Raw genomic sequence first — 72,089 nt, 5'->3', positions numbered from 1 at the left:
ACCGTGAAACATTTTAAAGCCAGCCTTCTTTTGGCATTGTTGTCGCGGCAATGTCACTGTTGTAGCAGGAACAACATATTGCCTTACAACATTACCTACTGCTATGGTAGCATTAGCAACTGGCATGCAACCCATATGCTAGTCGAAGGCAAGAAAAGGAGAGGAGGGAGGTGGGGGTGGTGGCCTGCCTCCCCATAGCAATTTTTAAAAAAAATTAAAAATGTAAGCAACCCCCCCAAACGAAATCAAATTTCATTTAAAAAAATATTTTGTTGTTGTTTTATTTCGTTTTCAAAAATATATAAAACGTTGTTCCCCCCCAAATCATACACACTTTCTTGTTTTCCAATATGAATATGTGATAAAAGTTATCATTGTAAATATTTTATTGTGGTTATATATATATATATATATATATATATATATATATATATATATATATATATATATATATATATATATATATATATATATATATATATATATATATATATATTCCTAGTATAGATCTAATAGGAAAAATATGAATAAGCAATCAAATTTTGACTTCTTTCCAAACCCTACTCGAAACAAAACACCAATCTCTAAGATTTATAAAATGAGGGTTTCTAAATATCAAATCATATATAGATGATCTCGAAACAAAGAAAAATGAAATTTACAACAAGGGTTTCAAAACTAAATTTCATTTACAAATGTTTCTCAAACGAAGAAGGATAAATACACAAATAATGGTTTCAAAAAGATGAAATTCATTCACAGACATCTTTGAAAACACAAAACAATAGAATCACAAACAAGGGTTTCAAAAAGATGAAATTCATTCATAGATATCTTTGAAAACATAAAACAATAGAATTACAAACAAGAGTTTCAACCCAATTGAAATTTTTGAAAACAAATTCATCCAAACATGAAGAAAATAGATATTTTCAAAGCAAGAACTATTGCTAAAAACTCACGAGATCCTAATTGGATTTGATGCTAAAACAACACATGAAACACATAAGAATTTTCCTTCTCTTTCGAAAACCCTCTTCTCGAAAATTGGCTCCTCCAAACCTATGTATGGAGAAATGAGCTCTAAATCTCTAACAAAGAGTTTTTCCCCAATTTAGGGCTTTGATTCTGCAATCAATTGAAAACCTTGATCCCTTTATTATTTTTATTATATTTTAATTTCCTGAGCAAGCTTTTTGCATTAAAATAAAATAACTTTATTAAATCAATTCCTTTCTTTCTTTAATTAAATCATGAGACGCTTTTAATAATCTATTTATTAATTTAACGAATAATATTATTTAGAGTTTATTATTAAAATTAAACTTCTAAATAATTATAGGCAAGAGCCTATAATGCAACAATAACTTGTGAGCCTCTCAACAGAGAGGTCTTAGGTTCGAATCCACTCAAGTTTAACACATGATAATTAATCTCAAATAATAATAATGAATCTAGGCTTTGGCCCATTACCTATAAAAAAAAAACTTCTAAATAATAATTATTAAATTAAATAAATATAATTACACCAAAATTAGAACTTTAAATTAGGCAAGAGCCTACAACACAATGGTAAATTGTGAGCCTCCTATGCGGAATGTCTTGAGTTTGAATCTACTCAAGATTAATACTTAATAATAATAAGTAATCACAACACATAATAATAATGAATCTTGGCTTCAACCTCTTACCCATAAAAATAAAAATAAAAGAACTTTAAATACATCTTTAAATTTAATTCTTTAAAAAAAAATTAATTTCTCAATTAATTAAATATAATTAAATATTGAATTTTAAGGCAAGAGCCTATAACACAATGGTAAATTGTGAGCCTCTTATCTGGGAGGTCTTGGGTTCGAATCTACTCAAGGTTAATAAATAATAATAATTAATCACAACACATAATAATTCTAATGAATCTTGGCTTCAACCTCTTACTAATCAAATATATATTGAATTTTATTTATAAAGTTTCCATTAAATTAAATCATTAAATTATCTTTTAATTTGATATAATTATAATAGAAATCACAACAAGCCCACAAGACTAAAAACGATAACTCAACTAAAGATAGAGAACATATTCAAACTTCAGAGTCAAAATCACGGATTCATGTCACTTGATGAATTCAAATGGGTAACAACTCAGATACTTGTCCTACTTTCTATGACAATTGGTTTAGGTTAGGGTTTGGACTCAAGAATTATCTCCCCACTTATACCATTCAGATACTGTGATAAGGTACGCTTATCCTGGCAATTCAAGAAAGTCGATACCTGGTACGTATAATCTGCATAAAATTCACACATGTACATACACATATAATATAAACTAAATAGGCAATGGTGGGAAGTGGTGCATCATGTAGATCCTAACTAGTAGGTGACCACGACTCCCTCCCTCAACCACATCAAGAATGTCAATCATAAAGTAAAACAGATAAGTACACCATACACATGCAAGTACGGGGTAAGTAACCATAGAACTACATATAAATCACACATCTAACTATCATCATGAGATAAATGAAATCACTAAATGAACATACATATATTATCATCGAAATAATCATGAAAACATGAAATAATAAGTAACTCAACACATAAATCAACTAAGTATGAACTAACATTTAATCAAATCCGGTAGCCAAGTACCGATAACCATAAAACATAATCATTAAACAAGCCTAATAGAATCTGACATTCCAACAGGAAAAGTCAACTAGGGGTAGGCATTACACAGTGAGCCAACAATAATTTGTAATTGTGAAAAGATGTAAAGTTTTATAATATCTTAATGACATCCTATTATAATTAATTGAGAAAGCCTCAAGGCTAACTCAAGGAATTATTTTTAGGATATGGTATAAAAGAAGGGCATGTTACTTGTTGTAAAATATGTATTCAAGTGTGTTATATGCAAAGTATTTAGTAAATGTGAGTAAACGATCCAAGGGATTATTGGATGGGAAGTTGGTGATCTAGTATTGAGATTAGAAGAGGTTTGGTATGATCAGAGGATAGAGAAGGAATAATACATAGATCAATTGGATAGTGAGTTCAATGGTCTTGCCCCTGAAGTTGTTTGGATAGTGGGTCCATTTGCCTTCTACAACCCCTAAGAGGGTTGACACAACTCCTAATAGGGTTGGAATCTCCTAACAGGGATTCAAAGTCTCGTAATAGGGACTAATATGTAATGAATGTATTTCATTGGCTCCTAATAGAGTCCATCCTCTAACAAGGAACATTTATATTAGTACATCATTTTGCAAATACTATTCCCATCAGGGTTTTCCCTTTAATCAAGGGTTTCCCTAGTTAACATAAATGTTGTTATTGTGTATGAGTATCTTGTTATGGTTGTTAATTATATATTTTATGTACTTAAGGATCAATAAGGATGATAATTCTTTTAATAGTTGGATAACTGATTCACCCCCCACCTCTTAGTTATATTGGTGGACTTTACTTTCTAACAAGTACAACTCACTTTGCAAATTCAGATCTCCATTTGCTCATCTGCTAGTTCATTGGCTAGCCACCATTGACATCTCCATCACTAACCTTCTTGGCATCTCCTCAAGTAATCACTCTTCACCAAAATCTTCACACTTCTCCTTTGTTGTTATGTTCTTCATAGCTTCTCCAAAAGATTTCTTATCAACAACAAACCAACCTTAGAAAACATCTCTTATCCCTGCTTAAATAGGTAATTTCAATATTTTTTCACTTAAACATCATTGTTATCTTAGGGTTAGATCAGATTCATCGAATCCTTCCACATTTTGGTTCTCCTTCTTCTTCTAGAAACTTCAGATCGAATCCTTGTCTTTGATCACATAATAAACTATCCTATGCATTTAATATGCTAGCTCATCAATCCTTATCTTCCACATTCTTTGACTAATTCAAATTTCCAACTATGTTGGCCTCAAAATCATTTTTCCCTCGAATTTAACTTTTGTTGTCACTCGACAATCACTATGTTCTTTTACTTGGTTATTACTATGTAGCTTGACACACACTATATTATCTTGCTCAGTATTAACAGGATCACTCAACCATTACTATGCTAATTCATTACTAACACTTCTTCATACATTTTCTCAGTAATAACTAACACTCAGGCTGAATTGTTTTGTTCATCTTCTAATTAAGTTCCTTAATCTTATGCTTCAACTCCTTCATTAGCTGATCAAAATCAATACTCAGTCAAGCTTATCCTTATAACTTGTTTCAACTCTGAGCTTCATCCAACTATCTTCTTCACTTCATGTATTGATTGAACAACACATTATCTTGTCAAAGACTAACTTATCAAATACCCATTATATTTCCATGACTTATTACATCTCAATTCAACCTTATATTAGGTCATCTCATTATCTCTTCTTTTCAAATCCTCTTTATCAATCAAATGATATGGCACTCTACACTATTAGTGAATGTCTCTCTAGTCGGTTTGAAACTCTATCTTACCAATAGGTTTGACATAACAATTGCTCCCATTATAGTTTCCAACAATCTCCCTCTTTGGCATTGATGACAACATAACAATTGCTCCCATTATAGTTTCCAACAATCTCCCTCTTTGGCATTGATGGCAACACTTCACATACTTCACTAGTTACCATGCAATCCAAAATCTTCAATATTGTGTACTATCATCTCCCTATGTATTTGTATTCCCGCTTTCTTAGTTTCATTCTAATTCTCATCCAATGCAATCTCAGATGTCCCCTCCATTAGTTTAATACATATTCTTTCTTAGTAGCAACATGTCAACATGTGTCAACAACATATGTCTCCCTCTTGACAACAATCATTCTCTTTGCATAAATTCTCCCCCTCATATATATATGGTACATGCCATACGTCTCCCTCTTTGTATCTATCCTTGTATGATATCCTAATCATGCTAATCTCTCCCATTTTATGTATACTTGTGTGATAACTCATGTCCCTCTTTATCTGATAACTTGTATGGTAAATTAATCATTCTAATCTCTCCCTCTTTGAAAACAATGACAAAGACATACCACACAAAAACATCTTCATGTCATTGCTCTGACTAATATAGAAATGACATCCCAACATTACTCTTTGTAGCTTTATCTGCTCATAGTTTAGTGTCCTCCTTTTCACACCTCTAGACAACTCCTAAGTGTGACCTCCTGCATCAATGTTTATGATATTATAATTAAAGCATTTGATGCAATGCAATATCTCTACTTAGTTTTCTTCAAGTAGGGTAATGATCCCTAGCTTACCTCTTAGATACTCATAAGAATCCTTAGGTAGTGCTTTTGTGAATATGTTATCTACTTGTTCTTTTGTGTTCACATATTCCAATCTCACTTATTTTTCTTGTATCAGCTCTCTCAAGTAATGATACTTGAACTCAATATCCTTAGTCTTTCTATGCATCATAGAGTTCTTTGATATGTTTATAGAACTTGTGTTATCACGTTATATCACAACAAGTTCAATGATCTCTTCATCCATTCCTTTCAATGATTGCTTGATCCATACAATGTTTGAATAATTTATTGTTGAAACAACATATTCAACCTCTGATGTAGATTGTGAAATATAGTTATGCTTCTTGCTTGTTCAAGAAATCAATCTTCTTCCTAAAAAGAAAACTCCACTTGTGCTCTTTTTGTCATCAACATTTCCTGGCCAACAACATCTGTAAACCTATAGTTCAAACTTATCACTTCTCTTGTACCATAGTCCATAGTCTTAAGTTCCTTTTAGGTATCTTAGTATCCTCTTTGCTGCCATCATATGGTTTTCTCTATGATTAGCAGACAATCTAGTAACAATTCTAAAAGATGATGCAAAGTCAGGTTTGCTATGTACAACATATTCTAGTTTTCTAATCATTGACCAGTATAATGTTTGACTAACCTTAGCAGAATCACCATTCTTTAACAAATTGTGTCTAATCACCATAGGTGTTGCAATCGATCTTAAGTCTTCCATTCTAAAAGTCTTCAAAATTTATTTGTTATACTTTGTTTGAGTGATTAAATACCCTTCTTCATCTAATACATTTGCAATCCAACAAAGAATTTAATCTCTCCAAACATTGTATCCTTTTTCATTTGATCTCAATTAATCCTTTCCTCCTAATATGATATCACCAAGAAATATTTCAGCTAGCAATATCTTGTTTTCAACTTCACTTTTCAGATACAAATTGTTGTTATCATTAGTTCTTGCAAAACCATTTTTTACCAAATAATTGTGTAACCTTTCATACCATGTTGTAGCATTTTTATTTAAACCATATAAAGCTTTGTGTAACTTAGATATCATATTCTTTTTGTTTGGATCAAAAAATCCTTTAGGTTGTTCAATGTAGACTTCTTCCTCCAGAATTCCATTCAGAAATATAGATTCTACATCCATTTGGTACACTTTGAATCCTTTGTAAACAACATATGCAAAAAAAGTTTTCACTCCTTCCAACCTTGCAACTAAGGTGAATTTTTTATCATAGTCAACTCCTTCCTCTTGTGCATAGCCCTTATAAACTAGCCTTGCCTTGTTTCTTATGACATCACCTTTCTCATTCAACTTATTCCTAAAAACCCACTTAGCTCCAATCACATTCTTGTCCTTAGGTTTGGGAACCAATGTCCATGTCTTATTCTTCTCAATTTCCTCATTCATTGCCTTGATCAAAGCTTCATTCTCCAAATCATCTTTGATAGATTTAGGCTCAAAATCACATAGTAAGCATGTTTCATTCTTCAATCTTCTTCTTGTCATGACTCCTGAATCTTTATCTCCAATGATTTAATCTAGTGCATGATGTCTTCTCACACACTTTTCAAACACAGGTTCAAGTCTTGGTTCTTCTTCTCATTGTTCACTAGACTCAACATGTCCAACTTCTTCAATTGTTTATGGCTACACTTACACTTCTATTGTTTGATGGTCAAAATTTTATATTTGTGACTCAGCTCGTGTAGCATGATGCTTGATAGTTTGGTGATTCTTGGCAAAACTTTGTTGTAGAACCTCAGTAGTGCCTAGCTGCTATTGCTCAAGAGCCACCTTTTTTGGTTCAGTTAAGGTGCTAGGTTCACCTTCATAGATATTTTTTTAAAAAACTTTCTATAATCTTCAAGTTTTTCTTGCATTTGTCTTTATTTTTCTCTACAAACTCATCAACTCTAACATTTGCACTTTCCACAATCTTGTAAGTTTTAGAATTCAAACACTTACAAGCTTCTCTCTTAGTAGAATAACCTAGAAATATACCTGTGTCACTTATTGCATCAAGTTTACCTTTTCTTACATCTTTCAATATGTAACACTTGCTTCCAAGACAATTAAAATAATTCGCATTTGGTGCATATTCATACTCGAGTTCAAAAGGTGTTTTTTTTTCCTTTCTTCACTTGAACTTGGGTTTATAGCATAGACTGCAGTGCTTACAACCTCTCTCTAGTACTTATGTGAAACATCATTCTCCATTTTTAGCGTTCTTGCACAATCCATAATTGTTTTGTTACTTCTCTTAGCTATACCATTCTATGACGGAATCCTTGGTGCACTCATTTTCCTCTTGATTCCTTTTTCATTGCACAATATGTTGAAATCATCTGAGATGAATTTACCACCTATGTATGATCTCAAACATTTCAAAATCTTACCTATTTATTTCTCAACTCTAGCCAAGTACCACTGAAATATTTGAAATGAATAAGATTTTTATTTTAGAAACATCACAGTCATCATTCTAAAGAAGTCATCAACAAACAAAATGAAATATTTATCACCATAATATCTTTGCACTCTAATAGGACCACATAAGTATGTATAAACCAACTCCAAAATATCATCACAAGAATATGTATTGCTCTTGAAACTAGACTTTGTTATTTTACCCATTTGACATTGTTTGCACATCACTTTACAAGGTTTGCTTAGTCTTGGTAACCCTCTGACTCTTTTCATCTTACTGATACTTACTAGGTTATTAAAGTTCACATGACATAGCCTCTTATGCCATAACCAAACATCTTCACATTGTGAAAATAGATAAGTACCTTCAGATAGGTCTAGATAGAACAAGATACCTCTTGTTTGCTCTCCACTTCCAACTAGTTCACCAATAGCATCATAGATCTTCTCCTTCTTGTTCTGGAAATCAACTTGTAGCCAAAAATTATCAACTGTGTCACACTCAACAAGTTATATTTCAAACCATCAACCTAATATGCATTGTCACATTTGATTTTATCATTAAGTTTAATTGATCCTTTACCTTTCACATAACATGGTGCATTATTACCAAACTTATCACTACTTCCATTATAATGATCTAGCTTCTCAAAATTACTTGTATCACTAGTCATATGATGTGAGATACCACTATCAATTATCCATCTATCATTCTTACTCAAATGTGAGATCAATGCATTTTTCTCATCTTCATCAGAATCATCTTCCATTGCAACATAAACAACTTCATCATGATCATCTGAATGACTGTCAGAACCATCCTCTTCAACAATATAGAAAGATTTCTTACTTTTTTCCTTGTAGTCTCTTTTATCTTTGTTGCCTCTATTGTCTCTATCATCTCTTATTCCTTTGTACTTGAAGTCTTTACTTTCCTCTTTTTCATCTCTATCGGGTCATCTAGCAACTATATGACCAACTTTATTACATGTAAAATAGATAATAGGAAGTTTACCTTTGTATTTTCATTTTCCTCTAGGAAGTCTTCTAGCCAACAATGCTTCAAGCTCATCAAGATCATCATTAGATCCATTGCCACTTTATAATAATTGTTTTTCTTCTTTTTATTAGATCCATCAAGGGCTAGTTGTGCTTTGAATGCAAATTCAACACTAGTAGGGAATAATTATCAAAATTTGATAATTCAAATGCAATAAGTCTACCAATCAGACTATCCAAGGTCAAATCATTATCAAGTGTACATCTTAGTTCTTAAATTACATATACTATAATTACATAGATAGGAAGTAAATTCCTCAATACCTTACTTATCACAGTCTCATCAGATATATCTCCTCCAACTCCTCTAATGGCATTCACAACTTCTTTGATTCAACCACAATATTGTGCAACATTTTCACCTCCTTTCATTCTCATGTCATAAAATTTCCCTCTCAGGCTTTATGCCTTAGCTCTCAACACATTTTTTTCTTCACTTGGGATTTTTACCATCTTGTCCCATATTTTCTTAGCAAGAGTGCATTCATTTACATTATCAAATTCTACATAACCTAGGGTTGTTGCAAGTTCAATCATCATTTGGTTGTGCTCTTGCTTCTCTTTCATTTGTTCAACTATCATAGTTCTAGGCAACTCAATATATTCATTGTCCAAATAGTAAGATGTGGAATTTTCAATACCAGATAAGTGCAATTTCATTAGCCTTTGCCAAGATGGGAAGTTCTCCTTGTTCAACTTAGGTATCTCTCTCTTCTACATCTTGATCTTTGGCTTGAGTCTCTTCAAATGTTCCTTACAAGCACTAAATCTCTGATACCAATTTTTATAATGATTTAGAATAACTAAGAAGGGGGGTGAATCATTTATCCTTAGGTCTAGATGTACCAATTCAAAATTTACTAACTTCAAACAATGTAATCAATCTCAGTTACCTACTCAGTCTATATAGCATATTATCAACAAAATAACTTTTTTATGTAATTTATTAACTCTCTATCTCTTATATGTGTCAACTTGAAGTAAATAAACTACTATAAAATATAACATGCATAAAAATAAAATCCACACATGAAAATGCCATTTTAACACTAGGATTTAACATGGAAACCCAATTTGTGAAAAACCGCCAAGTAACATACTACCTTGGAGGAGGGATTCCATTCTTTCTCTAAATTTGCATTAAAGGTCACCCATACAGTGGCTACCACCCTCCAATTTTTGGCACATGAGAAGGATGATTTGAGGATGGACATGGAAGATAATAAGCTCCTCTACAAGTTTCTTGTTGATGACTGGGCCCGAGTCCTTTTGGCTAGGAAAGGAAAAGAAAAACAAAAACAAAAAAAATTGAATGTTTTTAAGGGATTTAAGGTTCCTAGTTTTTGTTTGTTTTCTACTACAACGTAGTTGCTAGTTTATAGTTGTTACTAAGACTTGGGTTGGCCTGTTTAAGCCAACAACTTTTATTTAGAACTTTATAGTGTGCTTAAGCTTTGTATTTTTTGGCTATTGCATTTGGTTATACGATCCTGAACTTTAGTTGGTTAGTTTATAGTAGACTTTTGTTATTTTTGCTTCCTTATCTGGTCCTTTTTGGTTGATATTGTCTATGTGACTAGGTGGCACCTTGTTAATTTTGTAGGTGTTTGTTGGTATGTGCTGGTTACCAGCTTTTTTTGTAAGGGTCTACCCCCTTGTTTTGGTTGCTTTTTATTTCAAAAATATACTACCAATTTTTCACTCTTCTGAAGTGAGCTTGGTTAAGAGCCAACCTTGTTAAAGGTTATACAACACACTGTTGAATGTGACCCTATTAAAGGATTTAATCACCTTATAAGGAGTGGCCTTGTTAGAGGACTTTGGATCATTCCATTAGAATCTCACCTTGATTAAAGGATTTACAAAGTGACTATTAGGTCAACCTCGATTAAAGGATTTTGATTGATGCAATGCTTAGAATGTAATAGTGGGTTTGATCTGTAAAGTAGAACTCACTTTGAAAATTTAGATCTCCATTCACTCATCTACTAGTTCATTGACTAGCCTCCCTTGACATATCCATTATTGGTATGCTTGACATCTCCTCAAGCAATCACTCTTCACCAAACTCTTCACACTTCACCTTTGTTGTTTCATTCTTCATAGCTTTTCCTTAAGATCACCAATCAACAATGAAGCAACCTTAGAAAACATCTCTTATACCTCCTTAAATAGGTAATTTTCATATTTTTCCTCTTAAACATCACTATTGATATTAGGGTTAGGTAAGATTCATGAATCCTTCCATCTTTTTGTTCTCCTTCTCATTCTAGAAACTTCTGATCAAATCCTTGCCTTTGATCACTTAAAAAAATCTCCTCATTTATTAAATATGCCAGCTCATCAATCCTTATCTTCTACACACTTTGACCTATTCAAAATTCCAACTGTGTTGGCCTCAAAATAAAATATTTCTCAAACTGTAACTTTAGTTGTCACTTGACAATCATTGTGTTCTTCTACTTGATCACTATTGTGTAGCTAGACACACACTATATTGCCTCGCTTGACATCAACAAGCTTTCTTGGCCATTACTACACCTAGTCATTACTAACACTTCTTCATACATTCTCTCAACAATAAATAACTCTCAGCTTGAACTATTTTGTTTGGCTTCTACTTAAGTTCCTTAATATTTTGCTTCAACTCCTTCATTGACCTATCGACACTGATACTCGATCAAGCTTATCCTTATTACTTGTTTCAAATTTGAGCTTCATCCAACTATCTTCTTCACTTAATGTATTGATTCAACAACACATTATCTTGTCAAGGACTAACTTATCAAGTGCCCATTGTATTTTCATGACTTATCACATCTCAACTCAACCTTTCACTAGGTCATCTCATGATCTCTTATTTTCAAATCCTCTTCATTAAAATCAAATTATATGGCACTCTACACTATTATTAAATGTCTCTCAAATATGTTTGACACTCTATCTTACCAATAGGTTTTACATTAATGACAACATAACAATTGCTCAAATTGTAGTTTCCAACACTCTTAACCCATTCATAACTTTATTATCTAGTATGTATCTAGATTTAATGAAACTATTATGCTTTGGGTGAACCAATGAAGATAGGATATGATGGGTCTTCTAAAAAAAGACTTTGACAATGATCTTTTAAGAGACATTGAGAAAAGTTATAAGTCTCTAATTGCAAATGTATTTTGGATCTCCTAGATTGGGAATGAACTTAATGTTCCCTCTATTGATGACTTCTCCCATAGATTGGGAATAAAGGGCTTCTAGGTAGACTATATGGAGGTCAGGGACAACACCATCCCAAGGGCTTTTTAAAATTCACAAAAAAAGCCATCACACCTAGGGGTCATCAATAGTGAGAATTTTGTTACATAAGACTTATTTATCCATAGAAAACCTATTATGCACCACAATAATGAAATAATTTAATGCTTGGTCCCTGGTATGAGAACTTATTTGTGTTGTGAAAACCTTCTCACAGTGTTAGCCAAAAGGTTGAAGAATGTTAGGGAGCTTAGAGAGCACAACTTGGCCTTCCTTAATCTTCTTAATCCCCATTGAGTTATGTTAGGATCTCAAAGCCAAAATAAATTGCTTATAAGCTTGATCTCCCACCTTAAGCCAGTGAAGGTGGGCTTTGATTTGAGCTCCATTTCTCGAGTAATTATCTACAACTTTCTTGTAGTATCAAAGTTAGGCAAGTCAAACTTGTAAATCTACATCAAAAGAAATCATGGACAAAGCTTTAGTGACAACAAAAAAGATCTTTCATAGTTAAATCACAAGAATGCCTGTGTTATATGACAAATTGTCTATCGTAAATGTGAAGAAACAATGTTGTGTGGGCTATGACATCATTCCACCATTGGATCCATCCTATAGAATGATAAGACTTGGGTTCTAAATTCCAAACATGTTTAATGTGGGATGTAGTGGGTTGCTGATTCAACAATGACACATCGAAATAGAACTACACTTTGAAAGGATACATCTTAGTTGTCTTCCATTTAATATAAAAATTAATAGGAAAAAGGTCTAGCAACATTGAACATCAACCAAAGGAATGACAGGTAATTCTTGATCCTCCAAGAAAGAAATGAAATATGGTGCCATAATCATGGCTTGATCAAGCCTCTTAAAAATTGTATTAGAGCTAACTCTAAAATTAAACTAGGTGTGCTAAACCTTGCCAAGATGACGATGATTGGCATTGGGATAAAAAAGGCCCAATTTATTACGCATGCAGTACCATACTTCTCTCTCCATCTATCTGTCAGAAAGGTAAAATATCATCCTTATTTGAAGCCACCTCAAGCATATTGAAGTCCCCACACATGACCCAAGTTGTACATGACAAAGAATCTGCAATCTAATGCCACAAATGTGATCTTTAACCAAAATCATTGGAAGCTTGAAGATTAACCATCGCAAATGAGTGATTTTTTATTACCATCAAATTTATATAACTCTTTGCATGAGATTAGAACCTTTATCATTAATGAAAGAATGCCAAAAAGGGGAAATAAGAGTAATAACTCCACTTTGACTAACTTTGCTGAGAAGAAAAAAGAAAGCTATTTGACATAACACAACATACAAAATTGAGCATGAAACTAAAAAATTTAACCTCTTAGAGGAAAATAACATCTAAGCTACCAATCCTTTGTCTAGCATCTTAAACAAAATACTTCCTATCTGTCAGTCATACCTTGAACATATCAAGATAAAAAATTCATGATAATTTATTTTTGTGTCATCCTCCTCCTCCTCAAGAGAGGGGAATTTATTTTGCAAGAAATATGAATTGGGTTTGAAGATAAAAAGAGAATCTCCCCTAGAGACAACTCTCCACTTCTCCAAGCTACCATATTTTTTCTCAACATGCCTAGAAGGTTTGCAAGAACAACACAAATTCTAAGGAACAATAATTATTGATGCTTCCTATAGAGTGTAGAGCTAAAGGGGCCAATAAAATTTCACCAAAACCTCCATCCCTTGCTATCTGGGGTTTGAAATAGAGGCAGACAATGGAGAAGCCATTTGGAAAGAGGTAAAATGGGTGGGAACTTTCACCATTGACTAAAAAGTAGAACCAATAGGTTGCTTTTGAGATGAACCTAAAGCATTCTTGCCTTTCCAAAAAACTATGGTCCATTCATCCTTCTTCATAGTTTTTGCTAGTTGAGAGTTGACCTCCTTAGGAGGGGATCTTGTTTGAGGGACAACCAACATATAATCCTGAATCTTGTGATCCATTGATTGAGAACTATAGCGAGCATTAGGGAGATTAAAATATAACGTTGTCTGAGTGAAGGTATGAGCACCCACTTGAATCTCAATAATTTCTCTAAGGTCTTGCAAAAGGTCAACCTCAACATAGACCCTCTTTTAGGATAAACATTGAAAAAATAGCCAATTTCAAGGCAAACCACCTTGTCAAGGGTTTGCACAATGGTTTGAATGAAATATTATTTCACTATTCCATTTGTTCTTTTTCTTATAATGTGTGGATGATAAAATCATCCATTTTTAACAATTATAATTTAAGAAATATCTTTTTATTATATTGCTTTTAACAATGATAAAAATACTTTATTTTTTCTAATAGTAATTTTTAAATTTTTTTTGGTGAAATTGGCAAGCCACCAATATTTTATTAATATTAGATAATACTGATTTAGAGGCTCATGGAGGAAATAACTAAAAAGAAAACCTCCAATCATTACCAAATAAAAAAATGATGATGTCAAGGGCATTAGTTTTACAAGCCTAGCACCCTAAAGTGAACAAGAAAGATGCCCTTATAAAAATGGGCTACATCTAGGCACAAGTCCACATTAAAAATGCCCTTATAAACTTGACTACAAATCAATTTAGCCCAAACCAATTGTCAGTTACAAAGAACCATCTTGCCAAACTGTCAAAACTATTATATAGCCTCATTTCAAATGTCAGCCCAATCGAATAGCCATTTCAAATTTTCTCCCCTTCTTGATAGCCAAGTGCTCCCATTCAAACTTATATAAATATATCTAGATAATTATAAATATTATTGAATTGTTTTGATAAACTCATTTAGCAATATTACAATTATGTTTTCTTTTGTAATATTATATAAGAAATACATTTATTAGATAAAAATATAATAACCAATGAAAAAGAATGTAATATTAATGAAATAAATATAATACATAAATTTTTTTTAATCGAAAAAAGGTCGATGCCCTTATTTATATTATATATTAAATTAACAACTTTACATTTTACCCCATTCAAAGTGCAGGCATTAGAGGAGAAAGAATGAGGAAGAAAACCCACGGTATAGCTCGGGACTAGAGTTTTGTTCTAAATAGTACAATTGCCCCACATAAATCATGGGGTCTTTTTGAAGGCATACCTTCTAATTACAAATACAAGAATTTATAGACATTGCAATTCACCCTTGTTAGGAGTATTAGAAGATTTCCTTCTTTACATAAGCTTTTGAACATTGTTTGGATTTACATTTTGTTGTTGAAATCATAAATTTGAAGACAACGTTACTCAACCCCTTTTTATATTGTCTTCTGCTTAGCTCAAGTTGATGATTCAAGAATTATCTTGTGTTATGAGACCATGTTCTTCCACTTAGAAAAGTAAACTCAAGGAAACAAGGTAGTATATTAAATGCATACAAAAAATATTCTTTGAACATACCAATGAAATTATCGTTTATGTTTTAGGTGTAAGTGTCATTAACAAACTTAAAATCTATTTAATTTCCATGAAAGAAACAAAGTCTTGATTAAATATAATACATAAATTACATTACACATCTAGTTGGATAATTATTACTTGTTATAAAAAAATATTATTATATATAATATATAATAAAATCATCACTATGAATACTAATAGGTGTCATGGATAACACACAATATAAGAGGTCATATGTCTACTATCATTATTATTGCGTAGATTAATTATTACATGTTTAGTTACACAAGATAGTAGTTATTATAATTATTTTTATATTTGAATAGTTAACAATATTTAATTAACTGATTGATATGATAATTAATGATAAATAAATAAATAATTATTTTTAAAAATATAAACATTAATAACATGAATACGATAATAAGTTTTATTTTATTGGTGCATGTTTGTCTAGAGCAATGAACTAGTGGGTTCACATTGGGGGACCCATCCCAGTGGTGATATGAGCAAGTGCTAAGGTATTAACACCTCCCAGATTTGTCTAATGTTGGTATCAACACTCTCACAAGCCTTATCGAGTGCCTCCTTATCTCTCCTTGACTCCTTATCCTTCCATGGTCCTATCTCTCCATGCTCATATTGTCAAATCTCCTTATATCTCCCATGCTTCTTCCACAACTCCTTATATATTTGGTTATCTCCCTTATGTCTCCCAAAACACTCACTCCATAATGGTAAGAAATCTTCCAACACCTCTTCATGACTATGTCTAATAGTGGTAGTCAATGGTGATTATTAGCGAAGCACCATGAATAACATCTACTAACATTGATATCATGTGCATGTGTTTATCATCTAACCTCTAACCATTATTTCTTATCATTCTTACTACTACTAATTGTTGATGAGGCATACATCATAATTTTTTGACTAAACAATATGTTATAAATTTTGCTAAATATAGATATTTCAAGATTAAATTGTATAAAATATCTACTATATTATCACTATGATCATTATTTGACACTCTTAATTATTATTATTTAGTAATGTCAAAATTCTATTCTAATATTATTACTATAGAACTTCCAACTTCAACTTAACACATAATATCATAAATAACAAGTGCCACATAGTGACTTGTATTTGTCGTAAGTAATAGTGTAATTAGATAGAATAATATATTAATTTTAACAATTTTAATATAGAATCAATTAATTTGATTGGAATGATAATATTTAATATAGATTAATTAATATTTTAATATTTTTCATAAAAATCTAGTTTTTAATTTAGTAAGATCAAAACAATTATCAATCTATTTTTTAAAATTATTTTATATTAAAATATTGTAAAAATAACATACTTTTAATATCTAAATTACTATATTAATGTAAAGTTATTATATCTTAATTATATTTATGTATTAACATATTTATTTGATTGAAAAGTTCTTATATTTGTATTATATGGTTCTTATTTATGCATCTGAGAATATTGCAGATAGTGATTCCTAGAAACTCACCCTATAACACCCCAAATAGCGAGCCAATCAAATTGAGGTTAATTAGTTTGATTCATTCTAGAAATACACACACACACACACACACACACACACACACACACACATATTACAAATTTGAGAAATCAAAATTCAAAATAAAAATACTTAAATTCAATTGGTTAAAGTAAAAAAGATTAATCACTCGATAAGAAGTGAAGGCAATAGTGTGTGTGTGTGTGTGTGTGTGTGTGTGTGTGTGTGTGTGTGTGTGTGTGTGTGTGTGTGTGTAAAGCAAAAGTGGCAAGCCACTATAATATTTTATTAAACTGATTGAAGAGGTCAACTGGGAAAGAATTAGAAAGAAAACCCAGTCTCATCCCTATTATACATAAAGTGAGTATTTGGAGAAAAAGTTACAAAGGATGAGATTATTATCTCTCACCAGTACATCAGGATCGGGATATGAATCCATATAAAATTTTGACAAGTCATTACATACAAAAGGATTATCATATCCAAGTAATATCTGAAGCTAAAAGGAATAAATAATAGAGATACATGTTCACAGAATTATTCTAAAAAGTCATCAAAACCTCGAAGAAATTTACTGTCAAAATCATGAAGTCCCTCCTAAACCTCCAAGTTGCCACTGTCAAAAGAACCATGTCCACCAGGAATGACGCCCCCAATTAGAACATGTGTCTAAAGTGTCATTTGACCAACCCAAATCAGTATTAGCTTTAAATACTGATTTCGAAATATTCTGGTCATGCAGTCACAAGTTAACAGTGCCTGCATTTAAACCCATAGAGCTTGAAAAATTAGAAACCCTTTGAAGATCAATAAGAACATGTCCCACCTTTTTTATTCTTTCCACAGTTGGAAACCCATTGATCGTGAGGCAGATTGCAATACATTATTCAGATAAATGAAGCTGCGGTTGTCTACCGACTTCTTAATGGCATCAAAAACAACAAAGAACTCGTGTTTTTGTAGAAGTTGATTATGTGAAAATAGGTTGCCAACTAGTGTCATTCCATTCCATAAATTATATTGTTGCATGGCCAATATCAATTTATTACCAGCAAGAAAATGTGGATGAATTACCTTTTGGGCCAAAGCATGAAGCATCTCCAGAGATTGCATGAGATCCATAGCATTTGAGAGAAAAATAGAAATAAGTTGTGATGGGTAGAAAAATAGAGGCGCCAAGGGACATAAGAGCTCATCACCAATGATGTGCCAAATAGCTCTTTGTACTATGGGTGAATGTACTATGAACATTTGATCAAACACTGCATTTGCGATATCTCTGGGCAACACAACTTCCTCCAATGCCAGTGGTAACTAGATATGAATTTATTTTGGCAGAATGACATGGTGTTGTTTGTGACACAACTCACAAGCCGAAGTAATGTCCCACCCACGATTCATCTTGATTCACAGTCACAAGGCACAAAATTAAATTTTTGCATATGAATGCAATTAGAAGATCGGATAAATATAGGCATTATTCCACTTCTAATAAATTGTAGCGAGTGAAATGTTGTAAGCCATGTGAAAGCCCACATATTAAGTCCTTGCATAAGCTAGAAATAGTACTTTTAATGCTACACCTTAATGACTCAGATTTAGCCACACAAAGGGAATCAATACAAAATACAAAAATTGATTATCGTCGGTACAACAAGAAGGTTTTGAAGTGAACCAATCGTACTTCTCAATTCCTTTCAGCATAAGTTTCATGTGAAATAAATTTGCATGAATAAAGAGTGTACTCAAAGAATGTACTAAAGCATATCAGATCATAAATGTATATTTAAGCGTTTATGGTTGTAATGTCCAATACCAACTCCACCTTTATATTGAAAATCGAATAAAAAATAAGTGATGGTTGCCAAGTCGACTGCTACACAGAAATGTAACATGCACCAAACAAGCATAGGAATGAAACATTTGTCGAGCCATATATGCCAAGAACACATGTTTACCGAGTCCGAACAATATATGCTGGGAACACTATGTATGTCAAGCAAGTATTAATAATTATCGAGTCAAGTAGAAGGTGCCGAGACAAATGTGTATTAGTGGTTGCCGAGTCACGTACCGAGTGACTAGAGATGTCAAACAAGTAATGATTACCGAGCAATTATGCTAGTACCGAGCAGTATAGGAAGAACTACTCATTTGTCGACCAAGAAGTTATGCCATGTGAAAGTAACATGCACCAAGCAAGATAGGAAAGAAACATGTGCTGAGCCATATATGCTGAGAACACCATGTTTGTCGAGCCTGAACCATATATGCCAGGAAAACTATGTATGTCAAGCAAGTATTAATAATTACTGAGTCAAGTAGAAGGTGCTGAGCCAAATGTATATTAATGGTTGCCAAGTCACGAACCAAGTGACTTGAGGTGGTGAACAAGTAATGTTTACCAAGCAATTATGTTGGTGCTGAGTAGTACAAGAAGAACTACTCATTTGCCAAGCAATCGACCAAGAAGTTATGCCCTATCTACTAGTGGCGACCAAGTCAAAGTACAACACAGAGTAATTGTTATGACCAAGGTTTAACTACCATATCAAACTAGATAAGATTTTTTAGAACAATATGTTTCTCAATTATGGGTGATGGATGAAGTGATGAAACAACAAACCGATCACACCCCAAGTTCGATAGATAATCTGCAACTTGATTCCCTTCACAATAAGTATGCGAGATACAAACATCCTTACATTCATCAAGAAGTCTCCAAATTTGGTTAAGTATATGTTTTAATCTCCAAGATATGATGCGCCTGTAGATACAAGCATCAACAATGATAGAAGAATCCCCTTCTATATGTAGTTGATGGAAGTTACCTTGCCTTGCTAATATAAGACCAGCCAACATGGCATGTGTCTTGGCCATGTTATTTGTATTATAAGGCAAGGGAGATACTATGATTGCCACAACCTCACCAATGGAGTTCCTAATGCATGCACCAAAATCTGAAGGACCAAGATTTCCTCTAGATGCTCCATCAAAATTCAACTTCCAAAACCCATGAGCTGAGGGTCCCCAATTATTTTTACGAGTTAAGAAAGAGGTGGACGATGTACTGATTTTCCACCCATCTGGTATGAATAAGTGTTTCCATTTTTGGACTATTTGAGAATCCTAATGAGTAACTATCAAATTGAATTTAGTCACTTTTAAACTGGAATTAGTCACCTCCAAGATTGATCTTTCAATACCATCCAAAACAATGTCTAATGGATGAGACTCCTTTATGAAAATATGTTTATTTTGTTCCCACCAAATAGCCCAAACAACCAAAGTTGGGATACATTTCCAAAGGTTTGCAAATAATGAGTTTTGATAAAGAATTGGCTAGGCTTGAAAGAGATCCCAAAGATTGTTTTGTAAAGGAGTAGAATAGTTTAGTTTATTGAAAACAAAACACCAGCAGTGATAAGAAAATTTGCATGCAACAAAAAGATGATCCACAGTTTCTTCATGTTCCTCACAAAGAACACATTTAAAAAGGGGAGCAATATGCAATCTGTTTAATCTATCACTAGTTAGAATCTTGTGTTTTAGTGCTAACCATGAGAAACAACCTGCTTTAGGGAGTACAACAAAATTTCAACAGAATGAAAATGCCTTAGAAGTAGATTTATTCAAATCATTTTGTTGCAAAATTTTATACCCCTCTTTAACTGAATAGTTTCCATCCTTGGCTGGTGCCCAAAAGATCCTATCTTAGGTTCCAGAAAAGAAGACTTGTCTGGATTTCATAATTTCTTGAAATTGATAGATTTCTTGAGGTGAAAGTGGTAAAATAGCTGGATCCTTCCAAAATACTTTCCTTGAAAATTCACAAACATATGCCACATATTGATTAAGTTGGGTTCCCCAATGGTGTTTAGATACTTCAATAATATTCAATGAGATCCCAATATTAGAAAGGAGAATTTGACCATTCTAAGAGTCTCTCCAAAAATTAGTGTGAGAGCCATTGTTGACTTCCCAGGAGATGTAGTCTACTATAATTTTACGGGAAGCTATCATGAAATCCCAAATAACCAAACCTTTTGGAGGATTTGAAATAGTGAGAATTCTAGAAGATCATTATTATTTAGGTATTTTTGTTGCATAATTTTGCACCACGTGGACTGAGGTTTACTGTACATGTGCCAAATCAATTTCCCACAAAATGCTTCATTTCTTTTGAAAAGGTCATGTACTCCTACCCCTCCAACTATTGGAGATTGCGACATATCCTACAAAGAAATGAGTGGGATCTTACGAGATTCATCCATATTGCCTGACCAAAGGAAACCCTTGATCATTTTTTGAATTGTAGCCAATACTTTAGATGGGGCTTTAAGGACAACAATAAAATAATTTGGAATTGTACCTAATACTAATTTGATCAACAATATTCTTCCAGCTAGTGACAACCATTTAACTTTCCAGGCTACAATTCTACTCTAAATACATTGTATGACCAAAGACCAATATGAAGATTTATTTGAACCCATAAAAAAAGGAATGCCCAAGTATACAAAGGGTAAGAAGTCTTCTAAGAAACCCAGAATCTATTTGATTTTATCTGAAACCATTTTCTTAGTATTGAAAAAATAGATCTTGGATTTCTGAGCATTAATGGCTTGCTCAGACATTGATGAGTATAGATTGAGAGTATAAAGTATATGATGAGCCTCCTAAACATTTGACAAGCCAAACAATAGTGTATCATCCGCAACAAGAGAATGTGTGATAGATATATTTGTACCTGAAATAAGAACTCCTTGCCATTTATTTAGCATATGTTGATGCGAAATGGTTTTGCTAAAGGCTTCAGCCATAATAATAAACAAAGCTGGAGACAAAGGATCCCCTTGTCGAATCCCTTGTGTAGAAGGAAAGAAACCCACAGGTTTACCATTAATAATCACTAAAAACCAAGCTCCCGATATACATGCCTTGATCCATTTACACCAATTTTTAGAAAATCCCATTTTGGAAAGCACTTGAAGCAAAAAGTTTCCAGCAGACTCTATCATATGCTTTCATCATATCCAACTTCATAACAAAGTTTGAAGAGTGGTTTGAGTTTATAGAGTGGAGAACTTCATGTGCTATTGAAGCCCCTTCTATAGTTTCCCTTCTCAGAACAAATCCACCTTATTCTGGTGAAATAATATGTGAGATAAGATGTTGCATCCAAAGATATATGGCTTTAGTTATAATCTTGTAGGACAAGTTACATAAAGAGATTGGCCTAAAATTTGCAAAAGTTTGGGGATACTTAATTTTAGGGATGATAGAGATATTGGTAGTGTTAATATATTTAAGCATGCTTTTAGATCTTCTAGATTCTTCAACAGCTGCCAATAAATACCATCCAATAATATTCCAGCAACTTTGATAAAACAAAGTAGTAAAACCATCTAGGCCTAGAGCTTTATCTGGTGGAAAAGAAAAAACAACCTTATGAATTTCTTGAATAGAAAAGGTGCCATCATAATATCATTGTCTTGAGATGTTATCATTTTTGGAATAGAGTCAAGGAGTTCATCAACTTGTGAGGTGGTAGGAGAGGGCAAGATATTAGGTGCAAGCAAACTTTTGAAGAATTTGATGTCTTCATTCTCGATATGATTTTCATTGGTAAGGGGATCGCCTAAGATAGCATCTTTGATATGAAATATTGTGCTATTAACTCTTTTTTGCTTGGCTGAAGCATGGAAACTTTTTGTGTTTCTATCCCCTTCCCGAAGCCATAGTTCTTGAGACTTTTGTCTCCAGTACGTTTCTTCTCTAGCACACAATTCCTCCCATTCTAATTGTAGATTTTTCTAATATGAATATATTTCTTCATTCATTCCCTTTTGAATTATCTAATTATATACTTCTTCTAACTATTGTTTGACTACCGCCTTTTGATGGAACACATTTTTAAAGACCCGTTGATTCCAAATTCTAATTTGAGTTTTGACATATTTTAATTTCATCGCAAATTGATGCATTTTAAACCCATCCACCGAGGCTTCATTCCACCACTGTTGAATATTATGTAAATTTTTTGGATGCCTCAGCCACATACTTTCAAATTTAAATGATGAATGGAAATGTTGATCACTACATTTGTCTTTGAAAATGATGTTTAAAGATATAGGAAAATGATTAGATCCTAGTGATGTGAGAATTTCTGAAGAAATATCCGAACAACTCAGCTTCTAGTCAAGAGATAAAAGAAATCTATCTAAACGAGCAACAATATGTGCAAACCTAGATCTCTTATTTGTCCAAGTATATAATCCATTAGATGGGTGAATATCCATAAGATAATTGTTATCCACAAAATAATTAAAGTCTTGCAGAGGTTTTTTTTTTTTTTTTTTTTGGGGGGGGGGGGGGGGGGGATGATACCTGCCGTTTTCTCTGATTGTGATAATAAAGCATGTCCACATATGAAGCAGGTCCATATACATTTATCAAAATAAAAGATATATCAAATGCGGTTATATGTATCATCTGCCAATTATTATCTTGTTGGAGGAGCTATGAATTAACTGTATAAGGATTCCAAAGAATTGGTAGACCCCCTGAAGCACCCATTCCCTGAACATGATAAGAATTCCATTTTTTCCACTTAGCAAATGTTTTATCAAAATTACTTTGGGATAATTTGGTTTCTTGCAATAAAATAATATTTGCTTGCAAAGAATTAATGACTCGTTTAATTCTTTGCCTTTTGTTAGAAGCATTGATACCCCTAACATTCCATGAAATGATTTTCATTGTGGACAAGGAGCACACCTTGTTCTCCTTGTCAATCTTTTGGTGATAGTAAAACTATTATCAAATGTTGTTTGAATACCTGTTGCAATTTCTATTTTAGTTTTGGTGCCCTTCGGTCTGCCTCTCGCCTTAGGTGTTTTGGCATTAGGAACTATTATGGATGGAGTTTGTAGGATTGATAAAGGTTGAACCTTCAAATTATCTTGCTCTTCAATAGTGACTCCCTCATCCCACAGAGATTGAATTTGACCAAGTTGAAAATGGGACTGTTGAGTAATTAAATCAGTAGATTTTTGCACTTGCTGATATATATTAGTCTCTAACCCAGATAAAGCATGTTCATATGATTGAATATAATTGGATTCTGCATTATTTGGCTAGTATGCATGCATGTATATTCATGCTCGTGTAACTTTGTGTGTGCATTGTTCAAGTAAGCTTGTGTATAATCTTGATCCCTTGTTGTATAATCGTGATCTCCTGATATGGAGTATAAATTGTTGGATTCGAAATTGTTACAATCTAGCAAATTAATTTTCCAGGAAAAAATATTTGGGCCGATACAATGATCTGAACATACTTGTAAAACACCCTCTTGACTAGTTTGACACATACTACTGAAATGACTAAGATTAGCTTGAAATTTATTAACTACAGATGCATCCTGAATCTTAACTGATTGTAACCATTTACCCCATTTAGATATGAGAGATATAGAAGTAGGAAAGGCTTTGTGCATATCAAGTAGTAGGCAAACCCTAACTTCCATGTGAGGGCATTCATACATAATCAAATCATGTTTCAAGAAAATACCCAACTTGTTAGCTATAATTTTCACTATCTCAGGATCACGATATTCCAGTGGTAGATGAAGAAAAGAAATCCAATACGGAAAAAAATGAATATTAATATCTCCGGGATTGAAATTTGGGATCCACAGCATGGTATATAGCCCCACTCCATGACAAAACCAACCCTTCTACTTATGAACAACATCTCTTTCTTCTTTGGTGTGAAATATAACAATAAAGAAATTTGATTCCGAATCAGTGTAAAAAATATCTTTAAGGCCAGGCTAGGAATCGAAAGCCCAGTTCTTAATATCCAAGAATGATAAAGAGGAAAGAGAAAACTTACCTATGAGGGCTAATTGTCGAAGAGTATCAATCGAGTTTTGTAACATTTGATTAGGAAAGGTGACATGCAACTAATGTTCATGCATAGTGTTCTGAGGAACTTGATCCACATCATTCTAAACTTTGTTCTGCCAATCATGAATAGGGTTTTGAGGAACTTGAACTACATTACTCTGAACTTTCTTCCACCAAATCTTTTTTGGAATGAAGGGGGCTCTAGAAGGACCATTTGGAAACACAAGTGACCACGAGTCTTTCTTCTCTTGGATCAAATTATTTTGCATTTGAGTGGGCGAACCAAGAGGAGCTCCCTCACAGATATCAAATATAGGTTGTTTTTAAAAAACCCTGTGATTACTCCTTCTCCATGTGAAAGATTTGTGATTTTTTGTAGATTTGAACCTCATATTTTTAGATTGGTACCCCTTTACCTGAGGATGCAGGTTCTCTCGCGCTAGGTTATTTTGAAATATTTTTTCCCACCCAAATTTTTTCAGAGACTAGGGTCGTTGATTTTGGTAAGAAGATTCACCCTCTTCAAAATATGGCGAATCAGCCCAAGTCTTTGCATCTACAATATCTGAAACTTGAGATTTCCACCCCGACTGTTGATCATGGAAGCAAGGGTTAAGGAAAAAAGGCTTTGCAGGCTGAACAATTACTTTCCCTTTGAAGATTGATTTATTAATATCACTTTGATTTTGATCAGAATTTATATCTCTAAATGTGCACCTCTGAAACGGAAAAGGGTTTGAAGCAAAATCGACTCGTTGAACCACTGGAGTTGAAGAAAAAATCCGCATGAAATTGTGATCCTATGTCGGTTGAACAATTGGTGTAGTGGAGAAAATGGAAGAAAAACCCTGAGGGACAGGGTCAAAACCAGATTGCTTGACCTCATATTGTCGCATACCTCGATGAAAATACCCCCTACGTCTTCGTCGCCACTGCTCCGCCATCCCATATGGTGAAACTATTATGAAGGCAATAGTATATTGCCTAAAGAAAATACAATAATATATTAATTTTAGTAATTATAATATATAATCAATTATTTTGATTGGAATGATAATATTTAATATAGATTAATTAATATTTTAATACTTTTTTAATAAAAATCTAGTTTTTACTTTAATAAGATTAAAACAATTATCAATCTATTTCAAAAAAATATTTTATATTGAAATATTGTAAAAATAACATACTTTCAATATAAAAGATATTTATAATTAAAAATAATACCTAATTTATTATATAAATGTAAAGTTATTTAACTTAATTATATTTACCTATTAACATTTTTATTTTATTTTATTTTATTAAAAAGTTCTTATATTTATATTATATGATTCTTATTTATGCAAAATTCAAAATAAAAATACTTAAATTGAATTGGTTGAAATAAAAAAGATTAATAAATAGAAGTGAATAAATAGTATATTTTTTGATGAATAGTACTTTTCTATTAATAAACAATCTACTAAGATTACAATTCACAAAAAAGGGCTAGGGGATACAAGATCACCCCGTGAGAGTTCACACGGCTGAAGCCGGAGTCAATAACTATTTATAAAAAAAAAACATATAAGAAGCAACTCTAAGGTAGCTAAAGCAGTGCCAACTGAGGGGGGTAGTTCATCCTGATCATAAAATCCCCTAGTCATCCTTGGATTAGTAGGTGGGCTGGGAACAATCTCGTTGTCAGCAACATCATTAGGGGCCTAGTCAACATCCTTTGTATCAGATTGCGAAGGTGCGATGGCCAATTCCAGGCGAAAGGGCCACTTTCCAGAAACCACATGTCGAGGACTAAGAGGACGAGCCAAGGACCAGCCTATGCCACCATGGGTCGGGGAAACTGAGCAGTGCCACCAACCACTATCGCCACCGTTGGGAGAGAGATGGCGATAAGCCTGCGAATGCGACGTGTGTGAGCGGTGGCTTGAAGAACTACGCCCCCGGCGATGGCCTTTGGGTGGCATGGTAACAACCAAGGCATCTGGAGGTACTCTAGCAACAGTACAAGGGGCATTGCCACAGTGATTGAGAAGCTCTTAAAGGTGGCCCACCACCTTGTTTTCTTGCACTTGAATTTGCATCATTACATTATTACAAATGCACGTTTTAGTGTACATAGCAATATTTATATCAAGAAAACTATGAGTGAAAAGAACAACATTTCTATCTTTCCACAGTGTGAACAAAATCTCCATCCTGAAGGTATGCTAGATCTGGGTAAATTTTATATGAATCCTAGGGGAATCACCCAAAATAGTCATATGCCAAGAAAAGGGTTCAGGTTGAAACAACTTTAAAAAATCATGAATCCAGTGCCAATAATTTTGAGCATGTTTATAGAACCAAAAAATATGTAGGAAAGACTCTAGTTGGCCACAAAATGGACACCTAGGATCCAAAACCCTAATATGCTTAAGTCAAGGCCCAAGGGGAAGACCTTGAAAAGCCAGGTACCAAGCAAAATGAGCAATCTTGGGTTCTGTAATGGCACTCCAAATAGTGTCAAAGCACTTTCTCCATTGAGAAAGAGAAGATTGCAAATGTCATCTCTGATTGAGCGTATCCACCATCAACATATGGGGAAAAAGTCATCTATATCCCAAACTTGGCTTGTAGCTGGTGAAAGGAGTGGCAGGATACCACTTCCAGTCAGTTCACCAAGGTCGAACAGATTGGATACCTACTTTATGAATTAAGTGGCCTAGAATTGCAGAAAGCAACAAGTCAAAAGTCTACCGATCTAAATGGGAAAGATGGTACTAGAATAGCATATCTTCCCAAGATCTGAGACTCATGGAGACCCTAGAGAAAAGATCTTTAGGAGTCTTGATCTTGGCTAGGGGAATACCTTGGATGGCAAAGGAGGAGACCACCAAATGTTCTGCTAGTTCAAAGAGAGCCTATCACAAAACTCATCACCAGACCAGTGAAGCCAAGGCTTAACAACTTTCCATATGCTCTTGATAACAAAAGAGCCCTGTATGTGCACGGGTTCTCACATGATGAGAAAGGTTTCAAAACCAATCCCCTTCCATGCAGGTTTGTTAACAAGAAACCTAGAAGAAATGTAATGCCGAACCCGAATCTTCCAAGCTTCATCTCCAATGATGACAGGAATAATCCATTTGGCACATAGAGCAAGGCCTTGCTTTTGTGTGGAGAGGAGGCCAAGACCTCCAAACTCTTTGGGGAGACAACAAAAATTCCAAGCAACTCTATGAAAGCCATGATGGTCAGAACCAGAAGCCCACAGAAAATCATAGAGCAATCGCTCTAATTTTTAATAGGAGGTCTTTGAAGGAGCCCAAAGGGAAGAATAATAGACATGCGTAGCTGCAAGAACTTTAGAGAAAATTTGAAATTTTCCTGCAAGAGAAAGTGGTTTCATAAGCCAATAGTCTAGCTTTTTTGTAATCTTGGCAAACACAACATTCCACAGATCTAATGGTGATGCTTGAAAGGAAAAAATAAAGCCTAAAAAGTGGAAAATCTCATCGTGTTTGACCCATTTCCATTCAAACAGGTTAAGCTAAGGTGAAGCTGGCAAAAAAGATTGGTGATAACAAAGCATTTTATGCCATTGAATAGCAGAGCCAGAGGCTTGACAAAAAGTGTCAAGGCAATTCAAGGCATTATTGATGTTTTCTTCATCCTCCAAAAGAGTGAGAAAAGAATCATCAGCAAAATGACCATTGACCAACTAGGAAGAGGATTTTGGTAAAAAAATGCTATGAACCAAACTTGAAGACACGGAGTGGGCTAGCAAGTAGCCAAACCCTTTAGTAATAAGAACATATAACATTGGAGCCAGAGGGCAACCCTGCCTGATGGAACGAAAAAGTCCAAAGGCATTAGATTGGGAGTTATTGATAGTAATACGAGCATTAGCGTCTCTAAAGAGCATCTCCATAGACTGCAGAAAATTGGGACCAAAACCAAGAGCTTGGAGCATAGCCAAAATGAAAGGCCATTCAATTTGGTCATAGGCTTTAGCAAAATCTATTTTAAAAAAAAAATGACTGATTGGACTTGTGAGCCCACTCCATACCTTCCCAGACAGCAATGATGTTGTCAAGAATATATCTGGATTTGATAAAGTCAGTTTGCTCAAGCCGCACAATTAAAGGAAGGAGATGGCGAATTTTAAGAGAAATTGCCTTAGCAATAATCTTATAGGACACATTAAAAAGGGTAATGGGCCGCTAATTACAAATATCCTTAGGATCTCCAGCTTTAGGTATGAATTTGATGCTTCCTTTGTTGATAATAGCTCCTAGGCTTTTAGAATGATAGGCTTCAAGATAAACTTTGTGCAAATCAGGACCAATATACTCGCAGAGGTGTTTGTAAAATTCACAAGGAAACCCATCACACCCTGGGGACTTGTCATTAGCCATGGAGAAAATTGCCTCTTTAAGGTCTTGGAGGGTAAGAAGTTGCTCATAGAAAGCACGTTGCTCAACTGCTAGGCGGTTTGGAGTAACAAAAATACACTTTCCGAGGGCTTCCTTCCAAGCAACTGAATTTCCTTGCAAAACAAACACGTTTTTATAGTAATGAACAAAAGCTTGCATGATGTCAGGGAGACTGGAGAGAACATAAGTGCCTTGTTGATTTTTTTAATCCCAAAATTGGTATGATGGGTTTGAAGAGCTTGAAAGAACTCCTTCGAAGCTTTATCGCCAACATCCAACCAATGGAGGCGAGCTTTGATTTGGGCCCCTTGAGCAGCATAATTATTTGAAACCTATTTGTCATGGCACAGTTTGGCAAGTTGAATTTGCAAATCAACATCAAAAGGGTTAAGGGTGAGAGCCTCAGAAGCTTTCTTGAGAGCAGTGGTAGTGGATTCATAAGACCACCTTCTGAAAACTGCCAATTGTCGCCCATAGATGCGTAGAAAGCTAACAATTCTAGTAGTGGCATCATTCCACCACTGAATCCACCCTGTCTAGGAATGCGGACGTGGCTCCAAATTCTAGACATGTAGAATATGAGCAATAGTGGAAGCATGCATCAACACTAAAGTGTTGAGAAAAAATTGAGTGCTGACAGCTTGCTGGACAGTTGTGTGCCATGAGATAGCAAAATAAATGGGATAGTGGTCTGATAACATCACATTTGGCAAGGGAATGATAGGTAAATCTCGATCCTTAGGTAAATCTTGATCCTTAGAAAAGAAGAAAATGTGTAGTAATCATGACACGATCGAGACATTTAAAAATGTGATCAGAGTCAACTTCAAGAGTTGGACTAAGTGTGCCAAACCCCACTATGTTGGCAGCGATTAGTATTGGGATAAAAAATGCCCAATTTATTACGCATGTAGTACCAAGCTTCCCTTTCCCCAACTATCTAGCAAAAAGGCAAAATGTCATCTTTGTTAGAGGCCAACTCAACCATATTGATGTCACCACACATAACCCAAGTAGCTGGAGACAAGTTGTTAGCCAACCAACCCCACAATTGAGATCTTTCCACATCATTATTGAGAGCATAAACATTAACAACTCTAAAAGAATGATTGTTAATAGAAAACAAAAGCCAAATGATTTTGTGCATGGGGTTGGAACTATGCAAAATAATATCAGAATGAAGATGAGGTGACAGAAGAGTAACTACACCACTTCTACTAGAATCGTGCTAAGAGGAAAACATAATGCCATCCGACCAAATGATGTGTCATGTAGAGGAAAGCATGAAACTAAAGATCTTAACTTCTTGCATACATAGGAAATCTAAATTACCAAGTCCATGACAAGTATCCCTGACATAGTACTTTCTGGACCTTGCACATTCCATGATAAAAAAATCATGAAAATTCTTCCATATCTTTCTCATCTTCGAGAGAGGAGTAGCTATTTTGCAAGAAAGTTAAAACTGGGTTAAAGCCAGAAGGAAAATCCTCTGGACTGATGGCCTGATGTTCCCCCTTTGGTTTCTCAGCACGTCCAGGAGGACTGTAAGAACGCTGCACATTCTATGTCGCTATGAAAGAAGCAACAAGAGGGGTGCGAATCACAACTGAGGTGTTAGCCCTAACGACCTCCTTAATCCCTTGTGAACCGGGGTTTGAAACCTGTGAAACACCAAGGTTTGGTTCCGAAAAAATCACTTACATCCCTACAATGGTTGGAGTTTGCGCTCTTGTTGAGATAGGAGGAACCGAAACGATAGCCACATATGACTGTTTAGGAGCGAAGGGAGCCTTGCCCTTGCGCCCAATAGTAGTCCATTCTTCTTTTTGCTTCCCTTCTGTTGGTTTGATAAGAACCTCTTTAGGCGAGGGTTTAACCCTAGGCACAACTAAAGTGCAATCCCTAATCTTGTGTTCCACTGAATGACACCTATAACAGGTGTTAGGCAAGTTCAAATAAAGCACCTTCTGAGAGAAGGTTTGGGAACCAATTTGTATTTCCATAGAATCCTTAAGATGCTTGGAGAGATCAACCTCAACACAAACACATTTTTGAGGACAAGCATTAATTCTTTTTTCATGTTCTTGTAATAACTTTGCCAAGAGTATTGACAATGCACTCAATAAAAGGCCAACATGGCAAGGGTAAGCCCAGAAACTCTACCCACACAGGAACTCTAAGCTTTTTTGTCGTCAAAGACAGTGAAATCTCTTAACCATTTTTGAAAAACAAGTAGGGAAGAACGCATAGACCAAGGACCATTGCTAAAACCTTCATCTGCTTACGATGGGTTGGCAAAGCGAAATAAAAAGAACCTTTGTAAAATTTTGCACAACTTTAAGGCGGACTCCAACTCTTGTTAACCCATTCTTAGAGCATAGCTTCAGGAGGAGTCCTACCCACAAAATACCCTATTAAGGTATGTTTTTCTAACCAATCACAAGCAACGTCAAATTCTTGCAAAGGAAGGATAATATCAAGATTACCTTGTGAAAAACCTTCGAGACAAACTTGCGAGGACGTTTGTTCAATGGAGGCACCATGGCTTTCCTAAGCAGCAACGTGAACACTAGTATTAACAATTGGCTCACCATTGGCTGAGGGCCAAGGCCATTATAAACTAGCTTAAAAACTCCCGTAGTAAATGTGGTTTGACGGGTAAAAAACACAAAAGGAGAACTTAGACAGAGGGCGTATGCAAGGAAACTCAAAGATTGCATGAAATCCTAGCTAACACAAATACAACAATGATGCAAGTGCACTAATTAAAATTCGAATTAAATACAAGCAAATTTGCATGCGGACTATTAGGTAGACTATACGCTGGAGGGCTTGGTTTGAACTTCCACTGATCGCACTGGCCATGGCTAGCAACTCAGTTCACTTTAAAATATGAAAGCCAACGAACATTCCACATTTAATTCTAAAAATTATAATCTTTTTCCTTTTCGTCCCGAATTCTTGTCGGTTTTGGCAAATAACTTTTGGGATCGGAGACGCATTTGTCGCTTTCCCTCAAGTGTTTACGACTGAAAAAAAAATAAAAACAGAACTCGTCAAATTCATCGGAGACTAAACTTATCCATGCAGCTGGATCGGAAGAAATAATCTTTATCAAATCCCGTTCGATTCAGCAAATCGAAGGCTTCTTAGTCTTATTTGAATCGGATTGAACTCAATTCAATAGAATTTTGTAAAAATGATTTGAAACGTTTGCTTCATGAATCCTCACTGGGTTCTTTGATTGGGGTTTAATAGAGGGAAATGGCGATTGTATATGCGGTGGTGGCGAGGGGAACTGTTGTGCTGGCGGAATTCAGTGCGGTGGGAGGAAATGTTGGCGCGGTGGCGAGGCGAATTATGGAGAAGCTGCCGGTTCCTCCTTCGCAGGGTGAAAGTCGCCTCTGTTTTTCACAGGATCGCCACATCTTCCACATTCTCAGGGCCGATGGAATCACCTACCTCTGTATGGCCAACGACACCTTCGGCAGTGAGTTTTATGTTCCAATTTATTTCTCTTCAGTACAAGATTCAATTTTTGATTTGCTCATTCTTAAGTTGCAATGGGAAATATAGGGTTCTGGTATTCCAACATTATCGGATATTTATTGGATTAACTGCTAGGAATGTTTAATATCCCATGTCATTCACCACGAGGCATCTCTCGTGAACTGTGGTACGTAGTGATTCACGGCAACTTATATTAATGAGCTGATATTTTTAACTTTTAAAAGGCCCCTTTCGTATAATTGCTATATATAATTTTCATTTTAACATAAGATTTAAACTTTAATAAACTGGCTTCTTCTTTACAACATGATTTTAATTTTGGGATTGTCTTGATTCTCTCCATGGTTCTAAGACAAGGCTTTGGACATCATATACTATCAGTGATATTCTGATTCGATTAAGTGAACTTCCCTTATAACCTTTGGGAGACAGATTGATCTGTTCCATTCGAGTCGCTAGGGATGCACCTGAGCTGGTTCATTGTGGTTACGACACAACCTCTAAGGTGGATCTGTTTTCACTTTGATCCAGTGTCAATACTTTCTCACAACCGTGCCATCTGAACCTTTCTGGAAACCTGATGCTTTTAAACCAGGGCATGCAGATTTTCTCGTTCACTTTGAGGGAGAGTTAATAACCTTTCCACTCATGTATTTCAAATTCTTATTGTATGTCATCGAGAGGGGAGTTCGAACGACAGCCTGGCCTCAAATACATGAGGAAGAGCCTGGCTTCAATTCATGGACGAAAGACTGCCCTCGAATGCATGGATGAGTTTAAGTGGTTGGCAACCATGGACGAGTTCAGAAGTCTAGAAAATATTTTAATTTTCTTTACTGAAAGTTTGTCTTTTCATTCTGAAAATTTGGTTTTAGAAGAGGAAAGCGTTATATTTAGAAGGAAAGAGAAAAACCTAGTTTATGGACTTTACTATGTTAGTGTAATTTCAAACTGTGAAAGAGAAAATCCTTTCAAATTTTTTAGTTGCATCAGAACCAAAACAGACTAAGGGTTCACGATTGGGAACTTAAGATGATCAACATCTTATTCTAATTAATGAATGTACATTTTTTGTGTATTTTCAAGCTTTTCCAATTTGAAACTAAATTGGTGGTAACCTTGGTTTTACTTTTGACTAATTTTTCCATTCGCTGGAGTAAATCATTAAAGAACTTACAAATACCATATTCATTGTATGCGCATCATTGGTATCATTGATTGTCAGATTTCGATTTTGATGCTTCTTCAATCATTTTGCAAGATGAGTAAATTGCGACGATTATTTAATTAAATATGTTGAGGTTTGCTTGCTATTTTTTCTGGTATTGTATATTGGCCACCTTAAGTGTTATAGCTCAGTGGAATCAGGTTAAAAAGATTTTTAAATCTTGGGCATAGGAAACAGTGGCCTTGTAGGTCAAAATATCATAATATTGTTGAAAAGGTCATTTTGGAGCCAAGGGGAGTTTAATAAATTATATTATTCAAATATGTGCCTAAGTATAAAGCAAAGGGCTTTTAAGTGAAAGGTGTATCCAAGAAGCTACATGGCGTTTGGTGTGATGGCGAAATTTTGGCTTATAAATGTTATAAAAAGCACTCCATGAGAAGAATCAATCATTCTTTATATGCTTATGTTTTTATGAAATTGAAGAGCCCAAGGGTTTTGGTGTGGAGTTTGGAGGAGTTGAAGATTTCCTCATTTCTGGTCTGCACTTTGAAAGAGCTATCATTGCCAATGAATCGTGCTTCTTACTGAATTCTAGTCTGCGTTAGCAATCTGAGATTCAAGGTATTTTACCCGAAGGTTTTGCGATTTGGAGTAAGGTAGAAAGGGTATTTTTGGTGTCTAGAATCTCTGCAAATTTCATCAATATTGTTGCCATTGTATCTTATTGAGGCTGCGATCATTATTGTTATAGCAGCATTTGGATTAGAAGCATCTGCAATCTATCACATAGGGCAGCGTGGCTTTTTCCTGAAGGCTGTGGTTATGATATTATAGCTGCATTTTGTGCTAAATTCTGGTAGCTAATACTATACAAGGGCTGCGATCTTCTGTAGAGCTGGGCATGGATTACATAGAAACTGCTGCAATTGAAATCCTACGTCATCCAGGATACGGGACTATAATCATTAAATAAGTTTTCGTAAATGTGCATTTGCAATTTGTGGATATTTGTAAAATCTGAAAAATAGCAAATAAAGTTGGAGTTTGAATCATAATATTTACTTTGCATTTCAAAGCACTGTTATTTATATATTCTGAACATTGCAAAAAAAATCATATATGTCAAAACAAAAGAACTTAGAAAATACAAAACTTTCAAAGAAAAATAATTATTCTTCCGCATGGTCAGAAGTGAGCCAGCAGGGTTCATTACAGTGGTATTAGAGCAGTTTTCTTGCCATCTTGTGGGGTAGGAAATTTTTTTTTTTTTGCTCCTGTTGTTGTTCGAGTAACCAACGCTCTTGCGGTTGCTTTAATTATGGATAAATATAGGAAAACTACTAGACCAATTGAATAGCAGGGCTAATCTCAAGAAACAAACAAATGCCCTGATGGAAAGTATGGAAAAGCTTAGACAAAATCATAAAAAGATAGACAAATTACTTTCAAACCCGATAACTATAGGCAATTGTGCAAGGTATATGGTTTCCATTTTTCAAAAGTTTTACTTACGGAGAAAACATGAAGAGAATTAGGAGGATTGTATAAGTGTAGCTTTAACACCCAACAACTAGCAACCATCATGTGATGGAGCCTTGGCTCAGTGGAACAACTACTAATCTTTCTCATATGTGTGATGTTGGAGGCTCTTCTCAGGAGCATGTGGTGACAGTTGCATCGAGTCCCAACATCTACGTGAGACAAGAGCTAGGGACCTTGAAAATGCTGATGACATGATAGCCACTATTGATGGCAGCCTTCCATCAGTTGGTAGTAATGAAAATGTTAGTCATACAAGGTCTGATTTTTATAACAAAAGTCCTATTTTTGAGGCTCTTGATGGTGTTGATGACAGGGTGAGTGTGGTGAATGTGGTTGGTATCACCATGAGTTTTGACTCACATGATGAGATTATTAGTTTTGAGGGGTGCATATGAGCTCCAATAGCTTTGATTTTTATGACAATAGTCATAATGGTGAAACTATGTAGGAGATAGCAACTTTTCCATATGTAGGTGATGGTTGCATAGAACTCCCTTGCGTTGACACTTAGGATTCGGGTCTTAGAAGTGAGCTATATGTTGCAGATTTGTGCCATAATGATTCTGATTTTTATGACAAAAGTGAGCCATACTTGCAACAGCATGAGACAGTAGACGTTTATAGGTGGATGATGGTACTTTTGATTTGGGTATTGCTGATGTTATTTTTGAGGATGAATCATGTTGTAGTGAGTCTGATTTGTCGCATCAGACTTTAGTGAATATTTCAGAGATGTCATTGGTTGATGATAAGTCCCAGGACTGCAACTTACAGAGACTTGCAATTAAATGGGGAGTGGATGCAAGGAGATTGATATAGCAACATTTTCTACTTATTTAAATGAGACATTTGTTGAGGTACCCAACAACAATACCTCGGTTGTTGATGTATGCAAGGATGATAGTACATATGATGTTATGTGTCATGATTTGGGTGATGCAGATAATGTTTCCTATCATAGTGTTGAGTTTGAGTTAGAGGACATGTGAAGGAGTAAACGGTTACAGGTTCCTTATCATTCGATTAGGTAGCTGAAGGTTAGCAATAGCATGATTGTCATAGCTTTAGAGCACTTTGATGTTGCTGAAAAATGTTAGCTACCTATGGTTGGAGTGCTCCTATGACAGATGATCACTATGATAATGGTCTTTCCCTTAACTAGTTTCATTGTCTGTGAGAGGCTATCAGGATTATGAGAGAAAATTATCTACAGTTGTTAGTGGATCAGAATTTCCTGCTCGGGAGAAACTGTATACATTATGAGGTGTTATTAGGAAAAGAGAAGGAGGTGGTGAGAGTATTAGTTTTGAGGGTTGCATATGAGCTCCAATAGCTTTGATTTTTATGACAATAGTCATAATGGTGAAACTATGTAGGAGATAGCAACTTTCCATATGTAGGTGATGGTTGCATAGAACTCCCTTGCGTTGACACTTAGGATTCGGGTCTTAGAAGTGAGCTATATGTTGCAGATTTGTGCCATAATGATTCTGATTTTTATGACAAAAGTGAGCCATACTTGCAACAGCATGAGACAGTAGACGTTTATAGGTGGATGATGGTACTTTTGATTTGGGTATTGCTGATCTTATTTTTGAGGATGAATCATGTTGTAGTGAGTCTGATTTGTCACATCAGACTTTAGTGAATATTTCAGAGATGTCATTGGTTGATGATAAGTCCCAGAACTGCAACTTACAGAGACTTGCAATTAAATGGGGAGTGGATGCAAGGAGATTGATATAGCAACATTTTCTACTTATTTAAATGAGACATTTGTTGAGGTACCCAACAACAATACCTCGGTTGTTGATGTATGCAAGGATGATAGTACATATGATGTTATGTGTCACGATTTGAGTGATGCAGATAATGTTTCCTATCGTAGTGTTGAGTTTGAGTTAGAGGACATGTGAAGGAGTAAACGGTTACAGGTTCCTTATCATTCGATTAGGTAGCTGAAGGTTAGCAATAGCATGATTGTCATAGCTTTAGAGCACTTTGATGTTGCTGAAAAATGTTAGCTACCTATGGTTGGAGTGCTCCTATGACAGATGATCACTATGATAATGGTCTTTCCCTTAACTAGTTTCATCATCTGTGAGAGGCTATCAGGATTATGAGAGAAAATTATCTACAGTTGTTAGTGGATCAGAATTTCCTGCTCGGGAGAAACTGTATACATTATGAGGTGTTATTAGGAAAAGAGAAGGAGGTGGTGAGAGTATTAGTTTTGAGGGTTGCATATGAGCTCCAATAGCTTTGATTTTTATGACAATAGTGATAATAGTGAAGCTATGTAGGAGATTGTGACTTTTCCATATGTAGGTGATGGTTGCATAGAATTCCCTTGTGTTGACACTTAGGGTTCGAGTCTTAGAAGTGAGCTATATGATGCAGATTTGTGCCATAATGATTCTGATTTTTATGACAAAAGTGAGCCATACTTGCAACAACATGAGACAATAGAGGTTTTACAGGTGGATGATGGTACTCGTGATTTGGGTATTGCTGATGTTATTTATGAGGATGACGCATGCTGCAGCGAGTCTGATTTGTCACATCAGACTTTAGTGAATACTTCAGAGATGTCATTGGTTGATGATAAGTCCTAGGACCACGACTTACAGAGACTTGCAATTATATGGGGAGTGAATGCAAGGAGATTGATATAGCAACATTTTCTACTTATTCAAATGAGACATTCGTCGAGGTACCCAACAACAATACCTCGGTTGTTGATGTATGCAAGGATGATAGCACATATGATGTTATGTGTGACATTTTGAGTGATGCAGATAATGTTTCCTATCACAGTGTTGAGTTTGAGTTAGAGAATATGTGAAGGAGTCAACTGTTACGAGTTCCTTATCATTCGATTAGGTAGCTGAAGGTTAGCAATAGCATGATTGTCACAAATTTAGAGCACTTTGATGTTGCTGAAAGATGTTAGCTACCTATGGTTGGAGTGCTCCTATGACAAGATAATGGTCTTTCCCTTAAGGAGTTTCATGCTTTCTGAGAGGCTATCAGGATTATGAGACAAAATTATCTACAGTTGTTAGCGGATCATAATTTCCTGCTCAGGAGAAATTGTATACATTATGAGGCGTTATTAGGAAAAGAGGAGGTAGTGAGCTCACCCATGAGCTTGAGACAACTTTTGGGGTGTTGGAGAGTACCCACTTGGTTCTCCACAAGTCACAACTGTAGTTGAGAGAGGCGGTCGTGGAGGTAGAGCGTGTACAATCTACGCCAGCCCCGAATCTAGTTCAGCTATATATAGTGGTGGTTGATGGTGAGTTGACTTCCAAAGATAGGGATGATGGATGTAATGAGGATGAAGTTACATCCATCTTTGATATGAGTGTGGTAGCTACATATGAGATGAGTGCATCAGTGGAGGACTATAGAAAGCTTCCTATCCTACTAGGTCCCCCAGTAGTTAGCACATTGATAGATGATGTAGAATAGGTTATTAAGAGTTTTGATGTGATAGTAATGGATTCTTTAGAGAGTTGTGTGGTAGGTCTTGATAGTACTATCGCTGATTCACAGGACTTGGGTAGGGTATCATCTCATTTGGAGACAAGCTCTCATAGGGATTTGTTTCCTTCTAGTGGAAGCAAATCTACTACTTCATCTCATACAGTTGATAGCGATAGATAGTTGGTAGTGCCACAGTTTTAGAGGGATCAACTGTGAATTATAAGGGAGCAAGTTGATGCATCTTCATATAATTTCTACTACACATTGTCATTTATGGAGTATCTACTTGAGAGTTCAGAATTGAAGGAGGGACCATACAAAGCTTCTAAGGGTACTCTTTGTTTGGTTTTTTCATGGTATTCAACATTTGGTGAGAAAGATTGTAGAGACTTTGGCTATAATGCTTCCCCATAGGGATTTTGTGGTTGAGTTTGCTAAGACGGTTTACCTTGGATACTGACTGATGATGACGAGCCTTTGACGAAGATTGGTGCAATTTGTCATAGCCTCACAATGAGGAGTGCTCATCATTTTTCTTTTGACCCACACAAAGAGTAATTGGTTTTGCACAGGTGTGGGTTGGCACTAGGTTCACACCATCCTTTATGAGATGGGTTTGCACCATCTGTAGTTGATGGGGTTAGTAGTTGCAGGTTAGTAGGAGGCTACTTGCAGAGTCAACATATCCATGACAATTTTGCAGAGGATGGGTTATCGTTCAGATGCTTTTGGGAGTACTAGTTTCTGTTGTACATATTAACATCATACTCATGGCAGATTGGTAGGGTGTGTAGGGAGTTTTGATCTAGTAGATGATATTGGATACCCATTATTCCTTGTTATGGATGGATGTGAGTTTCGCTTCACTTGGGATCTAGGTGGAGGTAGGATTGGCATGACAGATTGATTGAGTCACCATTTTTGGTATGGTGATAGTATATTCAAGATAGCTTTGTGGATAGTTTAATCATCACAAGAGTTTGTAGGTGACACTAGGGACATTATACACATTTATCCTTGGGATCCGAGTGAATCATTGTGTTTCTTTGATTCCTATAATTGCCTGAGGAGAAATAATCTTGCGGAGGGAGGAATGTGATGTCCCCTTTTTAGTATGGCCATAATAGTGGATGGATTTAACTTATTACTAGGTCCTTGCACGCTAATACTGGTGATTAGAGGACCCTGTTGACGGTTATGGCTCTGTTTGGTGGGACTTAATATTTTATAGTAAGTCAACATATGGTTTTGATGCTCTGAGATAAATTAGAGGGGTTGAATGACGCTCTTAGTTTTTTATTTTTAGCTTCTGGTTTGAGCTCCAAGAATCTTGGATGGAGCATCTATTCTTAGTAAGTCATCCCATTAGGGTCGTTCATCGTCTTTCTTCATCAGGATCACTCATGTGGTGTCAGATTTTGGTTCTAATGCTTCTTCAGTCATTTTCGCAAGACGGGTGTATAGTGATCATTATTTAATTAGATATGTTGAGGTTTGCTGTTTTTGCTGTTATTGTATATTGACCACCTTAGTCTCACAGCTTGTTGGAATTGGGTTGAAAAGTTTTAAATTCTGGGCACAAGAAACAATGACCTTGTGTGTTAGAATATCATAATATTGTTGAAAAGGTCATTTTTGGAGCCAATGGAAATTAATAAATTATATTATTCAAATATGTGCCTAAGTATAAAGCAAAAGGTTTTTAAGTGAAAGGTATATCCAAAGAAGCTACATGGCGCTTGGTGTGATGGTGAAGTTTTGGCTTATAAATGTTACAAAAAGCACTCCATGAGAAGGATCAATCATTCATTATATGCTTGTGTTTTTATGAAATTGAAGAGCTCAAGGATTTTGGTGTGCAGTTTGGAGGAATTGAAGATTTCCTCTTTTCTGTTCTGTAGTTTGAATTGGCTATCATTGCCAATGAATTGTGCTTCTTACCGAATTCTGGTCTGTGTTTGCAATCTGAGATCAAAGGTATTTTATCTGAAGGTTTATCAATTACTCCCGCTGCAATTTGGATTAAGGAAGAAAGACTATTTTGGTGTCTATATTCTCTACAAGTTTCATCAACATTGCTGCCCTTGGGATTATCTTATTGGGGCTGCGATCAGTATTGTAATAGCAGCATTTGGATTACAATCATCTGCAATCTCACTCATAGGTGGCATGGCTTTTTCCTGAAGGCTGCGGTTGTATTTTTATAGCTGCATTTCACACTAAATGCTGGCAGCAAATAGTATAAAAGGGCTGTGATCTGCTGTAGAGTTGGGCATGGATTACATACAAACTGCTGTAATTGAAATCCAGTGTCATCCAGGATACCAGGGTCTAATTTAAAAAAAAGCCTTTGTATATGTGCATATGCAATTTGTGGATACTTGCAAAATCTGAATAATAGCAAATAAAGTTGAAGTCTGAGTCATAATCATTTACTTTGCATTTCAAAGCATTGTTATTTATATATTTCAAAGCATTGTATATCTCAAAACATAAGAAAATATAAAACTTATTCTTCAGCATAGTCAAGAGTTAGCCAACCGGGTTCATTACAGACTTTGACTTCCTATGGTAACTCTGTTTCAGTTATCATACTTATTCAACTTCAAAGATATAATGGCAAGCATTAGGTGTGTTGAGAGACAAGAAACCGCATTAGTGCAAGGTTGTTGGATTAAACCATACTATAGCCTAGATGTGCTCTCAGGGACGACATTTGCATGCTATAGAGTTAATTACTAGCTGAAGGCACATGTCAATGAAAGTCAGTAGTAGCTGGATGTCAGGATGCTAGTTGCAATACAAAAACATGAATCTCTAATGTCTTGCTCGGGGAACTCTATTGTTTGAAAGTATCAAGTCCACGAATGAGGTAGCATCACTTTAAAGGGAGTCATCTTGTGTATAATTTTGTAATGTCCCCATTTTGGCTGACATCGTTTTGCGTGCCGGATCAGTCTACCATGGACTCTCGTAGACTGGTGGTTGTGATGAGAGAGTCATTCTAGCATTTATTTGAGAATTGGATGGTTTATTATGCTCTTGGAGATATTATTTTATCATTACTTTTTATACGCGGCCTACATGTTATAATTTTAAGTTGAGATTGCACTTTTTATTTTATAAAGTTATTTAATTATAAAAGTGCATTATAATGGGAATTTATAATGGATGCTTCTAGAAGTTCTTAGTAACTTCTTAGAAAAGTGAATAAATAGAGGGCTTGGCCTCTCATTTGGATAGGCTGGATTTGATGATTCTACTACCTTTTCTCTATGAGCATTTGTGGTACCATCTAGGTCTGCAAATTTTCAATTGGTCTTTGGGAACGATACCTCCCAGCAGATCGCATAACTGAGGAAGTGAAAGATCTTTTGAAGGGTTGCACTTTGGAGATAGTATTCAGCTATCTCAAGCTGAGCATAACTGTGGCCAAGGGCCAACATCTAGAGGATTTGTTTGAAGGAATTTTATTTGCATATCTTGAGGAAGTTTCTACTTCAGTTCAAGAGGGTTTGATTTTTTTTAAAAGCAGGCTGAAAAAGCAGAACCGAAAAAAAGCAGGCCGAAAAAGCAGTCCGAAAAAGCAGGTTCGGAAAAGCAGCTCGAAAAAGCAAATCCGAAAAAAAAAAGGTCTGAAAAAGCAGTTTTGAAAAAGCAAAGTGAAAAAACAGATCTGAAAAAAGCAAGTGAAAAAGCAGAATAGAAAAAGCAAAGCAGGAAGATAGCATTGGAGAAAATTATTACAGCCATTTACAACCAAGTTCCTTTGTTTGCATTGCATTTTAGGTGTTATAAGTTTCAGTTGTAGGTGTGCATTATACCAGCATTATCATTTTTGTAATCCATGTAAATGCCAAAAGTCTTGGCCATATTTCATGAGCATTGTATTAGAAATTTCATTGCAATTAAAAAGATAATAGTTGCTGGTGTCATTTAAGCAATTCAATATCATTATTTATCAGCTAGTTAGTTTGCATACCAACTGTTTTTAAAAATGCCAGTTGGCTGTAGGTGTTTATTTCTCATGCTTAGATGATATATATGCATTGAATATTGTCAAAATTAGCACACTCATGTTAGGTCATTGTGTAGTCCATTTTGAGTCTTCTAGCACAAGATTCTCATTGATGCGAATTGAAGAAAGAGTCATTTAAAGCAAGCTGAAATACTATGTCAGTCATATGTCCCTTGCATTGTTTGATGAAATTCCTTGAGCTTTTATCAGCATTTTTGAGAGCAGATTTGAGGAGGGTCATTACAGATTATAATTTAACAAATGTTTCTTTCAGCATTTTATATCTCAGAATGAAATTGCTTAGCACATATTCAGTATGTTACATTGTATAGTTCAGACTACATGCCAAGTGTTTGACGTAATTGCATAGTTCAGTGTTAGTAGTTTTTAGTGACCTTTGAGTTAGGGTCATTACAAATTTTAGCAATACTCTCCAAGTTGCGACCATTTGACCTAGGTTGTTTTCTGCATTGTAACATAATATTTCAAGTAGCCCTGTATCCATTTGTTCACTATTTTTGTTTTCCGATTGGTTTGGAAATGATAAGTAGTACTTGGGGTCATTTCTTTAACAGAACAGCTAAACTGATGAAGTTATTGTCTTGTCACTCCCACAACATTCCTAGGTAGCCCATGAAGTCTAAAAATGTCCGTAGAGAACAGATGGGCAACTTGTGTAGCCTTCTACTCTAAAGAAATAGGATAGAAATGAGCAAATTTAGTGAGCCTATCAACCAACATAGGTACAATCCTCACCTTTCATCTTTGGAAGTCTTGTAATGAAATTCATGGAGATACTCTCCCACTTCTGACTTAGAATGGGGCAAAGGCTGCAACATGCTCTATTTTGTTTTGTTGACAACTCCTACACTCCTTGACATGCCTCAATAAATTGCCCTCGAGTCCCTTCCATGAAAAATGTTCCTGTACTTGCTTTTATGTATCGTAGAAACTTGGATGACCAACAAGAGGTGCGTCACAATTTGCCCTTAAAATTCTTTCCTTTAATCTGTTTCCAGAACAAGATACTTTCCTTTAATCTGTTTCCAGAACAAGATACATTTGATCATGAACCATCGTGTACATATCTTGCAACTTCCCATCCAAAATGTCAGTAGCAGTTGTATTCTTAGCTTATTTATACATTATGGAAGCCTTCCATTGAGCAAATTTATTAGTTAGAGAATGGAAATAAGGTTTCATACAAAGTTCATTAACCGCCAGTTTGTTCTCTCCCCTAACGAGTGATTCATAATTTTCTGCAAGTCGTGTGAATAGTGGTGACATGGAGTGTCGACTGAGTCCACATGACTTGATGCCTAACGTAACTCGCATGGCTTGCCAAGCTAGTGGGTCATGCGATCTGTTAGGTTCATTGCCTACGACCCATGCTGTAACAGTCCGATTTTGACTTGCCAAAAAGCATAAAAAAAAATGTTTCCCATTTTTCTCACTACATGTTATTTATTTTGCCCTTAAAGACATTCTATTTGCTTCTTATGAGAAGAAGAGAGCAAAAGTGAAAGAGAGGAAGAAACAAAAGGCCATAGGTTTGCAACCAACAGAGAAGAAGAACATCAAGGAGTACACAGAGCACATTGGGGAGGCTATAGGTTTGGACCAAGAACATCAAGTAGTGCATAGCAGCTGATCCAAGACTTATCAACTCATCTGAAAGAGGCAAGTGTAAAATTTTGTAGGTTTTTTTGGTTTTTGTTATTGTATGTTTATGGATTTTACATTTTTTGGTTAAACTTCTTGAATTTTTTAAATTAAGATATAAATTGCATACTTCAATGAGAGAGGCCCTTTTGGGGCTACATATATGAGGGCCCTTTTGGGGCTACATATATGAGGGCACAAATAGGGCTAAGGAGGCCGCTAGATCCATGTATGTAGGAGTTGAGGATAAGTATGGTTCTATTTGGGAGATGGAAAAACCAACTTCGTAGGACCTTCCATGCAGCAAATTAATTCCTCAATCTGGCATCTCATTTCCCCTATAACTTCAAGGTGGATGAGGAGGTTCTTAGTCGCCTGTACAGTGATGCAAAAGATGTCACTTGATTGCACATCTGTACTACACGAGATGGATGCATATAATGATGAACAAGGGGTGATTTTTGCAAGCAAGACGTGCAAAGACACTTGGAGAAAGTTGCAACCAAGTAGAAATATATATTAAGATTCTTAAGTTTATGGCTTTTGGTTTTTATAATCTATCCTTAAAGTTGGCAATGAGATTGAACTTTTGATCTATGTTTTCTATTTCCTTCAACTACAATTTACATTAGTATTTATGTGATAGATGTATGTAACCAAATTAGCTTCTATTTGGTGATGTTATAGTGTCTTTAAGCTTTATTATATAATAGGTACGTGAAACAAGTTTTAAATCATTAAATTTTTCTAAATTTCAAGAGTTTTTTCATTTTGCCGAGTCATGAGTTGGGTCATAGTCGAGTCTGAGTCATGGAACTATTCCCTTAACATAGTCAATGTCAAAATCATAGGCTTGTATCTTAACTGTTTTTGTTGCCCATCATTCTAGTCCTTTTGTTTGTAGATGTATTTCAAGCTATTATCTTTTTTACCAACTAAAAAATCTTGATTTTCAAGCTATTATGGTGGCCAACATCTTTGCCATAGATGGAGAAGCTCCTCTACATCTTTGAGCTTCCTACTCTCAAATACTACAAGGTGCCTATTTTGCATCAATATTGCTCCAGTCCCCTCTTTTGAAGCATCACGTTATAGGTGAAAGGGAAGTGGGAAATTAGGAATGGCCAAAATAGGACATGAACTCATTACCATCTTGAGTTTGTCAAAAGCTTTGCGCTGAAGGGCTCCACAAAGATGTTCTATTAATTTTTAAAATCTGTTAAGGGGGCTGCAAGCTGCGAGAACCCCTTAATGAATCTCCTATAGTATCTTCAAAGTTCCAAAAACCCTCTCAAATGTGTTATATTCCTTGGCCTTGGACAATCTTCCTTTTGCCTTGATTTTTTCCTCATCCAGGCCAACTCTTTGAGCTCTACAAGCCAAATTCAAATTTGGATGCCTTTGCATAGAATGGACACTGCTCCAATATGACAAATACCTCATCAACAAGCCTTAAATGATCCTCCCAAGTTTTACTAAAGACTAAGATGTCATCAAAGAATGCCAACACAAACAACCTCCATCACAAAATAAATATTTTTCATTCAAGAACGAAATGTGGTTGGTGTATTAGTCAACCCAAAGGCCATGACTAGGAATTCATAATGCTCATAGTGACTTGAAAGCTAGTTTTTCCACATCCTTGTATCCAACCCTTATTTGAGGATACATCGATTGTAAGTTGATCTTGAGAAATACATTGCATTGTGAAGCTTATCAATCAACTTGTTGATCTTTGGTATGGGGTAGTGATTTTTGCTCGTGCTTTTGTTGAGGGCTCTATAATCAATGTACATCCTTATAGTCCCATCTTTTTTCTTCACTAACATCATAGATGAGGCAAATGGGTTGGAACTAGGTCATATGTGCCTTGTGTCCAGTAACTTGCTGACCATCTTCTCAATCTCAACCTTGTAGTTCTAGGATGTTAGTAAAGGGCAGTGATGATGGATTTTGCTCCTTCGTCAAGTTCAATCACATGTCGAGAGCCCCAATTTGATTGTAAACAAGGGGGAATATCACGAAGTATCTCGCTTTGCATATCCAAGATGGACTAAATCTCAACATGGTAGGATCTCTCATCCTTGGATGGTCCTATATTTGTAGTCAAGCTTTTGGTCACCTATGCCACTTCATCTCTATGAAAGGCTCTCTCCATCTTTTGAATCCTTTGGCTGCGTAGAAGAGTATACCCATTGGCTATTGTGAGATGGAACCTTTCGACATCTTCGGTCCTCAAACTCATCTCAGCCACCAACTCCTCATCAATGCAATTGTGTGTTGCTCCACTATCAATTAATATTGTCACTCTTTGTCCTTGAAATAATTCTATAACCAGAAAGAATGATATTAAGTGCTCCTGAAAATGATGCAAAGATGTCACCTAAAAGCTCTCTTCGTTGATCCTCATGTTCAATCTCATCGAGATTGATCTCAGGTTCAGCCCCTTCCTTAAGCACTTGTGGCTTGCCTGGCATGACTCTTTGCATGTGCAACATAGCTTTTTCCTTCGGAGGTCACTCTTGTATCCCTCAATTTTGTTTAGCTTGGGAGGTAATGCCTTGGGTGGAGGTATGCTCTTCTAAGGAGGTATTTTTTGCAGAATCGGAGGTGCCTTCTTGGAAGAGAATCTGACCTTAGTCACAAATCCCTTCTAATTTAGATCTCTCTTGATAGCTTCTTGCGAAGAATTCGGAAGCAAATCCTCTTACTAGCTCTTTGAGGGGTTCAGGTAGTTCCTTTGCAAAAAGGAATCTGAGTCTTCTCTCTACCATGCTCGGAACCATCATCAAAAGCCTTTGGAATTTTGCTCCATAGTGTTCCACTCCCCTCTCTTGCTTCAGATGTGCTAGCTTGTCAGAATGAATCTTGGGGTCCTTCCTAGTGAACTTTTCTGTTAATCCTTAGCTGAGTTCTTCTAAGGTAGTGAATCATGTCCTTGGGTCAGCATGCCACCATTTGTGGGTCAATCCCTCTATGTGCCAGGTGGCAAACTTGATGACCTCTTACAAATATTGGATTAAAAATGTACATGTTTAATTTCTGCAACCACACTCTTGCTGAACAGTTTCTTGACCCATTGAAAGTAGTGATGGTGATCTTCCCCAAACAGTGCTGTATATTTTTTTCAAGACTGCTCCTCAAATATTCTCCTTCTATGCCTATTCCTTGTCTTCATCTCATAGTACTCCAAAGACATCTCATTGTATGACAGCACTTAGGGCATTATATTCAACTCTTGTTATTCCACCTCCCTGAGTGGGTTGCACTTCTTCCATGGGTGCTGTTCCTTTCTTTTCAAAGAATTTGTCTCTAAAGGTAATTGGGTTCAGGTTCACAGAAACATTGTCAACAGGGTAGCTTCTCTGCTCAATACCATTCTGGATAGGCCCACCGGCACTCAATTGCTTATTTAGGCCTTTCAGGAGTTTACCATCTCAACCATAGTGTCTCTCATATTAGTCTGGTCTCTGAATCTGTTTGCTTTCCCTAATGAATCCTTGAGAGTTTTCTTCATCTCTATCACCCACAGGCACCTCATTCTAATTCTCCCTTTGCTAAAAAATAATATATTAATTATTATAAGATATATTCTAAATGTTTTTATATAAATTTAGTGTTTAAAAACACTTTCAATTGTGGGAAGAAGCCCTTTAGTGGTCTGAACAGGAGGTACATGATGCAACGGTAAAGTGCTTGTTCATACTATATGCAATATAAGAAAAATTAAACCTCCCCTCCCTCCACCACCCCTGGTGGACTACATTTACAACGGGTGTCAAATTAACTCTGCCTCGTATCTTTTATGCTTTTTGAGTTTTCCAGAATTCTATATTGAAATATGCTTTCTTCATAGTTCATTGCTATTGCCTTTATATTAAAATGTAACACTTTATTTTTGTCCTTTACATGTGCTTAATCATTTAATTGTGTTCTATATTTTCAATGTCAAAGGTCTATAGAAAAGTTGCAAAATAGGAGAACAACCTTGCTAGCTTCTGCTTTTGGCATATGTTGGATAGCATACTTAACTGCACTCTTGCTTGTTGGGCCATTTTTCTTGGAAAATCATATAGCAGTATATCAAAAAGCTTAAAAATATTTACAAGATGTACACTTTGAGCACAAGTACAATTCTCTTAGTTTCAATTGCTTGTATTTGTGGTTCTTCTATTCGTACATCTATACCTATAGGCTATTTTGCACAATTCTGCTCACGTTTCTTCCTATTTGTCTTTCATTCACCGGTTCTGCTTGATTTGTGGTTACTGATGTGCAGGACGAGTTCCATTCGCATATTTGGAAGACATTCAAATGAGATTCATGAAAACATATGGCCGTGTGGCTCATACTGCACTTGCTTATGCAATGAATGACGAGTTCTCTAGAGTTTTGCACCAGCAGATGGAGTATTTCTCCAGCAACCCCAATGCAGATACCTTAAACCGTGTAAGAGGAGAAATGAGTGAGGTAATTCCAGTCTTGTGGATCTTCAGTAGTTTCTCAGGCATGATCTTTTTGCTGAAGCAATGTTTTTTGATAGCAAATTTGCAAGTGTACAGGTAGACATCTACACTAGAAATTAAATTATGTTGGGAAGAAATTGGTTGTACTAGTCACTGAATTGGTTTTAGTATTTTTGCATCTTTTTTCCAACTGTGGTGCTTTTTCTGTTGAAAAAATTTCAACAGCAGGATTGCTTATTTAAGATCATATCAATTGAAAGATAGTTTATTGATACTTTACAGATTAGTTTGGGGTTGGGATGCAGCATGTTGTTTTCTTTCCCTTTCATTGGTAACATTCCTGTTTCATTTCAGGAAATTGGACTTTCTTATTTAATTATTAATCTTCATCTTGACATTAAACAAATAGAGGTACAAAAACACTCTTGTTAAAAGGGTTGCATCCTTGTGAACAAGTGCTGCAAGAGCATCATTGATTCTTTCCAAATTATCAAGGGCTGGCACTTGGGCAATATTGATTTGGAGCATGTCCATTGCATTTTGAACCTGACCTTTTAGCATACAAAGTGCTTCAACTCACATTATACCACTGCTCTGGTCAACTGTGTCAGGAAGCTGAGCTGTTTGTGCTGCTGATGTTATTTTATATACTAACAAGTTATTGAATTTAAGGGTGCAGGCTTGCAATGAAATTTTAAATATTGCTTTCTTACCTTGTTCTGCTGCAAAGTTTAACTAAATAGCTGTGCAGTATGCATGTCTTATCTTTGAGTAATTAATGATGTATTTTATGAGAGATTATACAAATACAATACAAAATATGCCCCTATAAGCCACACAATTTCAATAGGGCCAGAAAATTATACAGCTGACTACAGTTAGATATACTCAGCTTGAAAACACAAGCTGACGATCTTGAAATGGTCTCAGTAAGCCCAAGAATTGATACTTTAGCCCATCCCCCCTAGGGGTCTACGATGTCCACTTTTTCAGTCAACCCATGGCCTTGCATTCTCACCTTCTGTCCATGCCCTTGATCTCTGCCACAATGATCCCTCTCATTGCCAGGAACTGAACCATGTGCAATTTCTTTCTGGCCAAGTCCCCACGATTTTGCATTCTAACTAAAAGTTTCCAAGACTCTTTGTAGAGAATATCTGGGTCATAAAGGGTTGTAAAGGGGACTTAAGCTAGTTATTGCTTAATATATTTTTCATGTACAGCTGCAAAGTTTGGATTTGGTGTGGCAGAGCAATCCAGTATTCAATACTAAATTTATCTTAAAAAATTGATATTCATACGTTTTAAACCCAGCAGCTAGCTAGTTCATAAATAATATGAGAAAAAACATAATAAGACCTTAGAATGAGAGGAATAAACAAAACTTATTTTTGACAATATAGATTACATTAAGGATTTTGTTATTTTGTTAGGTAACTATTTTACACTCTCATTGAAGATGCTGCAAAATAACAGTCCGAGATCAATTTCAGCTGCATTCAATGTTGATAACAACGAAGTGAGGTGGAAGAAAGAATCATGAAAAATTGAAGCACTTTGATTCTTTTCTGGCCTCAGAATTCGTTTATGCTTTGGATGGTGATTTTCCCAGTCAAACTCATAAGAAAAACTTGCTGCGTGTCTGAATTGCAGGCAAGTGGCTTTCCTAGGTATTTTGCTTACCAGTGCTCACAAGGTAGCAATTTTTAATCTATGCATATGCCACATCATGCTCTAAGCATAATAGTGTGCAGTCTTCTAATATGTGCTTAATCTACTCATCCTAGACAAGACCCCAATGCTTAAAAAAGTGTATTGTAAATGGGACACTGGAAGAGGATCTGAAAGTGTGGCTCAAGCATTACTAAACAAAAACAATCATTATGTTAATGTGATTGAGAAGCAGGATTCAACTTGGGTGGACTAATAAAAAGTACACGTGAACATTTTTTAAGTATCATAATCTCAACTATTTTTTCTTTTGAAGGGAACTCTATGATCAAATATGCCTCTTTAAAAGTTCAGTATTCAAATTTCTAAATGCTGAACATCAACAGGGTTCTTTCTTTGGGACATCATTTCTCTTTTCTTGAGATAGGTCTTGAAGCTACTGAATGCACAGCAAACCCAGAAAACATTTATTTTAATTGATAAACATTGTTGAAACTTGAAACATCAAGCATTTAGTGTAATCTCTGATGGAAGAATATCCTTTGAAGAAAAATTCCACTTTGAGAGGTTAATGTTTAGAATAATTTGTTTTTCACTAAAAGAGGGGTAAATTTTTTATCAAGACAACAAGAAATACAAAAGGGAGAGCACAACAATGAGCTCTATCCCGTTTAATAAGTTCATCAAATTCACGAGATGAATCAGTGAGTAATTGCCTCTTATCCACAATATTCCAGTCCTGCACATGAGCAGAAGCCCATTTAGCCAGGCAATCAGCAACTCCATTCCATTACCTAGGGATGTAAGTAAAACTAATGGACTCAAGAGATCTACAGAAGTGGAGAGCCTGATTAACATCTGAAGCCAGGTGCCAACTAACATCCTTAAGCTCCTGTGTAGTTAGCAAGTTCACAACCACCTGAGAGTGAGACTCAGATGATCCTGCGCTGTCCCTGCAAACAACATTGTTCCATAGCGTGCAAAATGGCTAGAGCCTCCATAAGATTATTAGTATGAGAGCCCTTATGCACAAAGGAAAGAAATTGAACTCAATGTAGCTGCTATGGGAAACTCCCCCAATACCAGCAGGTTCAGGATTCCCCCTAGAAGAACCATCAGTGTTGACTTTAAGAACTCCAAGCAGAGCAGGAGTCCAATGCCTGTCATGTTCACCTCCTGCCTAGGCTACCTGGGCATACTATGAAACTATTAGAATAATCTTTAATGCTCACTATTGTAGTTTACTGTAAATATTAGAATATTTCTAATATTTAGTTGTAGTGTAGAATAGAATGTTTCTATTCTATTCTATCGTCCTTTTGTATATATTGATCGTTTCGATCTCTGATTAATTAAGAAAGTATTCTGCCATTTACGTTTGTAACATGGTATCAGAGCAAATGCTTCAAATTTTTCCGGAAAATTTATAATTTCTATTGAAATTATTTGTTAAAGATTTTTCGGCTAGGGTTTCTATTTTTTATCATCTGTTTGAATCATGGCGATTTGTAATCAAATAAGGCACTTGTAATAGATTCAGCTAGTTTTTTTTTTGGACACATATCACCAATTTTGTCTGCAACTCGAATGCTGCCTGGTTCGTGGTTCATTGCTGCAACTCTGGGTTCTACTGGTTTCTGGAAACGACTGAGAACAAAAACGCGATTTTTTTCGTGTCTGTTTTTTGATGCGAATTTTCCAAATCGTGTCTGTTTTTTTTTTTTTGGCGCAGTATTTTGGTGGTATATAGGCAGCTTGCGTCACCTTTCAAATCCGACTGGTCTGGGTCGTTTTCTGCAAGTTTTTGCACAGATTTGCCATAGTTGAAACTTTCTCTCCAGTCGGGTAAAGTTTTTTTCGAAAACCCTACTTTTTTGGTTCAAAAAAATTCTGATCACATATTCTTGGTGGGTTTTTTGAGATCTCAAATGGGTCTTCGTCAGATTTTTGTGGGTGTCTCGATTTTTGTGCCTCGATTTTCGAGCCAGCGGATCCAAATTCTGACGTATTATTTCTGGGTTTTTCAAGCTCTCGTCCGTATACTTCTCCAATTTTTTTGGGTCATTCATTTTCTCACCTCGAAATTTGTGCCATTTGAGACATTTGCATATTATGACCATCTGTATCAACAACATCAGAAGTCAAACTCAATTCAACAGCAAGCCAATGCTGCCCAGCACTCAGAGCAGAAAGAATCTCTCTATCATGCCTTTATGGCCAGCATACCTACAAATCATGCGAAATCTTCTGCTTGGTACATCGATTCTGGTGCCTCTCGACATTTCACTCATAGGCGTGATTGGTTTGTTGAATTCACTCCCTATTCTAATTCAATCATCTTTGGAGGCGGCGAAGAATACAATATTGTCGGAAAAGGCAATGTTCAGATTCAGTCTGGAGGAAGAAAACTCATGTTTCTCAATGTATGTTATGTTCCTGGCATGAAACATAATCTTCTGTCTGTTAGTCAGATTATGAAGCACTCTCCTCAGTTGGATGTCGTCTTCAGTGGAAATAAGTGTTCAATTATTGATCGTGCTTCTCGCACTATCCTTGCTATCGGTCTTGAGGATCATGGTATTTATAGACTTATAGATTCAGGAGATTCTCTTGAGCATGCCTTCATCGCCGAATCATCCGCTCTCAGCAGCCTCTGGCATCAGCGATATGGTCATCTGAACATGCAATATCTAGCACAACTTGCTCGGGATAATTTAGTCCATGGCCTACCTAACATCCAGACCCAGAACCATCGCGTTTGCGGAGCTTGCCAAGCAGGGAAGCAACATAGGACACCATTTACGAATGGCGAATCATGGTGGGCATCTAGAGTGCTACAGTTGGTCCACGCTGATGTATGTGGTCCTATGAATACTCCTTCTATTTCCGGGAACAGGTACTTCTTACTCTTTGTGGATGATTTTAGTCGCAAAATGTGGGTATATTTTCTTAAGCAAAAATCAGATGTTTTTCCTGTATTTCAGCAATTTAAAGCTCTAGTAGAAAAAGAGTCTGGTTCCTCCATTCGTACTCTTAGGACCGATAATGGGGGGGAATTTTGTTCATCTGCTTTCTCTGTCTTCTGTACTACTCACGGCATTAGACGTCAGCTCACCACACCTCACACTCCTCAACAAAACGGTGTTGTAGAGCGTCATAACCGTACCATCACAGAAATGGCTAGGGCTATGTTAGAACATAGAAATGTTCCCAGAAAATATTGGGCAGAAGCAGTATCCACAGCGGTCTATCTTCTTAACCGGTCACCCACTCGTGCCGTTAATCATAAAACCCCTGGGGAAGCCTGGTCTGGTCGCAAACCTAAGATCAACCATTTGAAAGTTTTTGGCTCTCTGGCATATGTATGGATTCCTGATGTCAAACGCACTAAGTTGGATTCCAAAAGCCAAAAACTTATGTTTACAGGATATAGTTACACACATAAGGCCTATCGGTTGATTGATGTAAATACTGATCGTTTAATCTTCAGTCGTGATGTTCTGTTTGATGAGGAACTTGGACCATTTTCGCTCTCTGACTCTCCACTGCATTCTGAGATTCAGTCTTCAACAATCTCTGACTTGGGTTCTTCTATTTTACATGAGTCATCTGATGCTACTGATACACCACATCAGCCACCTCCTGATAATACAGCTATCCCGACAGCATTTGATATTGGCTCCTCGACTCTTCGGCCAAAATGGTGGGCTAAAACGATTAGTGATCTTCGTCCTGATGAACTCATTGAGGGTAGAACCTCCAGAAATAAGAGCATTCAGCACAACACAGTTAATATAGCTCTTATGACAAACATCCATAGTATCCCTGAGCCCCAGACATATGCAGAGGCCAAAGGAATTCCAGAATGGGAACATGCAATGGATGCTGAGCTTCAAAGTCTTCAGAAGAACCACACCTGGGTTCTTTCAGATCTTCCTCTTGGGAAGAAACCCATTAGCTGTAAATGGGTCTATAAGGTCAAGTACCATGCAGATGGTACCTTGGACAAATACAAAGCCAGACTTGCTGCTCGAGGATTCACCCAACGTGAAGGCATTGACTATGAGGAGACATTTGCTCCAACAGCTAAGATGAGTACTATTCGTATTCTTCTTGCCATTGTAGCTCAGTATGGTTGGAAAGTTCATCAGATGGATGTGAAGAGTGCTTTTCTCAATGGTGAATTACAGGAAGAAGTCTACATGACACAGCCCCTAGGTTTTAAGGTTGCCGGTTCAGAACCAAAAGTATGTAGACTCAAGAAGGCCATCTATGGTCTTAAACAGGCTCCTAGGGCTTGGTAAATAAAGATTGATCAATACTTGGTTACTCAGGGATTTCAGCGCAGCCTGTCAGATAGTAATTTGTATATTAAACACCCTGGTAATGAAATTCTTTTTCTTGTTGTCTACGTGGATGATCTGATCATTACTGGGAGTTCAGAACATTTGATTTCAGATATCAAATAGGATCTATGCAGAACTTTTGACATGACCGATCTTGGATGGCTTCATTATTGTTTAGGTATTGAGGTTTGGCAGACTGACAACAGTATTTTTTTGTCTCAGTCCAAGTATGCCAGAAGTTTGCTTGACAGGTTTCGAATGCAGGATTGCAAACCTGCCTCCACTCCTATGGAGACTGGTCTGAAATTGTCCGCACAATCTGATTCTCCTCCTGTAGATGAAACACTCTTCAGGCAACTAGTAGGTAGTCTCATCTATCTTACTACTACTAGACCTGATCTCAGTTTTGCAGTCAGCTACATCTCCCGGTTCATGACAAACCCCAAGACTAATCATTGGATTGCAGCAAAATGTGTATTACGCTATGTACAGGGTACTTCAGATTATGGTCTTTGTTAGACAAGGAGTACTACTCCTCAGCTCCGTGGATTCGCCGATTCTGATTGGGCCGGCTCAGTTGATGACAGGAAATCTACTTCTGGTTATGTGTTCAGTATCGGATCTTCAGCAGTTACCTGGACCAGTAAGAAGCAACAGGCACATGCCCTCTCCTCTACAGAAGCAGAATATAGAGGAGCTGTCAAGGCAGCTTGTGAAGCAGTTTGGCTCCGTCAGATGCTTGCAGATATGCATATTTCTCAAGCGGGTCCAACTTCTTTGTTTTCAGACAATCAGGCAGTACTCAAACTCGCCAAAAACCTAGTGTTTCATGAACGAACCAAGCACATAGAGCTTCATTGCCATTATATTCGACAATTAGTAGAAGATGGAACTATTCAACGACTCTATGTCCCTACCTCAGAGCAACCAGCAGATTTTTTCACAAAACCCCTTGGTCCTGACAAGTTTGTTAAATTCAGGGGATCTATTGGTGTAGTAAATAGATTGAGCATTATGGGGGGGTATTAGAATAATCTTTAATGCTCACTATTGTAGTTTACTGTAAATATTAGAATGTTTCTAATATTTAGTTGTAGTGTAGAATAGAATGTTTCTATTCTATTCTATCGTCCTTTTGTATATATTGATCGTTTCGATCTCTGATTAATTAAGAAAGTATTCTGCCATTTACGTTTGTAACAGAAACCACTAACCCACAACCATTGGGACCCCTCCCTGTAGAGAAAAGTTGAGGCAATTGCAAATAGAAAGATCCCTAGGAGCCACACCCCCATCTAACACACACTTAGCCTGAACTGTTTCATGAAGTGATTAGGTAATCTTCCAGCAGAGTTGCTTGGCTCCAGTTTGGACATGCTGAAAAATCCTCTTGTTCCTCTCCAACCAAACATGCAAAGAATAAAGGACCAGCAACCCAAGCAGCCTGAAGAGGAGAGACTTTAAAGGGGGCACTCCCCAAACAATCCCAAAAAGCAGGCAAGGAGGAAACATGCTAACAAGGTTGACCCCAAGCATTCCACCAAAAATGCCATATTTGAGCAGCAAAAGAATATTGGAAGAAAAGATGGGAGACATACTCCTCTCCATTACTACATCACACACATATTGAGGGGCCCTAAAATCTACGCTTACAAACATTATCCCATGTAAGACACCGATTGTGAACCACCAACCACATGAAGAAATTACTTTTGGACCATGAAAAATTATTCAAAACTTGCTTCCACCAAGGCACTTCAATATCTCGAAACAATTGTCTAGTAAGCTCTTGGTACACAACAGAAACATAGGATTTACTAGATGGAGTACCACCCCAAGCCAAAACCTCTGGCCCCATCAATGAGCAACACTTCCTAGAGGCCAGTATCCTAGTAAGCTCCTGCTAATCCTCTTCTGAGCCCCTAGGTGGCCAATCTGAAGAGTTCTTCCATCTATAGCCAACAAGAAGACCCAAGTGATAAGTAGTCTAATAATGAGCCACCTTCTCCCATCTTGCAGCAAGAAAAGAATCACAAAAACTCTGAGGATGAGAGTACATGGACAAGAGAGGAGAGTTGCCATCCCAAGCATCAGACCAAAACAAAGCGTTAGAGCCTCGCTTGCATATCCAGAAAAGGCCCTGGTTAAAGAAATTCCTCCTTTTTTGCATGATCGTTCTCTCTTGAGGATAGATCCCGATGTTGGATTTCAAAGATGAGAAATCCTAGCTCAATGGATTGAATCTCGAAACTTCAAAGTTGACAAATGATGAAACTCAAGCATTCAATATGTGTGTGCGTGAGGGTTTCTTGTGATGGTATTTTACTTTTGAGTGTTTAGTATTGAACTACCATTTATTCAATATCAATAATATTCCTTGAAAGTGGGTTGTGAAATATTTAAATGACAGTTACAGTGCACAATGAATCTAGAGACATTTTTTGTAGCACAAACAATGAAAAGATGATTGTAATGTCCTTGCTAGTGCCCAATAGACGAATTGCAGGAGACCCTAGAATGGCCGTATGGAAACAACAATGTGTGCAGGTGGGTGAGGGAGATGCTTGTACAGATATAGTAGAGAAATGGATGTACAGATGCAACAGGACAGTACGAGAGCTAATTAATATGCATATAGTTATTTGGAAGTCTGTATGGTATCTAGAACCAAGAGTAAGAGGCTGTACGTTTGACCAACAGTGGGCCGTACAGTGATAACAAAGGTGGCTGTACGGTGAACTCATGTTGGCCGTACGGGATGCTGAGTGAAGAAGTTGTACAACACAATACCGTACAGTGGAAAGGAAAGGCGTACGGAGGTTGTAGAGGAAGGGTCCGTACGGAGATTAGGGAAGCCATACGGTAGCTTAGGTAGCCGTACGGTGAGAGCAGCAGATGGAAATCAGAGCTGTACGGAGAGGAATGGAAGGGAGTCAGACATAGTATAGAATCACGCAGAGGTTGATCACAATGTTGCACAAATAGACCGATATTAAATATTATTAATAGAATGACAAACACAGAAACACCAATTAATACTTGTACAAGCAAGGAAAGATATTTACTAGTTTGATACGAATACGAAGTTGCAAATAATATGAGCACTCCAAGATTTGCCGGAGACCAGATGAACATAGACGGAATAGGGTGAGGGTTTATTCACACCGAAACCGAACAAGCCAAATAGGGAAGGTCTTTCACTTTCGAAATGGCGAACAGTGCCGAACTCCAACAGGTATTTGCAGTACAGAGAGATTGGACCCAAAAAACATACCTATAGACTTCCTAAAGCCGTGCTTAAATACCCGTTGGGAAACATTCCGAGTGTGTACAAAGATAGCCAACGGCGACACAATCTACGAAGACAAATAAATTTGGGTCCGAGTTAAATTAAAATAATCAGCCCGTTACACAGATTAATTAAATACATTTATTTTTGTTGGGGATATTACAGTCCTATCCCAAAATTTGCTTGTCCTTAAGCAAGTGCAGCGCTGGGTGTTGGAGGATGTGTTTGCCTTCCCACGTTGCGTCATCCAAGCAGTAGATGTCACCAACGTACCAAGTACTCCTTGACGGTTCGGTTCCGCAAGACCTTTTCACGCACTTCGAGAATCTCAACAGGTTCCAGAATGAGTTTCTCCTCATTGAGTGGTGGAAGGTCAGTAGTAACGGTGATGTTTTGCCTGATAGCCTTCTTCAGATAGGAAACATGGAAGACATTGTGAATGTGGCTACCTTCCGGAAGCTCCAGTTCATACGCTACCTCACCAATGCGACGGATCACGCTGTAGGGACCATAAAACTGTGGCTTCAGTTTCTGCTTCCCTATTCCCTTTAATGAGGACTGTTGGTATGGTTGTAGCTGGAGATAGACTAGATCCCCCACTTCAAAACTCCTCTCTATCCAATGTTTATTGACGTACACCTTTCGTCGGTTTTGTGCCTGCTGCAGGTTTTCTTTCAAGCTCCTTAGGATGTCCTGTCCCTCCTGAAGCCAAGCCTTCACCCTTGGAGTGTGACTGTCGCCCAGAACTGTATCGATGAAGGAGAGTGGGTCGTGCTCATATAGAGCTTTGAACAATGCAATCCTGATCGATATGTGATACGTGGTATTGTAGCAATACTCCCCGAGATGGATCCATTTTACCCACGTGCATTGTTGTGCCGAGACGTAGTTTCGTAGGTAACCTTCGAGCCATTTATTCACAATTTCAGTTTGGCCATCCGTCTGTGGGTGGTAACTCGTGCTCGGGGATAGTTCAGTCCGTGCCATTCGAAACAATTTTGTCTAGAAGTTACTGATGAATCGTCCATCCTGATTGCTTATGATGCTTCGGGGTAACTCGTGCAGGCGAAAGACTTCTTTGAAAAACAGTTCGGTGACCTGTGCAGCTTGAGGGTCTGAGGGGATGGCGAAGAAGTTAGCATACTTTGTCAATCTGTCAACTACCATGAAGATGCAGTCCTTTCTGTTCATGAAGTCCATTGATATACTTTCCCACTTATGTTCGGGAATTGGCAGAGGCTGTAACAGTCCGGTAGGAAGAGTGTGTTCGGATTTGTTCTGTTGGCAAATAGTACATTCTCTGACATGCTGCAACACGTCCCCTTTTAGTCCCTTCCATGAAAACCTCTCTCGAATACTTCTGTAGGTCTTAAGAAAGCCGGGATGCCCAGCCAGAGGGGAGTTGTGCACTTCCTTCAGGATCTTCAGCTTTAGCTTGGATTCTGGCACTAGGTAGATCCGATCCTTATAGTAGATATCATTCACCACCCTATATTGATCATCGTGGATGTGACCATCCATTTTCTTATAAGCAAATGTATTTTTGGAATATTCCACCAACAGTTGTGCCTTCCAATTAGTTGAGATCTGTTCTAGTGAGCAGATGGTGGGTTTTCGAGACAAGGCCTCTGCAACAACATTGTTTTTCCCTTTTACATATTCAATATCGAAATCAAAGGATTGAACCTTGCTTACCCATTTTTGTTTCCATTCATTCAAGTCCCTCTGCTCCAAGAAATACCTCAAACTGTTGTGATCCGTACTGACAACAAACTTGGCACCAACCAAATACTACTGGAACTTGGTCAGTGCGTGAACAATGGCCAACATTTCTTTATCATAAATAGAATACAGGCGTTCGGCTGGTGTAAGCTTCCTGCTCTCATAGGCGATGGGGTGTCTGTCCTGCATCAAAACCACTCCAATGCCTTCCCTTGATGCATCGCATTCTAGAACGAATGGTAGGGTGAAGTCGAGTAGTGCCAGCACCGGAAAAGTACTCATGGCCTCTTTAAGCTTATCAAATGTGAGTTGTGCTTCTTCGTTCTACTGAAAAGCCCCCTTCTTTAGATCCGTTGAAGGCGCGTTGAGCTGAGAAAAACCTTTGACAAATCTTTTGCAGTAACTGCACAATCCGAAGAACCCTCACAGATTCGTGAGTGATTTCGGGGTAGGCCAGTCGAGGATAGCCTGAATCTTCTCTTGATGCACTTGAACCCCGTATTGATTGACAACAATGCCCCAAGTACAATATCTTTGTCATTCCGAACTCACATTTGGACTATTTGGTGAACAGGGACTGTTCTTCCATGATACTCAGAACCTCGTCCAAATGTTTCAGGTGCTCCTCCCACGTCCTACTATAAATGAGAAGATCATCAAAGAATACCAACAAATACTTGCGCAACTATTTGTTAAAGATGCGATTCATGCACGATTGGAATGTAGCGGGTGCGTTAGTCAGACCGAACGGCATGACCAGGAACTCAGTGTGTCCGTAGTGGCAGTGGAAGGCCATTTTCTCTACATCCTCTTCATTCAGATCTGATGGTATTTAGAACAAAGATCTATTTTTGAAAAATAGACCGTGCCATGTAGTTCATCCAACAGCTCATCTATCCTTAGGATGGGGTACTTGTTCTTAATTGTCCTCTTGTTCAGTGCACGATAGTCCACACACATGCGCAATGTTCCGTCCTTCTTGACCAATACCACGGATGACGTGAACGGGCTAGAACTGGGATGGATCCATCCCTTCTCAAGCAACCTCTGAATCGTCTGTTCGATCTCATCCTCGAATTTTTTGGGGTGGCGGTACAGAGTGGTTATGACTGGTTTTGCTCCTGATTCCAACTCAATTGTGTGTTCAAACCCCTGATGTGGTGGTATGCCAAGTGGAATATCAATGAAAACTTTTTCATGCCTACTTAAAATATCCTGAAGCTCATCATCCTGAGTAGCTGTTCAGTGCCCCTTCATAGGTTCCGTCGAGATAAAACAATGCGCAGCCCACTCAACATCATTGTGCCGCAAGATTGCCTCCATCTGATGTGCAGAAACTTACTTCGGACCCTCATTTACCACCCCTCGAAGGACAACCTTCTTTCCGTCAACCACAAAAGTGAAGTCCATTCGCTTGAAACTCAGAGTGTACTCATCAAGCATCTCCATCCACTGTATGCCAAGAATAACTTCCATGTCGGCAAGATCCACTATGAAAAAGTCCTCTGTAACTGTGTGATTCGCCATTTTAATGCTCAACTGAGGGACAAGGTGCGTGCAGGGCAGGAAAGTCCCTCCAACAACCTTGACCTGAAAGCCTGCGTGTGCTTGCGTAGGGAGACTTCTATGCTTTACCAAGGATGAGTTTATGAAGTTCAAAGTAGCTCCATTGTCTAGCATTACTGTGACCCTTTGTCCTTGAAGGGTACCCCTCACATGGAAAACTGTGCACCTCGAGCTGCCAGGCAAAGCAATGGATCCTCCGCGCTATACCAAGGCAATAATCCTCTCCGTACGGTTTAAGTTGGCCAAGTTGGTGTCACTGCTAGGTTGGATATCTTCCACTGGCATTTCCTCTTGTTCATGTTCGTCTTCTTCATCGGACATTACCTCGATGTAATGAATCTTCCCTTTCTCGAGGCATCGGTGAGGCCCCTTGCAATTGAAATACAACTTCTTCCTTCAGAGTTCTTGTCGAGATGCTTCATCCAATGACAACTTCTTGGGCAGAGGTTTGTCTTTCGGGAACGTCGGTAGTTTCGGATGTGAGTGATTCCGAGAGGATGAGGATGATGCCAACGACGATGCCATGCTATGTGCCTTACTGATTGCTTCCGACAGGGTTGATGGATTGAATCCCTTCACCCAACCCTTGAGTGGTTCTGCTAGCCCGTCCATAAAGAGCACAACCCGCTTTCGTTCAGAGATGTCTGTGACCAACACGGAAAGTCTTTGAAATTCTGCGATGAATTGATCTATCGATCCCGTTTGCCTCAGTTGCGCCGGATCTTTGAAATTGAGTTCGGGGTCTTTTTCATCAAATCATTCAATCAATCTCTCTATGAACTTTGCATAAGTCTTTATTTGATCATGCCCAAGTGTGATAGTGCCGTGGTGCCACATTCGTGTGCAACGCCCTCCAAGTGCAATGCAGCAAATTTGATCGCTTTTTCTTCAGGCATAGGATTTAGTTGGAAGTAGGTGTCGGCTTTCATCACCCATGCCTATGCTGAAATGGAGCCTGAACCATCAAATGGAGACAGGTTCACTTTACTCAATTTTCTCCTTAGATCATCGTTAAAGTATCCTCCTCTGTTTCCGCCACCTACGTATCTCATCCTTAGATCTGCGTAGTCCTTGTAGGAAATGTCCTCTTCAAGATTTGCATTCCTCCAGTCCTCCCTTATCTCTTCGAAGGTTGGAAGTCTTTCTCCATGATGTGTCTTTGTCCGTGGTGGGAAAGTTGGCATGGACGGTCGAGAGCGTGCTGAGTGAGGGTGTGATCTGCCTGCCACCAAGTCCGCACTATGCCCATTCTGTTCTCTAGATATTTTGTTCTCCGCCAACTTCTTGAGAGTTTCTTCCATGAGCCGCTGTGTATCAGTGATCTGTGCCTGGTTCCATGCAAGATCCCTCAAAAGTGCTATGAGTTCGGCACCGGCCGGATCCCGTTCCCATTCTTCAGCCATTCGATCAACGAAATGTGTCTTCCTTCTCTTCCGACTGTAAACTCTCATTCACTGTCCACAGGTTGGCAGGAACAAAGCTCTGATACCACTGTAATGTCCCTGCTAGTGCTCAATAGACAAATTGCAGGAGACCCTAGAATGGACATACGGAAACAACAATGTGTACTGGGAGGATGTACGGCTAAGGAAGCAGTGACATACGGTGTACAGGTGGGTGAGGGAGATGCCTGTATGAATATAGCAGAGAAATGGATGTACAGATGCAACAGGACAGTACAGGAGTTAATTAATATGCATATAGTTTTTTGGAAGTCCGTACGGTATCTAGAACCAAGAGTAAAAGGCCGTACGTTTGACTAACAGTGGGCCGTACAGTGATAACAAAGGTGGCCATACAATGAACTCAAGTTGGCCATACAGGATGTTGAGTGAAGAAGCCGTACAACATAATACCGTACAGTGGAAAGCAAAGGCGTATGGAGTTTGCAGAGGAAGGGTCTGTACGGAGATTAGGGAAGCCGTACGGTAGCTGTACGATGAGAGAAGCAGATGGAAATCAGAGCCGTACGAAGAGGAATGGAAGGGAGTCCGACATAGTATGGAATCACACAGAGGTTGATCACAATGTTGCACAAACAGACCGATATTAAATATTATTAATAGAATGGCAAACACAGGAACACCAATTAATACCTGTAGAAGCAAGGAAAGATATTCACCAGTTTGATATGAACACAAAGTTGCAAATAATATGAGCACTCCAAGATTTGCTGGGTATAGACTAGAGGAACACAGATGGAATAGGGTGAGGGTTTATTCACACCAAAATCGAACAAGCCAAATAGGGAAGGTCTTTCACTTCCGAAATGGTGAACAGTGCTGAACTCAAACAGGAATCCGCAGTACAGAGAGATTGGATCCAAAAAACATACCTACAGACTTCCTAAAGCTGTGCTTAAATATCCGTCGGGAAACATTCCGAGAGTGTACAAAGATAGCTGACGGCGAGACAATCTACTAAGACAAAAATAAATTTGGGTCTGAGTTAAATTAAAATAATCGGTCCGTTACAGAGATTAATTAAATACATTTATTTTTGTCGGGGATATTAAAATGATTAGATGTGTGCATGCCTGCCCCTGCAAATGTGTGCTCTGAACTTTCTTACACTTCACCATGAACTATTGTGATCATTTAAGAGATCAATGCATCCAACATTCAACTGATAAAAAAAATTTGAAGTGATACCAAAGTGTGATTCATGTATAGATCCAAAATTGAAGGCATTTATTATTAGGCTTTGTCATACTTGCTAGAAATTAGAAACTAATTGGCGTTTAAGTATGAATTTGCCTCTATGAAATGTTCTTGTTTTTGTTCATGAACATTCTTGCTTGAAGATATTTTGGAGGTGTAATTTAAACATTGAAAATGATTAGTCAATGCGCATGAGACCTGAACTTTTAATTTACAAAAAGATTAAGAGATTAAAGAAATGTGGTTTTTGTTCAGACATCAAATTGAAGGCCTTGTATCCTTGGTATTTGGTGCTAAGTTTTGGCATACTCACAACTGAATGCTACTAATAAGAGTTATTCAATATAATGATGTTGGAAATCATTTGAAGTCTTTATTAGATAGTAGCCAAAAATAGTTCAAAGGATGTTTTCACGGTTTAGTGCAACACAATCAATTTCATAACATTTGTTTTTCCTTTGAGAGCCCAAAGAGCGATTCTCAGTGCCAACTTATATACTTTTTCTAATTGCTTTCCTGTATTTTCAAGAAAATATCTTTCAAGTAAAGTTGTTTTTGAACATAGGTTGATTGAAACAAAGGCTTAAAAAATGCTAAGGCTGAGAGAGAGCATTGGCTTTGCTGATTCCCAATTTATATATGTAGTATTTCTGATTAAATAGGATATAGAGTTCATTGTAATTGATAGACTGAACGTGCCATGATTTTAATTTACCTGTTCTAGAATTAAGGGAGATAATCAGTTTCAACATTCATGTGATAAATACAGGTACGTACTGTTATGGTTGAAAACATTGAAAAAATTCTAGAGAGAGGTGACAAAATTGAGCTTCTTGTTGATAAAACTGCAACTATTCAAGACAACTCATTTCATTTCAAGAAGCAGTCTAGACGACTTCGGCAAGCACTTTGGATGAAGAATGCAAAGCTTCTGTAAGTACCATTATTTTAAGCTATCTAATTGCCTGTAATGCTGTATGATCTTGCCTAGAGGCTGATTCACATCTATTTCCTAATTGATTACTTCATTTGTTCTTGTTTTCCAGGGCTTCACTGACATGCTTGATTGTTGTGATACTCTATATCATAATTGCATTGTTTTGTGGTGGTATAACTCTTTCATCTTGTCGATCATGAGTTTCATATTCCGATCATCAAACTAGGCTTTCCCTTGTATCTTCCAATACTGCCTATGCAATAACGTGAGTGTGGGTGCCTACCAATCGTTGTCGTGGGCTGCAAAAAGGTTGTTTGCTTAGAGATTAGTCAGAACGGTGGTTATGCTAAGAAGAAAAGGATGCACCAAACGTTGGACTTTGCAAGCCCTTACATTTGTGCAGAAGGCTTTTTTTTGGTTTAATGTCAATTATTGCTATGTATCATTAATAAACTTTGCTATTGCAGATCTGCTGTTGCAGACTGTATAAGACACTTAAAATAGTTGGACACACTTGTTAGGTTCACGGATTACCCATGAATCTAATTTGTAGTAATTTCTGAGTGGACATCCATTTCGTTCCTCTGTATGATTTAGGTAGGTGGTGATTTTGAGGGAAATGGATTGCATAGAAATCTCTGTGCAATTTCCCATTGCAGTTTTCAATATTTGTAACTAGTCCCAAATTCATTTGTTGGAATCCATTGGATTATTGCCAAAAAGGATGGCAGAAAACTATTGGTACATTGCATGCCAGTGGAATTGGCTTATGTAAAATGAAGCAATTTGTCATAGTTTCAGAATCTATTTCTGCTAAAACTTTATATGAAATATTTCATATATTGAAAAACAGGCAAGGTTTAAACTAATATATGATAATTTGGCATACTTACACTGTTCCATCTCTTGAAATATAGTGAACAAGTTAGATGATAGCTACATGTCATGACCAGCTATTGCAACTGGGTTCTTTACAGGGTGGCTTTTGTTAAAGGATTCGTTACAAGTTACAACTGAAAATATTCCCTTTTGCATTGCTTGCAATAGGATTCAAGTGGTGGCATGACGAAGTATCTTCATAATCTGGTTCTTGAAAGTTCAATGTTTATTTTTTGGGTAAATACGAGGCCAACCATGAAAGTAACAGTTTTTGACTATAAGCAACGATATATCCTTGAAAACCTGAAGTCTGATATGAAAGGAAAGAGCAGAAACAGCTTTAAAAATGCTGGTATATCACAATGTCCTAAAAATAATAAAACAAGAACAATACTGAACAAAATAAAATTAACAGTTTTCAGCCCTGCCTATCTATTTGTATCGCATCAGAGGCAACTGCTTCCTATTGCTCCTGGTTCTCTTCACCTTCCTCTGCCACTGCTTGAAAGTTCAGTCTTAGCTTATAGAAAGTTTTGTGGAACTCCGAACATAAATTGAATGGCATTTTCCTGGAAAGCCTATCGCTGGAGCAGGCCTTGAGTTTCATCGAAACTTCGTTCTAATTCCCTTTCTATAAACTTTGATAATACTGAGTGAATAAGGTAAGCATTAATGGGTCATATTAAATATTGCTCCCTTTGTACTTTTGAAGAGGAAGCGATTCTGATACATGCCATGAGAAAATTCGACCATATTTAAATATTAGTTGTCTTTACTAATTATTTGATACTACTTTATAATAGAGATTAATTATCTAGATTTCACATACAATGTTTTCTGAACGTAAAGATCCGTTTTCTCACTTTTGATTGACATTAACGAACCCCAGACATGTAGGATCTCAAGGTCCCTAAAGTTTCTATTATTCAACCGAGATTAACGTAATGACATTATATATAAATCACATGTGATAGAACCCTGGCCAATTTGAATTGAAAAGATCAGTGTCATTTTGTAACGATAATGGTGACACTGATGATGCCATTGGGGGTTATAGATGATTTGGTGGCTAAAATTATATGCTTATTGAATTTTTATTTGAAGAATAAGATGCACTACTTTTATTTGTGAGGGAAAGCTGGTATTTGATAAAGCTGAGTTGTTTTTGATTTCGTTGTGGAGAAATTACTTATATCCTCGTGATACCATCACCTAAGGTTATAAAGAGGCAACATACAAGATGGAAACCACTAGCAATAACACAACTTAAGCTAAACTTTGATAGTGCTGCAAGAAAGGGAATATGGGTGGTGGGTGGAGTGCTGAGGAATGTAAATGGTGATGCACTGCTAGTCTACTCTGGGAATGTTGGTGGAGGAAGTAATAATTTGGCTAAAGCAATGGCTCTACTTTGGGGTCTACAATTGATCAGTGAAATGCAAATAGGAAATAACTATAGACAAAGACTCCAAATTAATAATTGATATGGCGAAGGGAACTTCTCAGCTCGGCTGGAATATCCAAAATATCATCACAGATATTAGACATATCATAGATGGGATGGAAAAAGTCTAGTTGCATCACATATACAAGGAAGGTAATATGGTGGCAGATGCTGTGGCTGCCATAGGGTTTGAATTAAAGGAAATGACGTGTTGGAGAAGTATGAATATCCTAAAGGAGGAAATTAAGACCCTGATCTGCAAGGAAAGAGGGGGGAACAAAAATTAAGCATGGCTAGACAAATAAAGATCAGTGTCAATTTTGGCAGTATTATATCTAGGAAGGTGAAATTTGCTAAATTTAATACAAAGAATAAGGGAAAAATGACGAGACACTGTCGTACAGACTGGATAATAAATAGATGCAATTTGAGATATGAGTTTCTTCGCCATTATGGTAACATAATGTGAAATTTAAATTATTTCCTTTTCAAAAGTATGAAAGATATAATTACGGATGCTATCAGAGATTTCAGGGATGGTAGAGTAATGATGCTGAGTATGCATGAATCCTATAATGAAAATGAATGGGATTTTGAAGCACCGTGAAAACTTGCTTGCGGGAAATTTAAAGACCCTATAGAGGTTATTTGCATCATTGTTGTGCTGTTGATGTTTAATAATATTATTGTTGACAGAAAGATTGACAACAAGAAGGTTCAAATGTAAATTATTGAAGTGGGTGGATCAGGAATTAGCGGGGAAGAAATGGGTGGAGATTTGAATCGACTAGAGCCAACAAAGATATAAAATTTCAAAGATAGGATGACAACCTCGTTCCTATTAAAAGAAAGGGGATTTCTTCCTTATATGCAAGCAATGGCGGGGTATGATGAAAATTGTTCTCTTCAGTTTGTGAATAGGTGGAATGATTGTAGGGTTACCATAAATGGTATTACGTTCCAAGTTAATGAAGGGGAAGAAATGGAAAAAAGTTATGAAAACGACAGACAAGGCCAACATGAATAGTTTTTTTTGCAGAAGATGAAGAACCTGTTCGCTATAGAGGAGGCTTCCAAAGGGATAAGCTACTAGCTCCATGGGAAGATGTCTGTTTGGTATTAATGAAGTACCTCATGCTCGAAGGCAGGTTTGAAGTTTATTATTATTATCACTTCCCCCTCCTGAACCATTTTAGAAATAGAGATTTCATTTCTATTCCGTTCTTTTTGTTACATTCCCTTGAGGATGTGATTAATGATGTTAGGGAGAAGAGAAGTAAGAGTAATAATTTTACCATCATCCACTAGGGCCTGATTTTTAGACTCTACCAGTTCCATCTTGCCCTTTGCCCCCCTAGGGTTGTTGTGGTTGAAAATCAGCGCCACCACCATAATTCCTTGTTGAGTACCAACACTGGTACCAGAATCCACACTTTGTGCCCTTCCCCTAGTAGAGAAAATAAGAAAAAAAAAACCCCATAATTGGTTATTGAACAAAAGGGTAGTAAAAAAATCAAAATTGAAAAACTAGTGGAGGTGGAAATTGAGGAGTCAGAAGAGGAAGGAGGTGGAAAGGGTAGGAGAAGGTCAGGAAGGCTTGCAAAAAAAGAGGCAAGGTATAAACAAAAGGCCAATAGATATAGGGTTGATGAGGTAGAAGAGGAGAGTTCTGAAAATAATGAAAGAGAACTAGAGGAGGAGGAACATTCCGACTTCAAGAGAGAAAAGGGGAATGAGGAGAAAGAAAAAGTGAAAACTCTGTTGATAATACCTACGTGTCTACTAGTAATACCCAAGTGTTTGTTGGTAATGTCAATACTACTGAGACCACACGTGTCAACGAGCTTTAGCTTGCAGCCTATTACCTTCTGTGAGGACAACAACAAAGTGGACACCTCCCCTATTACCATCTCCTCTCCGGTAAAGAAAAAAATCAATGTTTTTACTAACCCTCAAGTTTTGTAGGATGAGAACTAGCCCTTGACAAGGACTAAAGAGGTGTATAAAAATGATGAAAAAGAAAACAAGGAGAAAGAGGAGGAATAGAATGAGAAGAAGGCACGGTTGGAAAAAATGGTCAAATCCTTAGAGGAAGGGTTCTACTCCTCTAAATTTGCACTGAAGGTTACTTATGTTGCTGCTACCACCCTCCAATTGCTAGCACAGGAGAAAGATGAAACGAGGCTGGACATGGAGGATAACAAGCTCCTCTATAAGTTTCTAGCTGAGGATTGGGCTAGGGTGCTTCTCGTTGGGAAATGAAAGGAAAAAGATGAAAAATAATATGGTAGCCTTTAAGGGTATTATGACCCTAGTTGTTTTTTTTTGTTTTCGGCTGCTATCTGGTTTGCTAGTTTACAATTTTTACTTAGACTTCGGTTGGCTTGTTTATGCTAACAATTTTATATTCTGAACTTTAAAAGTATGATTAGTAATATAGTTTTCAACACTAGAATAGATGTTACTTTGATAGATGTAAATAGTAGTATGTTGTTTCTGGGGTGGGTTGGTTTGCTTATGCCAACAGTTTATGCTTTGAACAATCATAGTATGGTTAGTACTATAGATGTTAATTAGTTTGGTTAATTCTTTACTAGCTGGTAGTTTCTTGGTTGTTAGTGTAGTTCTCTGTTGCAGTGATGCCTCCTGCTTGTTTTTGCTGGTAGTGTGTTGGTTGCTAGCATTTTGTTTATAAGGGCCAACCCCCTTGTTTTGGTCGCTTTACTTTTAAAAAACAATCCAAGATAAATAATTTTATTTTAAAATTTATTATAAATAAAGTTGTACCAATTATTATATATATAAGGTCGTAGTTTTAAGAAATCATTTTATATCAAAATGTAATTGAAAGAACTTGTAGATATCAATTTCCGACATATAATTGATTTTATGAGAATGTGAGTTAGATTGATGATGATATAATATTTAGATTAATGAGAGCATATGTTGAATTAATTATAATAATATTTTTATATTAATTTAATATCAAATTTGCTTTTCTTTATTTTCGTTGATTTCAATTGAGTTTGGCATATAGTGCTTGTATTAGATTAGGTGCAAGATGGAGTCAATAGTATATTCTAATATGTTTACAAAAAGTTATTAATGAAGATTTATGAAATTAACTGTAATTTTAAGCAATAGACTTAGGTTTATGTTTATTATATATAATTTGAATTGTTGAAGGAAATGACAAATAAATATTCTATATGATTAAAAGGAATTAAGACGTTACTTACAAAAATTTAGCTGAAAAAAATGATATGGAAGAGCCTTCTAAAAAAGGTCACCTATAACACAAATTAAACTGAACCAATCATATTTGAGGTAAATAAATAGTTTAATAGAAAAATAAATTTCTTCACAAGCTCCTATGTTTTCCAAAACCCCCTAGTTTCACATGGTAGGGCACAATTACTATTCAATAATAATAAATAACTACGATTTGAGTGGCAAGTTCAAAAGTAAGTAAATGTACAACTTAGATTAACTTGAACTATCCTAAGAAGCTTCCTTCAAATGAAACCAATTTATGTTGACATTAAAGCTAAAAGCATGGAAGCAATTGTAACACTTTGTAGGAAATCAAAGCTATACAAGGATAATACTTTACATTTTATTATTTCCTAGATGCATTAGAAGTTAAACAATCATTTCATATTGATATTTATGTACATTGTATCATATTTTTGTTAAATGGATAAATGTTAAACATTTAATTGAATATCTTGCTTCTTGTCTATCAGACCCAGGTCAATAGAATTAGGCCAAGCTAGGAAGCCTCAAAAACACCTACAATCTAAGGAAGAGTGTTGTAAGTATGAACCACAAATTGGTCGACCTAGATTTAACTCTTAGCTAGTATAGTTTTTAGGAGGTATTTTAGTTTTTTAAGTTTGACAAAACAAACAAGGTTTAACTCCTAGATAGGGAAAACAATAAGAAACCCTCTTCAAAAAAGTATAAAATCTGGGCAAATCCTACATTATTTTGGCTAGAAGAAATTAATTTGTACTTGCGAATTCTCTTTATTTGAAAGCTATTATTTGCATTACATTTTTAAAAATTCATTTAGCAATTCTATAAAATTTTGGTGAATCTTTCATTATGGACCCTAATTAATTATTAGACTTGAAGGTTAAATTTAGCCCACTTTTATCAGTATTTTCCCTCCAAATTATTAAATGGGTGTTTGGAGCCAACACTCCCAAGATGTGATCAATAGGTAGTGCCCCTAGTGCCCCTAGTGCATTCCTTGTCATAGTACAAGGCTAGGTTGAGGGATGACACTCATGTAGGGGTTTTCAAGGGTTGTACCCTCGAAAGCTCTTATAAATTTTAGTAATCTAGTAAGGTGTCTTACTTAGTTTTATATCATCTGACATATACA

The 72,089-nt window shown here is 36.6% G+C and overlaps 1 protein-coding gene across 1 annotated transcript; it reads left to right on the top strand.

The window, feature by feature from the left end:
• Nucleotides 1-32,246: 32,246 nt before the first annotated feature.
• Nucleotides 32,247-66,264, top strand: VAMP714 (vesicle-associated membrane protein 714). Its single transcript, XM_089809951.1, has 4 exons — nucleotides 32,247-32,817; nucleotides 48,999-49,189; nucleotides 65,209-65,372; nucleotides 65,486-66,264. The coding sequence occupies exons 1-4, from the start codon at nucleotides 32,592-32,594 to the stop codon at nucleotides 65,574-65,576; spliced, it is 672 nt and encodes a 223-aa protein (XP_089666077.1). The 5' UTR covers nucleotides 32,247-32,591; the 3' UTR covers nucleotides 65,577-66,264.
• The last annotated feature ends 5,825 nt before the right edge of the window (nucleotides 66,265-72,089 follow it).

Source organism: Cupressus sempervirens, chromosome 11 (genome assembly GCF_028749045.1).
Source record: "Cupressus sempervirens isolate cs-2001-9-10 chromosome 11, ASM2874904v1, whole genome shotgun sequence".
NCBI classification, from domain to species: Eukaryota; Viridiplantae; Streptophyta; class Pinopsida; order Cupressales; family Cupressaceae; genus Cupressus; species Cupressus sempervirens.
This window is presented reverse-complemented; position numbering and strand designations above follow the sequence as displayed.

What these genes read in the sequence shown, in the direction of transcription:
- VAMP714 (XM_089809951.1), top strand. Translation starts at nt 32,592, where the DNA reads ATGGCGATTGTATATGCGGTGGTGGCGAGGGGAACTGTTGTGCTGGCG. An exon ending in GGCCAACGACACCTTCGGCA is followed by an intron (nt 32,818 to 48,998) that starts GTGAGTTTTATG and finishes ACTGATGTGCAG; the next exon opens with GACGAGTTCCATTCGCATAT. An exon ending in TAAGAGGAGAAATGAGTGAG is followed by an intron (nt 49,190 to 65,208) that starts GTAATTCCAGTC and finishes TGATAAATACAG; the next exon opens with GTACGTACTGTTATGGTTGA.